Source organism: Phasianus colchicus, chromosome Z (assembly GCF_987193195.1).
Source record: "Phasianus colchicus chromosome Z, bPhaCol1.hap1.1, whole genome shotgun sequence".
NCBI classification, from domain to species: domain Eukaryota; kingdom Metazoa; phylum Chordata; class Aves; order Galliformes; family Phasianidae; genus Phasianus; species Phasianus colchicus.
In genome coordinates this window covers 24,656,358-24,718,986 of record NC_143476.1, presented here as the reverse complement: position 1 = coordinate 24,718,986, position 62,629 = coordinate 24,656,358, and the positions used below count along the sequence as shown (strand labels likewise).

General features: G+C 43.5%; 1 protein-coding gene across 2 annotated transcripts; it reads left to right on the top strand.

The window, feature by feature from the left end:
- Window positions 1-27,634: 27,634 nt before the first annotated feature.
- On the top strand, window positions 27,635-46,319 carry LPL (lipoprotein lipase). Of its 2 annotated transcripts, none has more exons than XM_031607739.2 (10): window positions 27,635-27,977; window positions 36,015-36,181; window positions 36,306-36,485; window positions 37,159-37,270; window positions 39,169-39,402; window positions 39,605-39,847; window positions 40,943-41,063; window positions 41,953-42,135; window positions 43,263-43,367; window positions 44,194-46,319. In XM_031607739.2, the coding sequence occupies exons 1-10, from the start codon at window positions 27,893-27,895 to the stop codon at window positions 44,237-44,239; spliced, it is 1,476 nt and encodes a 491-aa protein (XP_031463599.1). In that variant the 5' UTR covers window positions 27,635-27,892; the 3' UTR covers window positions 44,240-46,319. The 2 variants fall into 2 exon arrangements, with proteins under 2 accessions (XP_031463599.1, XP_031463600.1); XM_031607740.2 differs by having other exon boundaries at window positions 27,638-27,977; window positions 36,018-36,181.
- The last annotated feature ends 16,310 nt before the right edge of the window (window positions 46,320-62,629 follow it).

The following is a 62,629-nucleotide window of genomic DNA, read 5'->3' as shown; positions in this document are numbered from 1 at the left end:
ATCCTATAGATACCTTCTAACCTGGGATAGCCTGTGGTGCCTGAGCCCCCCAGTTGTTAGATTGCTCTGGTTGCATCACATTTTATCTTCTCCCTGTGCTGTTGTCCTCAAGCCAGAAATGAAGCAGAAAAAGTCCAAGTAATTGGCTCACCTGGGGATCTGTGAGCACATACACGAGGTGAATTCCCATCTCCTGTAGCTCCTCTCGTAGCTGCCTCGAATTGTTCAGCAGCTTTACCTCCTTTATGAACATCATCCCATCTTGGTCTTACTCTTCACTGGTACTCTCAGTTTGTTTAGTTCTGAATTGCCAGCAGAGAAAACTTCACAACTGACCAGATCACTGCAATTATAGCTAACACCTCTAGCATATCTGCACCTCTCTTGTCTGAAAAGCCCAGTTAAAGTTCAGACAGATTTATTAGTGGTCTCTTGTATTGTGGTCATCACCCCAGAACTGTTATGCTAAAGCAATTCGCAAGCCCAAGCCCCCCATGGCTTCACACTGTTATTTCAATCCATTTCTTCTCAAAAGCTGAAATTCAGAGGTAAGTGCTTTATTGGACTTTTTGCAGTAAAGTCAGGATGCATTGTCTGGCTGCACAGCAAAAACATTAGTGGACAAAATAGTTAGAACAGACAGATAAAGGAAGGCAAAGAAACAGGCACACTGATCATTTTGCCCACGGTCAGATCGTTGTTACTGTTTACTGTCCTATCAAACTGTTATTATGTGCACTAAACAAAAACAGCAGTAGCTTGGATTGAGGGCAGAGGTTGGTGCTGCCCTGTTCAGTAGTCTTCATCCTGCCAGGTGGGAGGAGGAAAGCACAACTACAAAACTAAGAATGGAAGTTCTGCTCTCTCAGTGAACTTGGAAGGATAGTGTTGCAAACTAAGATGCAGGATACCCCTTATTTAATAGAAACATTCGCTTACCCAATATTAAATAACATTATAGATTTTTTTAAAAATTACTGCAGTATACACTTGGAGTTTTGGGGCCACTGCAAGAGAGGGTCCAACAGAGGGCCATTACGTTGATGAAGGAATGGAGTGCCTCTTCCCTTCCCTTCCCTTCCCTTCCCTTCCCTTCCCTTCCCTTCCCTTCCCTTCCCTTCCCTTCCCTTCCCTTCCCTTCCCTTCCCTTCCCTTCCCTTCCCTTCCCTTCCCTTCCCTTCCCTTCCCTTCCCTTCCCTTCCTCACATGAGTGAGAAAAGGCTGAGATTGCTGGGTCTGTCCAGCATCAAGAAAAGAAGGTTCAGGGAGGATCTTAGTAGTGTGTATAAGTACTTGAAGGAAAGGTGCAAAGAGAATGGAGCCAGTGGTGCCCAGTGCCAGGACAAGGGGCAATGGGCACAAATTGGAACATGGAAGGTTCTCATAGGTTGCTCAGAGAGGTGATGATGTCTCCTTGGAGAACTTCAAAAGCAGCCTGGATATGGGCCTGGGCACCCTGCTTATCTGTTCCTGCTGGAGCAGGGTTGGGCCAGATGGACCCAGATGTCCCCACCAACCTCAGCCGTTCTGTGTGTTCAATTCTGTAATTTTCCTGCTTAAGCTCAGCATAAATTATACAGCATTGGCCAAGTGTCCTTACTAATTTCATTCTGCAAGCAATCATAAAACATTTAGGCCTGATATGAAATATTCAAGTTCTTCTCTGATTGTTTTTGAATCCTTTATGTATAATTCAAAGAATTCAGTACCACAGCAATTATTAACCATGGATATATTGGATTACAAGAAAGCTGTAGAAGAGAGAGAAGGATATTGAAAACTGAAGGAGTTACCAAAACTAGAACAAAAACTTGTGAATGAAGAATTTTCCTTGGATACTGAAAACAAGAATTAGTCCCTGGTTTTAAGGCCAGAAGGACCTTGTGGGTAAGTGCTACAGGCATTCTGCAAAGCACTGGGTGGGGTTATTGTTGGCTCTAAGCTGTCCTTGTGCCAGATGAGCTGCTTAACCTCTCTGTGCTTCGACACAGTGTGTCCCAGCTTTCCACAGTAGTGCTCCACAGAGCATCACTCTGCAGCTCCCACACGTCTGAGCTAGGAAAGTCCCACTGGAAGGATTTCATGGTATCTACTTTGTGTGTCACTTGGAAAAAAATATCCCATCATACCATTGTCAAAAACAGCCCCAAACCTTCTGATCCCTCCTGCTGCTTACCTCGAGCACTGTGGAAAGAGAATGGTGGGGTGGGAGTGCAGAGTGGAAGCCTTCAATCTCAAAGCCCCTCTTGGTCTTTCTTGCAGCTGCACTCTTATCTGAAACCCACCAGCTTCTAGAAGTCAAGTATTCTCTTTGTCTCTTCCCCGAACACCTCTACTCCTGGCTTTGTGCACCCATGAGCCCAAGTGCTGTATACTCCTGCTGCCCTAACATCTCACAGCATCCCAGTGCTGGGGTAACTGCCCTGGGACCCTGAAGTGCATCTTGTCTTTGCTGCTGTACTCCCCAGCATTTGCCTTCTGGCTTTCCTGGCTGCACAGCTCCTGCACCCTTTCAAGTTTCCCACCTGACTGATTGAGTTTTGCTGCAGGGTGGTGAGGGAGGTTGGTGAGATATGAGAGGGGACAAAACTGCTAGATGAAGTTTGGCTTTCCTCTCTGGCCAAAATAGTCACTGCTATGATTATTCACCCTTTCCCAGGCTATTAGTGGCTTGTAGGCGTACAGAGTTTCAAGAAAAGCATCATCTATTTTCAAGCTAGATAAAGAACTCAGCTGCTAGCTATGTTTCTGAATAGAAATTTTTGGAGAGCCAAACATACATTTGTTATTACTGGGGAGCCGAATACTTCTGCAAACCTGGCCCTGTGTTGCTGCTTGTAGTTCTGAGTGTGATGCAGTTGCGGGTGGGGACGGTTCAGTGCTGGGAGCTTTCACGTGGATTAGTAGCACAATAGGCACAGAAGCAGAAGGAACAGTTTGTACATTGCACCACAGCAACTAAGAAAGGCATATGTGAAATATCACCCTCCCATCAGCCACGCAGGAATACATCTCAATTCTTTCTTTCTCAGCCAGCTCCTGTTTCAGGGGCAGAGAAAAACGAAGCCCTGTGTTGGGACTGCGGTCAGTGATTGCAGAGGAAAGGGCCGTCCTTGGTGAAGTGGTTATGATGCAAACCTTGTGCCTGCACCAGGGGAGCTGGGACTTAGCGTTCTTTCTGAGAAAAAGGAAAGGAAGGATGGAGCAGGGCAAACCACTATGCATTTTAAACAGCTTTGATTCTGGGTTGGAGTTTTATGTTAAATACCATGATTCATCTCTATTTATTTTGTTAAGCAGTGAGCAAGCAGAAAGTCTAGCAGCTGAAATGATGTGCCTGAAAGACTCCTGGCAGGCAATCCATCAAACAAGTATTGATTAGTACTGCCACAGGAACCATTTTGCACACTAAGACCTTAATTCTTTACTCTGACAAATGCTCACTTAGATGTAAATTAGCTGAAGGTGTCCTTCTCTCACACTGTAGGACTGAATTGGGAATGAAGGTTTGGTCCCCAAAGGGCAGAAGGTGTGGAGAGCATTCTAAGAGCTGTGAGGAAAAAAAAAGTCTAAGATTCCACTGCTTCCAGGAACTGTTGTTTTTTGTTTATTAAAAAAAAAAAAAAAAAAAAAAAAAGAAGAAGAAGAAGAAGAAGAAGAAGAAGAATAGAGAGAGAAGATAAAAACAAGATTTTTCTCTGGGAGGTAGCATGGTACAAACAATAAGTCCTCTACCAGGCTCAAATGGCCCAGTACAGGCTTGCTGGTACTGACCAGCCTGGCCTGTCTTGCCTCCCATAGAGCAGTGTCAGCAGATGCAGTTATCTCACTTAGCTTTACATTACAGCTGGGGACTTCCCTGTGTTGCCCCAGTAGTGTGCATGTCAGTGCAGTGGGGGATAGGGCCAGGCTGTGCTCTACCAGAAGGGATCTAATGATACCTTGATACCTCCAACTGAATGGCTAGTTCCCCCTTAATTTTACAAATCTTTCTAATCTCATTGTAAATGTCAGACTTCAATTTATAGCCATTGGTTCTCATTGCACCTTTCTCTGCTTGATAAAACAGCCTTTCAGGGTCCAGTATTTTCTCTCTCACTGGGATGCTTTTATACTGCAGTCATGGACTCTGTGGTTATTCCTAAGCCCTCCATTTCTCTCAGTTTTGGGCATCTGCTCTGATCCTGATGGGCACTGAAAGCCCATTCTAGTCCTCTCCCTACTCACCTTCACAGGACTGAGCACTCAGATGCAATATTACTCCTTTGGTTTCCTTCATGTGGGCTGATGCGGGCTTCACACTTTTTGTCCTGTCTCTCTGCAGAGACTTGGTAGGGAAACTGCTTGTAGTATGTGGTAGTGACAGCCATAACACAGCCCTGCATTCCTTCTGGACTCCACAGTGGTCTCTGGGTGAGTTTCCTATGTTTGGAAGGCCTGATGGACTTTGAGCTTCTTTGTGCCATGGGTTATGAAAACAGGTGATGGTGGTATTTTCTGCTGATTCTGTGTTGAACCGCCTGTTCTCTGTTTCATGCCCAAGAATTATGGTTGGACAAGCTGGTTCTCGTATTGTAATCAAAACCTTCTCCCAAACCCAATGGAAATATATGATGAAACATGTATCAGTAGGAGCCCATGCTTGTCTGTTTCTAAAAGTGGTGTGAGTGGCTCTGTGTCATCAGGTATCACCTGCCCAACAGCAGAACCTAGTGACCCCAGCCAAAATCAGGACTCGCAACCCACATGTTATATTGTTGTTTTATGGGATACATTGTCATAGAAAACAAGACAAAACATCCAGGGAACAGGCCTGAGAGGTGTGAATTTGTCAGGTTGGTGGTGGGTCACCAATAAGCATCTGCCCAACATGGAGACGTAATGGATGGCTTCACGGTACACAGAGGTCAAATCTGGGGAAGGTCCTGGGTGTTCATCCACACAGTGCTCTAATGAAGTAGGTGGCATTTAAATGCCCTCAGCTGTGTCTACGTGCAGATGAGATTCATTCCCTGCCCTGGGACAAATGCAGCACATGTGAATTGACCAGGTCCTGCTGGTGACTGTGAGAGCCCTACAGTAGCTCAATGGAGAAACAGTAGGATGCAGCATGGGCAGAGAAGTGGGAATTGTTCTGCCCCTCTTCCTGTGTCCAGGGAGAGCTCTTGGTTCCTTCTCAGATGCAGTGCTGTCTTCTATTGGCCAGGGAGGTCTCAGTTAGAGGATTTTCCTCTATGGGACTAGCTTAGTCCTCATTGTGGCAATAGGCAAACACCTTGCTATCCCACAGGATCTGATACTTTTTATTTAGGGGACTTACAATATTATGGAAGTCAGTTGCTTGATCCATCTCATCAAAAGAACCTAATGCACCAAAATGAAACAGTGCATCTGTATTTCATCAGAGGATTCACAAGTCAGTACACACCACCAATGCACCTCAAGTTGCACTAAAACAACCAGGCTGTGAGGTGCACATTCTGTTATGTCCTGGAATGTTAGATCATGCAGGAAATACAGAGGTGGAAAATGAACCAGTTTCTTCCAAGCCACTGCCTAAATCCACTTTCTGTCTTAGAGAAAAAAGTTCATTGCAATGCTTTACCGGCATTGATTTTGAGGTTCATTGGCTGCAGTGCAATTTTAGCACTGGCCAAATCATAATTGTTAAAAATTCCATACCTCAATGTACTTTGAGGCCAGTACACGTAATAATCTTAGCAAAGCTGTAATTTGTACTCTTTCAGATGTTTTTGTTTTTTGTTTTTTTTCTTTTCTTTCAGCTAATTATTCCAAGAACAGGTGGCAGGGGAGAGGGCAAATGCATCTATGGAGACGTTCAATCTGAGCTGTTTAAGCAGCAATTAGTTATAGTCTCTCCTAATTTATTAACTTGGGCAGGATTTGGCATCACAACATATTAGTAAGACTTGGACAGGGAGTTCATCAGCAACAGTTTATCTGTATGCTTCTAATTGGACCTCTCACAAAGCTACTTCAGCCTATTAGATTGTAATGGTAGTACAATGTGAATACACTGCTGTGTAAACTGATGTGACTGAGCATATTTTATTCTGGCTTTGTAGTCACTGGAGACTTTCTGTTCTGTTCTTTTCTTTCACTCCTTGGGACTATTCTCACTTCACAGCTCAGGTGTGAAGTGTTGACTCCCCATGCCAGCGACAAGCATAAAAAAAAAAAAAAAAAAAAAAAGCCACGGGGACACACAGAGTAGGATTCAGCTAGGTCCCTGGTAGAGGAAAACGTGCAACTGTGAACAATCAGGGTCTGATTCTGTCCATGGTTTTGCAAGACAGGGCTCAGAAGTGACACCTGCAGTCAGATACACACACTGGCTTGGTTCTTATGCCCTGCTTCCTGTTCTGCTTTGCTGTCTGGTGGTACCACTTCACCACTGCTCAGCACCTTACTTTGCTGTGTGTGCTTCTGACTCCTTCCTTGTAATGTCTCTGCTACACTGGCTCTGGATGCCAGAAAGTGTTAGCAGGATGCTGCAGGGCTGATGCTTCTTTGTGGATGTCCTAAATGTAACACGAAGAACATAGCAGAGCCTTTACTGATTTCTCCAATCTATACTATTGGCCAGCCACAAAAATAGGGCAAAGAGAGTGTGCCAGAAAGACAACATGAAAGGTGGAGCAGACCTGAAAGACACACGATCAGTGTTTTGCTAGCACTGGCATTCAGGCTGTAGGCTCTCAGTGCCCACCATATGGAAAAACTTTAGAGACAGTCCACATTTGGTGGTGGTAGTACCTCAGCACTGGCTGCTGCTTTAGTCCAGCTATTCTAGACATCTCTGATGATGTTTACGGGGACAAAAGTTTCTTATCTCTGATGATATTTATTCCAACAAAGGTTCCTCACTGTCAAAAGGCAGGAGGGCATGGAGCAGCATCTCCTGGGAAATGGCAAATAGGATAATACATAGCCACTTTTGTGAGCCCAACACATTTTCTTGCATTTGAGACCATCTGGATACCTGTATGCTTTCACCCAGCTGTGTTGCCAGAAACCAGAGCTAGGGCTGCAGGAGGAGACTGAGATGTATGACACACTAAGCCCTATACTGCTACAGGGAGGAACAGATGCTGAGAAGGAAGGCTGGCTTGGAGGCTCTTGAAATCCCAGAGGCTGGTCCTAGGTTTTACTGTACCTTTGCTACCACAATGTTTCTTCTCTCTCACATTGCAGGGAAAATCTCTTCAGCCTTGTCTCATATGGCCTGTGTCACAAGTGTGATTGCCATCACCCCCAGGAAGACCCATTCTGGTCATAAGCACGCATGCATACTCAGTGTATGCCACCGGTGCAACTCAAAAATCCCTGCTCTGGGAAATGGGAGGACAAGAAAGGCAAGCCAAGGAGAAAGGACTTCTTGGGTGCAGTCTTGGACATAGGACTGGCTCTGGGAGAGCACTTAGAGCAATAATGATGCTCACAAGGGACCACAGCTGCCCTTTCTTAGGGCCAGGGCAGGGCAGCCAAGGGGGTTCTCATCCCCAGGGACTTACCAGCTCTTGTCCTCCTTCCCCCCACCAGGGCACACACCTAACCTTCTCTGTGTTGACTCCCAGCACCGAATTTTGCTTCCCCTCCTTCCCCAAGGAGGCAGCTCCTTGGTGGCTAGCGTACTCACTGAAGCTTCTGGGGGCTTTGCGGACACGCCCTGCAGCATCCTGTGTTTCTCCTTGTGGAAACTGCTGGTAAAAAACCTTACTAACTGAGGGAGCAGGGCAGGAAAATAGTCAATACTCTGGAAATGCTCTCTGCTGATGCTCTGTGTAAGCACGTACCTCAGTGTGCACTCCACCTCTAGAAAAAAGAGAGGGGAACCCAAACAAACAGTGGCAGTTTATGAATATCCTGTCCTGGGGACTTCCTTAGTTGAGTTACAGCCTTTGTTATTTCCCTTTATGTGTTTAAAGCCTATTATTTGCAAATGTTTCCACATTCATGTGTTATTATGAAGGCAGAATTACCCAGCTGCCCATCCACTAAGACATTCAGTATTTGAGGCATTGCCTTAAGTTCCATTGATAACTTCTCTTTCTGAAATTAATCCTTTGGACCTTGAGGAGGTATGAGATACTTACTTTCCTCAAAGGCCTCTTTACCTATTAATGCTGCTAGGCAAGGGTGTATTTTCACATCATCACTGCATGTTCAACTTCTGAGGATATTCTGGTACCACCCTGGCATGCAGGCTGATCATCAGTGCCAGGTCAAGCTGCTCCTTTCATCACTATTCATTCCAAAAGGAATAGTAAAATCCAGTGAGTTAGCTGCTAAGCGTTTCCTACAGAGCATAGCCAAGTAACACTTGTGAGGAGAAAAACTTCTGATTGCCTCCACCTCAAATTCAGCTGAAGATGAAGCTGCAAAAGACCTTCTGAAGAACAGTGACATTTCCTTTATGCCCTCTCCATCACACCACCCACTGGAGGAGTTAAATCTTCCATTTCCATGCCAGTAGGTGGCATTGCTTACTCTCTTAAATGTCTCAGGCCTAAGCTAGCATTCTGTTTGCCTTCAGAGGTACCCTGCTAGAAAGTGGCACGGCCTTTCCCAACACTGCTACAGCATGCAACCCCAGTGTCTGAAATTAGGCTGGAAATCAAGCTGTTATCTACCAGGAATGAAGTTCTGTGAGAACTTTCCTGTTGGAATTACAGGAGCAGAAACAAGGTAGTTTTGTGCTGTAAGAAAATTTATAAACAAGGTAATGTGGTGTAGTTACTTGTGTTACTGTAGAGCTGCAGTACATGCCCTTATCACTGCTACAGTGGCTTGAAGACAGTGGAGCTGTGCCACCAGCAATTACAGTGCTGTCTTGCGCTAGGTTACAGCTGTGGTTGCAATCATGTCCTGTGTTACTACAGTCACAGACTGCCAAGGATGTGACTATGCCATCTTTGTCCCCAGTGGATAACCATTTCCTGTCCTGGAAATAAAGCACATGGGACATCATTTCTCTATCATAAACTGGGAGAGTTTTTCAAGTGGATGTTGAAAGTTCCTGGTTTTGACATTGCAAATGCAACTTTGCTGAGAATCAGCACTCCAGGAAAGGGAGCTTGGCTAAGAAGGGTTGGCCATAGTGCTGCCAACAGGAGACGAGTGCCTACTGGCTACTGGGAGAGAAGCGGCATATGAGGAGGAAGTCAAGCAGCACAAAGGCAATTGGAAGTCTGAATAGTGAAACCTCCAGATGTTGTCCTGCAGGAAAAAAACACTTATACATACGAATTACTTCGGGGAAAAATTCAAGTCTTTGTTGTCAGGGAGCATCCAAGAGCACTGTCCCAGCAGCTGGTACCATTCAATTAGATTATGGGCAGAAGATCCATTCCCAGCCCACCACTGAGGGAACACCAAAGTGGACAGAGAGGATACTTTAAGTGACATGACTGAGATCACCCTGGGCAGCTATCTCTGAAACAAGAGGCTATCATGTTACTCATCTTGATGCAGGGAAGTAGCACAACTTCTTAATTATCTGTCTCTGTATCACTGCCCAGATCAATAGGATAAGGTGTACCATTGGAGCATCTAAACCTACCTAAAGGTGATGTGTCTCAAGGATAATGATGAGAGACTGTGTGATTCACTGGCCTCCTCTGAGGGGATTCTGTGCAAAGAACAGCCTGTAGAAAACTGATTGAAGGGAAAGCAGGCTCAGTTCAACCCTAGAGAACCACATAGCATAATCACGGGGAGGCATGGGGAAAGTTTGGCAAGCTGGTCAAAAACCAATGTTTTGCTATCTGTTAGAATTCTCTGCTTCTTGCTGTCAAGACGATATGCTGAATATGCCATTGATCTAGTTCCAGAGGTCAGTATGACTATGCCTTTCTTTGAACAGCAAGTAGGCCACTATTTTCTGTGCTATGCATGGAATCTGACTCAGGTATGAAATGCATTTGATGCCTCATACAAGCTGGCCATGGCAAAGACAAACAGGCTGCTCTAGATTCTGTAGTGATTTCCCTCTCCTATCGAGAACTGTACCTATATTTTGTTTAGAAAAGGCTCATTGGAGTGCATGTTCACCATTTCAGGAGTTAAATGAAATGGACCAAACTGTGCATGAAAAACTTCCAACTTACAGCTGGAAACCTTGATCTATTTCAAAGAGAGGCCAGCCTTGGCCTTGATGGCATAGGCTCAGAAATCTGTGCCACAAAGAAGGCACCTTGTTGCCAAGACCTCAGGGCACAGATGGTGACTCTAGGCCACTTTCCTCTATGCCCACATCTGAAAGGTTCTATTTTCTACCTTATCCCTCCTAGTTGCTGACCAGAGCTGAATAAGTTGGCTTCTGAACACGAGTTATGTGGCAAGTGCAAGGTCTGGGGAATACATTTCCTTATCAGGTGACCACTGTTAAATACTTTACAGTTTGTATCATAATATTCCTTTGTCCCAGGCTGAAGACTCTTGAATGAAGAATATAATTAGCATCAGACAATGCTCACTGTGAATTAAAAGACTTTCAATTCTATTGTATGTTAATTCTATGGAGTCTACTTCAATTATTCTTTCACAATTTATTTTTAAATTGCTGCAAAGCACTAGAGTCTATTCTTCTTGGAAAGTGACGTATGGCAAGCTGTGGGATGTACTCGTGGAAGGCGTCAGGTTGCCTTCTCACGCAGCAGCTTTACCATTTTTGGTTGCAGCATTGTAGGGAAAATTTGAGGGCAAGTCAGCTTCCCGAGCACATCTACCCAGTACCATTTTAGATCTTTGACATTTTCAAACCCTCTATCTAGAATAGACAGATTCAGTATGGAACCTATTGGTCCACAAGGTTCACAGATAGTTGACTGCAAGGCATAGTTCCAGTAGCTGCTCCTATGTAATGCAATACAGACTGTGTATTGCATTCATGTGCCAATGGAAGAATAGCATTGTTCACTAACACTGGAGTTGTTTAGGGGAAATTAGACCCTTGGGTTAATAGTCAATTCATCACTCGCTTACTCAATGTCATGCCTAGAACATCTTAGCCAGGAGAGACTTGCATAAGAAAAGGAGTGAAAAACAAAGAGGCTTGTATGTAGGAAACCAACTGGGTTAAATAAATTAGTGACTATGCATATTGTCTGCTTTGATAATAAGAAATAACTGAAGTCTCTGTTTCACTTATGCAATCAAGGAGCTGACAGCCAAGTAAAAGGCAGTCCATGCTTCAGCAGGTTATTTTATTTTATTTTTTTTCTCTAGCAGTTAGGAAATCCCACTCCTCTACCTGTGATGGTCTTGGCTGCAAATTTTACATGACAGGTTGACCTGGCCAGTGCCTCTGACTGGAAGAGTCCTCTAGGGAGTACAAATCAGTAGCAGAGGCACAAAACATATGGTGTCTCCTGCTTGAACTTGGCTACGGCCCTGTTCTGCTGTTGGCAGCCCTTTCCCAACTCAGCTTTTAGCACTGCATGGTATGTCATCACTGCTATGATATACACTCGTTAGAACAGAATTAGCCCTGAAATGGCCAAGAACTGGGAATGGTTCAGGTGCCTGAGTGTGGAGCTGCTGGTGAATGTGGAGATCCCAACCTGAAGGTCAGTCACTGACACACAGACACAGAGCTTCCAGGAGTGTTTCAGCCTCTGCTACTAAACCTAGTTGGTTGTGCTGGCTCTATTATAGCAAGGAGTCCAACAGAAAAGGGAAAAAAAGAGGACTCTTTTTTTGCTTACATTCTATGTGGCTGTGTTCAGAGAAGAACTCTTCCTGAATAATGTAAAAATAACTTTTTTGAAAGAAAATGACACTGTGTTGACTCTTATAGTGCTAAGGACAAGTGAAACCAAGGTTTTAGGAACAAAACTAATCATCTGTCCAGTAGCTTTTGGGAGATTTTGGATTCTGTCACAGACAGGGTTGCAGCATGTTACTTTCCAGAAATGAACATCACAGAAAAGGAAGGAAGTGATGCAAAGCGATGGAAAGATGGTAGTGCTGGAGAGGCTTAGAACTTTCTGTCATGAAGGAGATAAGGTGTGTAATCAAGTTTTGGGCGATTTATTTGTTTCTAATTATTTGTACTGCCTACAAAACCCCATCAGAAGCAGGAGGAGAAAAACAGGATATAGAGCTCCTTAGGGCTGTGCTTGGTACCCGAAAGCTAGAAAAAACAACTCAGGAGCACAAGAGGGCGTAAAGTAACATACTGTTTTAACACTTTCTGCATGTGTCCCTGAAACAGTGTGTGACAACTGGATTAGTAGTCAATGGATATCTCTTCATTAACAAGGAGTTGGAATAATAACCTGGTCAGAGCATGCTATGGACGGAGTGGCTGTGTGCTTCCTTGCAGATCCAGTCAATGAATACCAGACTCCTCTATTTATAGAGCAAGCACCGGCGTCAAACTGAGGTGTGCCGGATGCTCATTGTGCTAGGCTGGAACTTGCAGGCGCCATCTAAGACCAAAATCCAGCTTTCTAGGCACGTTCCAAGCACGTAGTGAAGGGGGTTTTCGGTCTGCATGAAGTCCACTTTCCTTGGGCAAAAAAACAGCCACCAGACACCCAGATTCCCATCAGATCACTCTTCAAGCATATTTAAATTGGATTTCTGGGCTTTCTTCTTCAGCTAGAGAGAGCACTTCCAAGATCACGTCATTTATTGGTTAAGAGTAGCCGTCACTGTGTTTGGCAAGGAGCCGTATGTTTTAGAGCAGTGTGAGAGCACATAGTATATGCCAGTGATTGCTCTTCTAGAAAAACAAATTGGCCAGGATCCTCAGATGCACTCCTGCAGGCTTCAGTGTGTCTTCTGCATCATTTGGAAAACACTCATGGGAGTAAACTGAGGCATAGTAAAGTGTTTAGGCTTTTCTATGGGTGTCTGCAGTAACAAAATGAGAGAAATCGTTACAAGATCTTCTGCCCATACTAGCCTTTAGTCCAGCTAACTGAGCTCAGTGTGCAAGGGTGTTAAGTGACTGATATATTTTGTTTGAAGTTTGAATTTGGGATTCACTCCATGCCTTCTTCTTCTTCTACGAATTTCAGTGTAAAATCTTTATAGCACCTATTTAGAACTGTATAATCATGTCTCATATCTGTGCATCACAATTTCTTAAACAGCTCACCACAGGTAGATACTCACCCACAGACCATGTCTGTTCCTGCCTGTAGACTTGAAATGCCCATTCCTGTGGCCTGCACAGGAAGCCTCTAAGAAAAGAAATAAGATAAAATTACTCTAGATATCTTTAGAAACTCATTATTGAGCGTGATGCCTGAGCTGAAGGTAAAAATATGGATTACTTACTTTAAGATAGTGATTTCTTGCTTCAGGTATGTGTTAAAACTTCAGCTATGCTTTACCTCCAGTGTAATGAGCTGTCTATGGTGAGAACTAATGGGGAGAGCTTGGTGGCTGAGAGAGTGCTACAGGTTAAAGGCACTGATCATCCCCACTGGAATAAGTTCTCCTGCAGCAAGTGACCTTTCCTGAGGCAAAACTGTATTAAGAAATATTTCTGAACTTCTTAGCTTGCATTTAATTTCAGTGAATAATGAAGAAAATTTAAAATAGCAATATGTTTCATAATTTGCGTAATATTGTCTTTTTCCTAACTGTACACTAGGGATGAATGGTAGAAGTTAATGTCCTATTGCATAATTAACCAATTCATGCAGATTTTTCCTGATTTTTCATGAGTTTGGATTCTTCTGCAGTAAAATGATGGGCTTGGAGATTTATGTTCCTTCTTCTGCATTTCACTCCTTATGATAGAGACTTAAGGGAATAACCCAAACTTCCTTGTCTTTAACTTTCTATTTCTTTTCAGTAGCTCTCAAGAGACTTGCTCCTTTATATTTCGTATCAAATGATGTTTGTAAGATCTTCCAGATTTGTGTATATTTTTAACTTTCAAGTTTTTAGACCCAACTTGGAACATGAAGGAACTCCAATAGTTTTCATGCAGACAGATCTCTCTTTAATGGCTTGTTGTCTGCCTTTGGTACTGCCTAATAATGCTGAATTCTTCCAGAATGGTTAATGTTTTTGGGTGGCCACTTTGGCACCAGTTTGGGTGTCAAGTGATCAGATAATGGAATCATAGAATCATTTGACTTGGAAGAGACTCTCAGAGGTCATTTGGTCCAACTTCCCAGCAAGGACATCTACAGGCAGATCAGGTTGCCAGGAGCCCCAACCAGCCTGACCTTGAATGTCTCCAAGCATGGGACATCCAACACCTGTCTGAGCAACCTGTGCCAATGTCTTACTATCCTTATCATAAAAATCTTTTTTTCTTATATCTAACCTAAATCTCTTCTCTTTTAGTTTGCAACCATTTCTCCTTATCCTATCACATCAGGCTCAGCTAGAGTCTGTTCTTTCCTATAGTCCCCCTTTAGATAGTGAAAGGTTGCAATTATGTCTGTTTGGAGCCTTTTCTTCTCCAGGTTCCAGATCTTCTAAAAAAGTCTGAAATCTCTGGCAGTAGCATGAGATGTGGGTCTTGACATCCTTACTCAGGCAGCATGAAGTGAGGCTACTCTTTGGGATCGGGAACTAAATCTGCTTTGTTCTCTTGTTCATCAAATCCTGGGTGTCATCCAAACAAAATGACTGGAACTTTCCTCTCACCGAATTAACTGAACAGATCTTATAGCCTTTGTTTGACTTTCTAGATGCTGAATTGGATTCCTGAGGGATAAGGAGCAAGGGAAAAAAATGTAATAAGTAAGAGCCAAAAGTTGGTGGTGTGGACTTGAATATGTGGAAGAATACCACACCATCATCTTTGTCCCAAGTGACTCTCTTGAGATTTACATGGCTGAACATGTGAGTAGGAAAAGCTGCAATGCAGGCTTTCTGCCATGACACACTTCTCTAGGGACTGAAGGGAATTAAAGTGGTAAGTGCTGCTCTGTTACCAAGGGGGACAGTGAGCATACAACCATTCAAGACATGATACACAAACACTTTTTTCCTTGTTTCTTTCAGGCTTCCCTGTGTGCTGGGTCTTCAATCAGCTGAAGTCTTACCTGTAAATGTGATGTGTTCCAGTTAGTACACAATCGAAAGCTAACTGTGTGCTGGAGCAGGGCATTTCTGCATAAAGGCTTAGTTCGCATTGGAGGCCTTACCTGAAATCCACAATAAGGTTTCACAGTGAAGGTATCAAATAATAAATTCACCTCCAGCATAAGACCCCTCTACATTTATATTTTCATGCGGGGAGCTAAATATATATACTTCATACACTCAAAATTCACAAGCCCAAATAATGAAATAAAAGTCTCCAAAGATAGTGAGGACATGATGCATCTGCATCCAAGGAGTAATTTTTGTAATGTGATATTTCCAGATCTTGGTGTCCACATCAACCTTGCATCAAATACCTTCCCCAAATCTGCATCAACCCCCAGATTTACTGTAAAGGGATGGTACTTGCAGGTTGTAGACAATTCTCTGCCGTGTATGTTGAGTTGTATTTAGCAATCATTTGTCTAGAGTGGTTGCAAAGCAAGCTCAGTTCATGCAATTTCAGCTGTGTGCTCCCTCCAGAGGATTGTGTCAGACAGGAAAGGCCTGTAACTTTTAAAAAGGTCATGGCTGGTCTCCCATAGGTCTTAGATTGCCCTTCTCCATCCTTGGGGAATATATTAATTTTCCAATGGGTTTGTGTGGTTGTAGAGAGAGAAAGGATGGTGTAAGATCTTGGAACAAAACATGAGGCTAGGATTTAAGCAAGTTTGAGGCTAGAGGGGAATAGGCCTGAATAGGCCTATTCATGGGTTGTTAAGCACTGATTTATTGAGATGATTTATCCAAGTGCGAGGACCCTTAAGCTCAAGTTTGATTTCAGTAGAGTGAGAGAGAAAGCTGTGTTTTGAAAACAAGTCAGACAACTGATCACCACAAGAAAAAAGATTTAGGAAAGAGATGTATTCATGCAGTAAAAAACTATACAAGGACTGCTGAAAGAAGGGACTTGTCAAATGAGACCTTATCAGTAGAAACGTACTACCAGTATCTATTTCAACTTTACAGTTTGCAAATGTCTTTGGAAGGTGTGTAGTGGTGGTGTGAGAATGAACAGCAGCAAAAAAATATGAACCGATCAGAAAAATAAATTAATACATGGATCATACGATTTATACAGTTGTGTTCTCAGCAGGATTTTGAACATAATCAAGAAATAAAGTATTTTCATGAAAACACTCAACCTTGTTGTTTTATTATTCATCCTAAATGTTTTGAAAGGCCAGAAGTAGTCATAACAGAAGAAGCTAGTCAACGGATTCTGCTTGAATTCATGTCTGTTAAGTGGGAGGCCTCCTTCATGCTATCCTTCCATGAACTGCATGAATTGAGAGGATTACCTGACATGGAAAGCAGCAAACTTCCATAGGATTCTGGGGCTTTTTTGCTGAGTTTTTGGAACATCAGAGTGTGTTTTCATGACACTTTTCCTAAGGGCTGGTGTTTAAGCTCTGGACCTTTGGATGAATTCTGAATAGCAGTGCACCAGTGGTTGGACTGAGACAGGCCTCTGTCCCTATGGCTCCAGATTTTGCCCAACAACAGGTGCTAAGGGACAGATACACCAATCTGACTGACATTGAGAAATAAACGCCTTCAGCCATTGTCTATAGCATTCATCAGCTGTTAGGCACTGTGCATGATTCCCTGATGCTATGGCTTTCTCCATGTCTGTCCAAGCAAACTTCATGTGCAGTTTTGGGTTACAAAACTCTTCCTCTAAGCTTCTACCTTCTTTCCTTTCCCCCCTTCCTGGGGTGACCCAGCTTACAGAGGTTTTGGAAATTTATCTTTCGCAATACACGCTGTAATCATCAGATGACAGGTGGCAAGGTAATACATCATGGCTGTAAGACTGTCTCTATGTACCGGCATCCAACAATGGTAAAAGTTTTGAGGATGGGGATTTCTCACTGAGCAACAGGGAGTGCAGCAGCAGGGGTAACTAAGCATAAATACACACACTGACATATTTCAGCTGGCTCCTGGAAGGAAATTAATACTGTCCCCTGCTTAAGTCAATCAATGCTCCCAGCCCTATGCCTTAACAAGACCAAGGTTTGCTGTGGTGGTCCGCTGGCAGGAATTAGCCAGTTCCTTCACAGGAAGTTGTGTTAGGATGCACAGTGGCTCTTCCCTTTGAGGACGTACCTGGTTTTGTTTCCACATGCATAAGCCCTTTATCAGAGAAATAAGATAATCTGTTCAGGAGAAAGGCTATCTAATAGAAGGTCTTGTTTCACTGTAAAGAAACCTTACCCTTCACTGCCAGCTATTGTGAAGTTACTAGCGGCTGGTTAGAGTTGATTTACAGCATCTAGTCTGCATTTCCAGAAGAAAATACTTTTCCAGCTGGAACAAATCCAACAATTATACAGATGTCAAATTACAAAAAGTCATCTGTGTTCTTCATGCACTTATGTTTTCAGATTTTTTTCCCCAGATTTTTGGATATATGCTGTTATTATAAAGCTTTGGGAATTACTTCTTGGGGATGGAAGTGTTTCAGTTTGGACGAAACCCAACATTTGAAAATGTTATGTTTTTTTTCCTGCAGAAAAAAAATAATGAAAATTGGTAATGGAAAGGAAACTAGCAGTGCAGAGGCAGGTATTTAAAATGTCTGGGTAAATTTAAGACTAAATAAATAATATACATACAGATCCATTCTTGCCTCTCTTAATAGGAAAACTGGACAATTAACCACTTTTTGTTCTACTGTCCTGCAAGGTAAATCAGGAAGGCTCATCCTGCAACACTCAGAGTATGAGCCACTCATCTCTATATACTGATCTGTATGCAGATATGCCAGCGGGGCAAGTCCAAAAGCAGCAGCCCTGACACGTCCTGCCTGCTGCAGGCCCCAGATATCTGGAAACACACCTTATTAACAGTATTTGCCATACAGGGCTTCTCTGCATAAGCACAACTTAACTTCTGCAGAGATTCCAAATGTGCAGAGAAAGATGTATGGATATGGGTTATTATTAACAGTGATACTTTTCTGCCAGGATCAGTCAGGCTAGCATGTTTGTAGTGTACTCTTCTGGCTAGTACTGTTCCAGCAAAAGCAAAGGAGATGTTACATGTCCCGCCCTGCCAGCTGGACCATGTTTATAGCTGCTTAGCACCTCAGAAACTGGCATTCATGTGAAGTACAGAACAGCTGAATCTGTCTTTGCAGTTTTACACGGGATATTTGAATGGAAAGTAGTTGTATGCAAAAAGAGAACTAGTGCAACCAAAAAGCTTGCAGCTTAACTACCTGTTGGAGGCAACACAACTGCTTATTAAAACCAGGATCAAAAATCAATATTCATTTGTATTCAAGAGCTGCATGGCTGTTTGCTTTTCCACATTGTAAGAACAAATTTGAAAGGAGATGCCAAAATGAAAAGTTTTAAAAGGCAGCATTTTGCTTTAAAAATATAAAACCAAAGAGTTTTGATAGAATTATTGCTTAATCTTCAGCAATTCAGCTAATTCAGCATAAAACAGCAAAATATTGTGATTGAGTTATAATGTAAGTTTTCAAAGCCAAGAATTACTTAGGTTGAAAATACTTTGCTGAGTTCTACTTCTGCCTCGAAAGAGAAGCCTGCAGCTGTTTCGCCGTGAATTATCCATGGAGCACTGACTCCTTCCTTTAGCATGGCTAATCAGCCCCAAATTTGCCTTATCCCATTAGCTTTGTTTGCTCTGTTGTCTGTCTCTGCTTTATCTTGGGACGAATCAAGGTGACAGCCAAGCAGAGAACAGGGCAGTGACTGCCCTCTTCAATTGCCTGCAAAACAATTCACAGAATGGTTCTCCCTTCTGATCCCAGTCCTCTAATGTCCTGAAAACACAAAGAAAGAATTTATTTAGCTCTCCCCTGTGTAAGGAAAATGCTTAAGTAGGAACCGTTTTTTCCATGACCACAGGTGGAACTTCCTTTGAGGCTGGTTCTCTCCTTTACAAAGCTTTCCTCTCTTCATGCTGTTAAGGAAAAGAAATCCATGGGCCAAAACAACAACAAAGAAAACAAACCTGCTCCACCAAGACAACAAACTACAACACTGAGATGTTGAAGGAGTGGGAGAGTGACTTTTCACCAGCTTGAAGACAAATATAAATGAACAATAAAATAATAATTACTCAGTAAATTTGATTGTATGCTGACAATCGAGAGAAAACCTGGGGCACCTTGTGAACTGGTCATCAACCCCAAAAGAGGCAGAAGCTCTTTGGAATCACAGCGAGTCTTGTGGAAGCAGGTAGTTTATTTAAGATCTCTCTCCAGTCCTGCAATTACTCAGGACTCACAGCTTGCATTACAGAAGAGTGAATGTTTAGCCTTCATGGCCACAGAGAAGAATCTGACAAGGAGAAGGTTAAACCTCAAAAACCAGAAGGTAAATAAGAAATGCATCACCATTTGTCTTTTGAAACAAAGCAAAGAAAGCCCAGCAGTTTTTAAACTAGGCTGAATAGAGTTCATTTTTCGGCTGCATGTATTTTCTCATCTTCTGCTGTCTGTTCAGCCCTCTACCTCAACCACAGTATTTATAGAAAACCACAAGTTTAAAAAATGTGTACGCAATTGGATGACCTCACTTCTGCAGGTGGTGGAACAGGTACCCGTGTAGGCTTATACACAGCTGCTTCAAAGGGCACAGTCATCCCATTCCTGCTTTGCAGCAGCATTATCTACTCACATTTTCTATGGTGGCACTTAGAAGAGGTTTAGGTGGCTTTTCTAAGACCTGAATTCAAGATTACACAGTTCACTCAGGGCTACTCCCACAGAATCCCACATTTTGTCCTGCATGGTGCCTAGCCACAATGCAGTCAAGCACATCCACAAGTAGCCCATGACTGGCAAATGAAGGTGTTCTCAGAAAATGCCACTGCTGCTCAGAATAGTCTGAGCACACAGAAGAGACAGGAACTATCTTTTGCATGACAGTCTGTGCTTACAGCCTGTGTGGAGGAATGCTGCTTGGCCTGGGCTGGAGGCAAGCAGGGCAGCAAGGAATGAGACCAGGACAGTTTATGTGCTAGGAACTTCTCTGGATGATTTCATTTTCCTATGATTTTTAGGTCAAAAACCTTTCTAGTTATGTTCTTACAGAGGAAAACCTGGAACCCCTAGTTCTTGCTGTAACACAAAATAATCCTTAAGGATATATATCATTTTGAGCATCATGACCCCAGGACATTCGAGGAAGAAGTTTACTTAACAACAAAGGAACCGATATGCCTTAAATAAACCACCTTCCCAAAGTTCTCATGGCATCAGAAGTATTGGAAACGAAATTCACATGTCCCTAACTATTTAACTGGGATTCTTAGGATTCCCGCAGGATAAGTAATTTGAAACAACCCACAGAGCTATTTTGCCTGTTTCCTCTGGCAAATTTATGTCATAGTTTGGTTAGTTACAATGCTATCAGCTGTCTGGAGAAACAGGCTATGCTAATACCACTATTACCTAATTCATGCCTGGAGTCTGATCCTTAGAGATTTCTAAGCCTTTTATTGGCTCTTTGAATGGCCTCTTTATAACTTTAAACACAGGAACATTTACTGAGGTAGCTGTTATACTAAGTAAACAGGAAGGTTTATAAGAATAGCCTTTTTTTTTTATTGGCATCATTCCAGCCACACAACTGCAAACTTGTACACAAACACAGAAGATGGTTCTCTTCACCGTTAGACATAAAACCGAAAATTCCCCCAAGGACCTCATGGAAACATTGGGTGGTATGAATGGGGAGGAGATAAAGGCTCCAGTGGAGCCTGAAACCAGTGGCACCCAAAGGAGATAAAGAGCAAACAATTTTCCTGCTTTCCATTACCTCTTCAGCGTCCCTCCAGCTTTACCCACTTAGGACTGTGCCATGCCTTCCCTGCCAAAGGAGGTCTGGGCTCTATGTCTCCTTCTGCTCTACACAGAGCATTGGAGCAGGCCACTTTGAACATTGTCCTTGGCTTCCTGCTCTCTGTAGAGCCTTGATACAAGGTCTCAGCAGCTACAGAGGACAACTGGTGACTCCAGATGTGGTGTCACCAACAGCAGTTTCCCAGCAGCAACAATGGGAGTCTCACTGCTGTCTCCTACAGCTTCAAGGATGCACTGGGCAGAGTAGGAATGACTCAGGAGGAAGATGGTGTTGGACACTTTAAAAAAACTGAACTTTCATCTGCAGTGTGTGAGTGCCTAGTGAAAAGATCTGTACTACCTTGATGAGATCTGACTGTCTTTTCTGTTTCAGGGGCTGCCCTCATGCAGAGCAGGTGCCCCTTGACTCCAGTGGGAGCTAGAACATACTTCCTCTCTGTCTTCAGTGACATGCGTGTGACTTTTGCATTAAAAATGCCAGACTGAGCACTTTAGGGCTTTAAAATAAGGCAAAAGGTCCCCTGCATTAGTGGCTGCCTTGAGCACATGACAGTGCTGGCCTCATACAATGCCCTGATGGAAAGATGAGGTACTTCCCTCAGTGGCTCTCGGTGAAAGGAAAATATCTCTTTCCAACTTGGAGAGATAGTTTACAGTCTCTGAAGGCCTCTACAACAGAAGCAGGTCTGCCATTTCTCCAGTCCCTCTCATAGTTCACATGGTGATCAGTGTTGTTGAAAGGGTGGTGGGATATTGTCGCCACAGCCCTTGCTCTTTCTCTCTCCTCCTCCTCTGGCTTGTTTATATCCTCTTCTGTTTGCCATGTCTTACTTTTGTCAGGAAAGTTTTGCCTCTGGGATTGGGACCATAGCAGTACATGTTCCTACATAGTGTCAGAATGCTTGTGAGGACAGCAAAGTTACATGAATAAAGTAGACGTAAATAACAATTCTATGAATCTATTGTTTTTTAACATGTGACAAATAGGATAGACCAGACAAAGAAATTTTACAGTGCATATGCAGACTTGTTGAAACTTCACTGAGCTAAATCTTGTGGAATAGATGAGTGGACAGAGAAGTGGATTGAGAACTGGCTGACTGGTCGAGCTCAGAGTGTTGTGTTTGGCAGCGCAGAGTCTGGTTGGAGACCTGTATTTAGTACTGTTCCCCAGGGCTTGGTGCTGGGTCCGGTTGTGTTCAACATCTTCATCAATGATCTTGATGAGGGGACCTTTGCTGATGATATGAAGCTGGGAAGGAATGGCTGACACATCAGAAGGCTGTGCTGCCATTCAGTGAGACCTGGACAGCCTGGAGAGCTGAGAAAAGAAGAACCAAATGAGGTTTAACAAGAGCAAGTGTAGAGTCTTGCACCTAGGGAGGAATAACTGCATGTATCAGTAGAGGCTGGGAGCTCTGCAGAGAGGGACCTGGGTATCCTGGAGGACAACAGGTTGCTCATGAGCCAGCAGTGTGCCCTGGTGGCCAAGATGCAAATGGGACCTTGGGGTGCATTAAAAAGAGTGTGGACAGCAGGTCAATTCCACACAAATGTGCGTAAGAACTTCTTCACAGCGAGGGAGATGGAGCACTGGAACAGGCCGGCCAAGGAGGTTCTGGAGTCTCCTTCTCTGGAGACATTCAGGACCTGCCTGGACACCTACCTGTGCAACCTGGTCTATGGAGTATGCTTTGACAGAGGAGCTGGACTCAGTCATCTCTCAGAGGCCCCTTCCAGCCTCTACATTTCTGTGCTTCTGTGATTCTGTGACTCTGAATCACTGAACAGGATCTGGAGAGAGAGATACTCAGCTTCTTGCCTCAGTTGCCCTGCACTTCAATCTTTGGGATGTTCTCAAATTAACTTCCCCCCTTTCTTTGGCATATTCTAGTTGCCTATCTTATACTGAACACAGGAACTGGGAACCAATATCAGAGTCCTAAATCTACATCAAGCTAGCTATGTACAAACCCGGCAGGAAGAGAAAAATGGGGAGGGCACACATGCACGTGGATGTGCCCACATGTGCATGTGAAGAGGAATAAACTGTAATTTTGGGCATGGAACTGAGGCATATGAAATTCAGGAGCACAAAATCGTTACAAGATCCCTCAACAGTCCCTTGTGGTGCACCATGAGCCTGCCTTGACTGCAGGCGTGCCGACCTGTCCTGGGGGAGCACAGCCCTCTTTCCATGAGCGCTTGGGTTAGATGTCCACATCAGCAGCACTAGGCCAGGAGGGAGTTTTTACACAGCAGTTGCGAAAGCCCAGAGCAGCAATGCTAGCTCAGCCTAAACTTTAAACGAAAATTAAAAACAAATCCCCTTTGGGATGAGATGGAAATGTCAACCCAAGGAGGAATCTGTTCTGAGTAAGTCGCAAGCGACCGGAGGAGATACAAGCTGGAATCCAGTCTTGGCTGCACCACACACCATCTGTCAGCGCTGCAGAGCAAAGTAAAGGGGAAGCAGAAAGTGAGCGATTATCCTATTCCTCGCTGGGGAGCCCAGAGGCCAGAGAAGTGGCTTCTCTTCCCTGGTACATTTCTTGAGATGGAAACAACACGCACGCTTTCCCACGCTGGCTTCAACACGCATTCTGCCTCAGCCTCCTCGCTGTCCCCGAGGCAAGCAGGATGCAGACTGCCAGGCTGGGGCCCAAGCAGAGGGTTCTGTTCCCATGATTAGAGAACGGGCTTAGCAATTGGTGTAAAAGGAACAGGGGAGGCTGGAGGCTGCCCACCAGGCACCTCACTGGTAGGATGTGGGCCTTGCCCCTGCCCTGCCATGCCCAAGTGTTGCAGGGACAGAGCACTGCCACTCAGACACGAGCTCTCCCTTCTCCTTCTCCCCCCTGCCCTCACACATTTGCGTAATCTTGCAGAAGTTTCAGACAACGTCATCTTTACCCTACTACAGGCAGGGCTGGGAGCTGTGTGAGGGGCAGTGAGGGGCCCAGCCTGCGGCCAATGGATGTGAAGCAGGCCTGTCCTCCCCTGCCTGCCACGCCAAACAGGCTGCGGGAATGTCTCTCCCTTGGCACTGCATTTTGAAAGATGTGTCTGGCCAGACAGCATGCTGGCTTTGGCAGGCACTGCCTGCAGTGTGATAATTAAATAAAGTGTAGTTGAGAAAATAGTGGCACAGGCCCACCACACAAGCTGTGTCGGAGCCCAGGGCTCTCTGTGAGAGCATGTGGACAGCCTGCGTTCTGAACTGAAAAGTTCTGAACTGAACAGAAAATCAGAGAGTGAGGCAAAGAAGAATGAAACCTTCCACTAATCAGTGAGCCAGGACCTTGTCCACAAGATAAGGCTACATGGGAAGGGAGGAGCAAGCCATAACACAGCCCTAGAAAGGGCAAGGGAGTGAAGAACACAAAAAGTTCTTAGCATTTTCCTTCTCGGCACTGAAGACTGAGGGAGCAGTTGCTCACAGGCTGGAGAAAACCATTTCTTACCCCCAAGCCATGTTTTTATTATAAGATGGCTGGTTTTCACAAGGACCTCCCTTCAGAAATACCTCTTTTGCTATCTTTGAACAAACTTTAAGCAGGAGGGAAGGATTCCTTGTTGATGAACTTACTAGAGGATAAATCACATGGAAAATCACTCTTTTTGAATTTAATTTCCTTTTTCCTCTTCCACAGAAGGAAAACTTAAATATTCATAGGGTGAAAACAGAGATCTCTTGCCTACTCACATCTCCTCACAAAGAGGAAAGCAGAACAAGGCTTTTGCTTGCTTCTAGGAAAATAATACTTGTTGGAAGACCTCCTGTCCTGAGCTATCTAATCACCTGTATGAAGAGACCTACAACAGCACAGCAACGATCACAGTCATGGTGTTAGCTCTCTCTCTCACACGTGGGTTTTTGCCTTGTGTTTCAGGCCCTCTCAGGTATGGTGGAGTGGAAATAAGTGCTGGGGTTGATTCTCCCCTTGCTTGCTGCTGTGTGACACAGTGAATTTGCTTGAGGTCTAACCCAGATGCACCACACAGCCCAGCCTTCTCACACTGCATAGCAGACACATGTGGGCTTGGTCTAACTCTAACCTTGCACATGGTCTGTGGGTGCAAGCACCAGCCCAGTTATGCAACTCCCATCTCCCTGCCTCCACACTTCCCACCCACCCCTATTGGAAATAATGTTTCAGCTCTGTTACCTTCCACTTACTTCAGCATCCCCAAGTACGATACACCAGGCTCTGATTCACAGATTGAGTTTTGCTTCCTCTATAGGATTATGTATTTTACAGAGGAAGCAAAACTCAAATCCAGCTGATGGCTGCACTGAAGCACGCTTCGTTGATGCCATGAAGTTCCTTCACAGTCTGACCATGATCATCTGCAAGGAATGAGTGCCTTATAAATGCTGGGAGAAGTGTTATGTCAGAGCAGTGCAACTGCATGGCGGGCAGGCATGTCCTGCCCTTACGAAGGCCCATTATTTCAGAATATTTTGCAGCTGTTTTACAACAGACTTAGGCAACTCGTTCAAGATCTGAGAAAACTGATTTGCTCCCCTCCCACTCTGCCTATTCTCTTTCATCACATCAAAATTTGCTTTTAATGTTTTGTTTGCAATTTTTTTTCTTTTCTTTTTTTTTTTTTTTAGATGGAGACTTTGCATAACTCTTTCAGATTATGTCTTAAAATGAAGCATGGCCATGAGATGGAACAAAAAAATTATGCGAACAGGCATTTCCAGTGTAACAAATTAGATATTACTCCAAGAAGCCTGCAGATCTGCTGCCAGCCCTTGGCTATTGATAGAATCCACTGTCTGAACTGGGAATTAACTGAAATTCTGACTACAGCCTGCAGATTAGCAGAGGCTGTGGGGGCCAGCATTACCCCTGGGCTGGCCTGCCAGGCATTGCCAGGGCCCTGTTCTACCTCATCACACTTGCCACTAATACTGTACCAGTTGTCTTCTCACCACTGTGTTCTAAAACACTATTTTTCTGTGGTAGCCATTGGCATAGCTGTGAAGGATATGGGGGACCGCCTTCATGCCCTGTTTTGCTCCACTGGCTTGGAAGTATCACCTGTGACTATGGTGGCCTGACAGTCTGTGTTATGGAGCCTTATTTTACATTGTTCTCTTCATTTGCTAAATGTTGGCTGCAGGGAGTGGAATTTTCTAGGAAGGATGTCTGAATCTGGATGGAGCCAGGTTGACTTGTAGGGGGGAAATTACACTATAGAGCTTCAACTAAACTAAATCAATAGCAAATGCATTGTTTAGACCACAGTTGGAAAGAAAAAAAAAAAAAAAAACCAGAAAAGAAGACATGAGAAAATTCTTGCCATTGTTTTGATGAGAGAGTTGCAACCACCAGCCAGAGGATATGTTCAACACTTACTCAAAGCAGTGAGTACACACTGTGCTTCTCCTGCCCACATGCCCGTCCTCTGGTCCCTCTCCTCACCCCTAGCCCCTCACTGCTTGTCACCTGCCTCTGGTTCCCAGCCCCTGCCTCTTGTGCTGCTCTATATCCTGCACCCACCTCATCTTGGCTGGAAAAAAGTCTCAGTCTCAGTTGCACCTTCATTAAATTCTGCCTTTTGGATATAAAAAGCTGACATCACAGAATCATATAATCATTAAGGCTGGAAATGACCTCTAAGACCACTAAATCCCCACCATGCCCACTAACCTCATCCCTCAGTGCCACATCCACCTGGTTCTTGAACACCTTCACGGACAGCGACTTTATCACCTCCATGGGCAGCCTGTACCGTTGCTTCAGCACTCTTTCAGAATTGTCTTTCCTCATACCCAACCTGAGATGCATACTTGTACTAGGATCTTATTGGTCTTTTATCAGATTGGCACTTTGCAGAGGTGACCCAGTGCTGCTCTGCCTGAGCCACCTCCTATTGAACAGCTGTGCCCATGGGGACCAGATGTGTTTTAATTTCCACTCTGAGAAGCCACTGCCTTTGAAATGCATGGTGTTTGCTCCATGCTGCCAAAACCAAGGAGTCCTCCTTCCCTACACCAAGAACACTTCATGAAGCCAAGCATTCGACAACATGATGCAAAATAAAAGCAAGGCTAGTTATTAATTTAATATTTCTCTGTTACATTTCCTTACATAACTGATCCTTCACCCTGTGGCAGCAGCAAAAGGTGACAGATGGCAAACTGCTGGCAGAGGGGCACAGAGAGCTGAAAAACTAGGAAAGGCAAGTCTGCATTTCTCCAGAGTACACATGGCAACCTCTAGCAACTTGCACTCCCAGCTTGGACCCCCTTGGTTGCTGGCAAGACAAAGTATTGGCAAAGGCTTTTCATGCGAGCAGCAAAAGGTGCTTCGCAAGCAGCGAGCTGAACACCAGTTGCTTCTTGGTACAACAGCACAGGAAAGAGAGGATCTAGCATTCGAGGCTCGGGGAGCCAGGACGGCGAACACAGGGGAAAGCCTTGCAGGCGGGCCAGGAGGCAAAGAGCTGGGGAAGCGCGCCCAGTCCGCAGGCTCAGAGCCGGGGAGAGAGCCGCACACGCTGGCGGAGCTCACGGCTCCCAGCAGTGCCCGAGGGCGTGAGGGTCGCGGGGCCCCGCGGGAGCGGCCCGACCCTCCCCCTCCCCGCCGCCTGTGCCCGGGCCAGCGGTGGCCACGCCTCGCGGCGCGCGCCAATGGGCGTGGGGGCTCATTTGCATATTTGCATATTGGCGGGGACTTAAGGGGCCAGGAGGGAGCAGCGGCGGCGGCAGCAGTGCTAACAGTAGTAGTCGGGGTGGTTTGCTTACAGGTTTTAGAGGGCGCCGTTGCTGCGGGTTTGTCCCGGAGCGACTCGGTTCTTCTTTTTTTTTTTTTTTTTGTTTTTATTTTTTTATTTTTCCTTACATTACAGTCGTGTAAAGTTTTAGAACTTGTATATATATTTTTTTGTTGTTGCTGTTGTTTGTTTGCTAACCCCTCACACTGAAACTTTTCCGCCGCGGCACAGCGCATGGAGCGAAGACGCGGGATGGGGAAAACGGCGCTGCTGGCCGTGCTCTGCTTCTGCGTGCGCGCGGCCGCCGGCTCAGATCCCGGTGAGTGGCGGTGCGGCGCGGGGCGGGGCGGTCCCCGGCGGAGCCGGAGCGTGCGCGGGGCGGGGCACGGTGGAGAGCAGCAGGGGCGTGTGGGGCTCCCTCGGCTCCTCGGATGCTCTGGGGCGTGGGTGGTGAGGAGAGTCCTGCGGGGCTGCAGCTCTCAGTCCTGCTGGTTAGTGGGGTGGGGTTGGAGAAGGAACGGGGGGACTCGCATCCCGTTAGGGAAGTACTGGAGAGGCTTCGCGGTTCGGGCGTTTGGGATCTGCTTGTGTTTTTTTGTTCTTTTTTTGTTTTTTTTTTTTGTTTGTTTTCTTTTTTTTTTTAACCCAGAGCGAGGTGTCCTAAGAGTCCTTTGCTAGAGGCAGGCGGGCCCAGCCGTAGCATCACGGTTGGCATCTCGAGCCCTGTCTTCAGTCCCGGCTTGCCCGGGCTCCCAGTCTGTGGTGTGTAAGACAAGGCTGAATGTCATCAATGTCATAATGATGCATTTGGGCAGCAGTTAGTGCCATTAACGTAACAAAATCCATTAGGAAAAAATGTTATCAGAGGAGCGGATGTCTCCAAGCTGTATTGACACACACCTATAATATCTACATTTTTGTGTAGGCTCTGTGCAGAACAGAGAAAGTAGCACACGTGTGCCTGTTGGCTATTGGGTGTTTCCTAATACTCTCTGGTTAATGCACAACATGATTGCAAGTATAGCAAGCAATGAGTCTGATTTCGTTATACTACAACTCTTCAATTTTATGTTAGTGGTGCTGTGTCATGGTATTACTACCTTAGACGTTGTGTGACAGACAAGTGCATCCTTTAATAATCCACATACTTAAAAATTTCCCAAAACTGCTGGGTGAAGCTTAAGTGTAGTATGTAAGCTGTTGCTTTTTCACTGCAGATGCCTTTATCTCCACAGTGTATGAGGAAACTGAAGGGAACTGCTCACAAGAAAGAGGATGGGGTGCTATGGCACAGCCAAAGGAATCTATTCTCACTTTGAATCCAGTCTTGTGCCATCAAAGGCATCAAAAGTGGTTTTCATCACGGTACCAAAGTGTCATATGTTAAAATAACTCTTCCCAGAGCAGGCTTTCACCCCTCTAGGAACTGATTTGTCATACACTTAACAATTGCATTATTTCTCCTTAGGAACAAACTATATACCCCATACCTCTATGTGGGGACCAAGGAGGTAAATCCCTCCCCACTGTAAGGGTTGAGCAAGTCCGAGAGTGCCTCCTTAGACTGAATGAGTATAAGTCTATGGGGCCAGATGGCGTGCATCCCAGGGTCCTGAAGGAGCTGGCTGAGGTGGTTGCTGAGCCGCTCTCCATCATATTTGAGAAGTCGTGGCTGTCAGGTGAGGTCCCGGACGATTGGAGGAAGGGTCACGTCACTCCCATTTACAAGAAGGGGAGCAGGGAGGACCCGGGTAACTACAGGCCGGTGAGTCTCACCTCCGTGCCTGGGAAGATTATGGAACAGATCCTCCTGGACAATATGCTTGATCACATAAAGAACGAGCACGTGATCCTAGATAGCCAGCATGGCTTCAACAGGGGAAGGTCATGCTTAACTAATCTTGTGGCCTTCTATGATGGAGTGACGGCATTGGTGGACGAAGGGAAGGCAACTGATGTCATTTACCTGGACCTGAGCAAGGCCTTTGACATGGTCCCCCATCACATCCTCATCTCCAAACTGGAGGGAAGTGGATTTGACGGGTGGACAACTAGATGGATAAGCAATTGGTTGAAAGGCCGCAGACAGAGGGTGGTGGTCAATGGCTCTATGTCCAGGTGGAGGCCGGTAACGAGCGGTGTCCCTCAAGGGTCTGTCTTGGGACCGGTGCTCTTTAACATCTTTATTAATGACATCGATGAGGGAATGGAGTGCACCCTCAGCAAGTTTGCTGATGACACCAAGCTGAGTGGTGCAGTCGATACGGTGGAGGGAATGGAGGCCATTCAGAGGGACCTTGACAGGCTTGAAAGCTGGGCTCGGGTGAACCTAATGAGGTTCAATAAGGCAAAGTGCAAGGTTTTGCACTTGGGCCGGAAGAGCCCCAGGCACCTGTACAGGCTGGGGGGAGTTGTCCTTGAGAGCAGCTCGGCAGAGAAAGACCTAGGGGTCCTGATAGATGAGAAACTTAACATGAGCCAGCAGTGCGCTCTGGCAGCCCGGAAAGCAAATGGGATCCTGGGCTCCATCAGGAGAGGGGTGGTCAGCAGGGATAGGGAGGTGATTGTCCCTCTCTACTCTGCTCTTGTGAGGCCCCATCTGGAGTACTGTGTTCAGGTGTGGAGCCCTCAGTACAAAAAAGACATGGAGATTTTGGAAAGGGTCCAGAGGAGGGCCACGAAGATGATCAGGGGGCTGGAGCACCTCCCCTATGAGGACAGGCTGAGGGAGTTGGGTTTGTTCAGCCTGGAGAAGAGAAGGTTGCGGGGCGACCTCATTGCAGCCTTTCAATATCTGAAGGGAACTTACTCCCAGGAGGGGAGTAAACTCTTCATAAGGGCTGATAATAGCAGGACACGGGGAAATGGTTTTAAGTTAAAAGAGGGAAGATTTAGGTTGGATGTTAGGGGGAAGTTTTTTTACTAGGAGGGTGGTTAGGTCCTGGAACAGGCTGCCCAGGGATGTTGTGGATGCCCCGTCCTTGGAGGTGTTCAAGACCAGGTTGGACGAGGCTCTGGGCAACCTGATCTAGTAAAGGTGTATGTTTGGTGGCCCTGCTAGGCAGGGGGGTTGGAACTACATGATCCTTGAGGTCCCCTCCAACCCAGGTCATTCTGTGATTCTGTGATTCTGTGATATATGAAAACAGGTTGTGTGGTTGTCCTAAAATTGTGTAAGCCTCGAGCCTGACGCTGTCTTCAACACCATGGTAAAAAGATGCTTAGGAACCATGGAAAATACATGATGCAGCCTGTCAGGAATCTAGAGTATTTAGTAAACAACATGGAAAAAGATACTGTAGGTGAAGATAACATTGGTGTTCCAGGAAAAGATAATACATTGCTCAGGGCACGTGCTGATCTCTATTTTTACCAGTGTAAATCAGGAGTCAGGGATTACACCATTTTTTAATGCTGTTGTGTGATATGAGCTGTTGGCTTTTGCTGTAGCCATGTTTGGGGAAGAGCTGCCAGGGCAGCTGTGGCGTGTCCTCTGCGGAAGAAATGCCCTTCTGAGATGGCTTAGGGCTGAGGATGCTGTGGGTGTACCATGAGCAATCGAACTGCTGAGGAAGTTCACTGGAACCTCTTTGTGCTGTGGCTTTCTCATGCATTCTTTCCTCTATATTACTGTATAGTCTGGCAGTGATTGTGTTTTATTGTCTTGGGCTAATTCCAGATATCCCAGAGGAGCTGATGGATGGCAGGATCTTTGCTGCTGGATTGAGTTACAAGCCTCCCAGCTGCAGCTGAGTAAGCATCCATTCGGTAGGGAGCTCTTCAGTGAGCTGTAGCACCCATGTGCACAGTACAGCAGCCGCAGCATGCCCTCACCCTGCCAAGCTGCAGGGCTGGGCCACGTGTGGCACCTGCTCTGTGTTGTCCAGAGGTGTTCTTCCTCTGGGAAGTGAGCGGGGAACTTAACCTCAGGGCTCTGCTATCTGGAAAGCTGGAACTTCTTTCACAGTAAGGTTAAACTGTAACCTTACTGAAGGGAAAGGTTTTGTCATATAACAGTGCGGTAGTCTGCTTGCAGTTTATAGTGTAGATTTGGTGAAGCAATCGTGCTTCCTGTTGTATAGCCTCTTAATTACAGCTGACCATCGGTTTGCCTCAGAGCTCACTTAGGAGTTCAGTGTAACTGGTGGATGTTTTGTCCTAATGCTGGTTATCAGTGGGAGGATGAGTTAATCTGTTTAACTCCAACAGGTTATGTAAATGTTTAATGTTATGTGCAGATGTTTGCCTCTGTGTGTGTGGACTTGTGTTTGCACAGGCTAGCAGTATAACTTCTGATGATCTTTGCACCTAGCTAATAGTATTCCAGTTTCTGTGTATGTAATGCCAGGATATTGTTTACCAAAGATTCCTGTTTAAGCTGTATTGGAGTTGCACTGATTCTTCCACATGTAGTATTACTGTATTTGGCATCCTGCACCTGATGCTGGCTGTTTGAGTTTTTGATTCATCTTCCAGATGCCATCATTTCTTCAAAATTCACTGTTTTCACCCATCAGACCGTTGATGGTTTCCTTTGTTTAAAACAATTGCCAGGCTGTCGTTGGCTTCTCGTGAAGGAAATTTGAATTTGGATCTGTTATTAGTGAGTAAACCTGTGTTTATATTGAGTCAGAATATTTAAGACTGTGGGATGTTTTCAGAGTTGACAGGATTCATGGGCTGAACGGAATTTGACAAATTGCAAAGCCAAGTCAGTGAAATGAGGTTTAAGCAGAAAAATGAGATTACTGACTTCTAGTTACTAGCTGTTTTTCTGCACTTCTGAGTTCTAAAATATCCTTTATACCTTTATGTAGACAGCAGCTTTTTTACAAGATGAAAACAGATTTTTGTAAGGAGAATTTTAAGATGGATGGCATCTTAAGTATTGGAGTATGTTAAAATGGAGTTTGGCAGCACTGCTGTAAGTGAAGCCAGCTTCACTCTTAAACTGGTGGCTTAATTCTTAATTTTGCTTCCTTTCCAGTTCCCTTAAGAGGTAAATAACCCTTTCTGGGCTCTGCTGTGAGCTTACGGTCAGTAAGGTGACCTGAAAGCTTCATTTCGTAATGGGGGCTTGTTTTTGTCACTGTGCACCTGGAAGCTCTTGCGACACAGCACTTGCCTTTATACCCCTGCTGAACTAAGCCTGAGAAAGTGTGATTTCTAGCAAAAGCATAGATTTGTTTCATCTACTAATTTTAACCTCCAGCTCTGTTCCTCATCGATGCCTCTTCTAGAAATAGAGTTGCAGTCTCATCCCAAAATGACTTCAGTATCTCAGTAAGAATACACATAGATTTCTTCATCTAACTTCTACCATCTACATTATGTAAAACTTAGATGCAAATTCAATTAAATTCCTGTCCACCTGTCAGAAAAATGCTGAAGGCTCTCCATTTTGGATTTTCCTTGATTTAACTAACTCAAGTTGAAACACATCATTAACAAATCTGTGGTATGTGTGCGTTGTCTGTCTTTGCATTTGTTTGGCTTTGTGTAAGACTGCAGAAATGAGACCCACTGTCACAATATTTGACCAACTCAAATAGGATGTGATTAAAGAGACTTCTTTTTCTTGTTGATTTAAAGCAAGGTCGGTGACAAAAGTCCATGTATGACAGTTCAGTTCTTAGTCTTTTAATATGAGTGAGTTGTACGTTGAAGTACAAAAATTGAAATAGCAAATGCTTGCTTCCCAGAATAATCTGCTTTGTAGCCATGATTTTAAATTATTTCAGTATTTATTGAGGTCAGTATGCACTGTAAGTGTGTATCTGTTATTATGTACATGCCTCTGTACTGTATTTCCAAAATTTAATACACCACAGGTGGGAAATGAGGCAGTGCTGCAATGTGTGCAGCACAGAATGAGGAACAGAGTGATCTTGTTCTGACACCCAAACAGAATTTGCAGTGCCAAACTTGGGCAGCTTTTGAGGATGGCTTCTGATTAGTGTGTCACTGAGAAGTCAGTAACAATCTCAACAACATGCACTTGCCTCATCCAGATGGTATCTTGCTGCCTGGATTTGAACATGTGTGAATGCTGCACACCATTATATTTCTTCTGAGCAGAATGGATGCTGCAGTAATTTCTGACTTTCTAAATCCTCCCACAACATAGCGAGGTGAGGTACATGTTGTGTTGCAAATTTGTTTTCACAGAAGCTTATTTCTAGAAAAGATGCATTCTGAACCTAAGTGCAGATTCTGGCATATGTTTGTAATTGAGAACGCACTACACAATGGGATTTGGATTTAATTTGGGTTTTGTTTGATTATCAGATATGTTTAATTCAGAAAGGAAATGATTTCCAAATATGAAGGGAAGCACTATTAACTAGAGAGCAGGTGGACTATTGTTGTTTGCCTTCCTGTGTGCAACAGGAAGACACATAATTGAAAGTCCTTGCCTCGTTGCCTTAGATTTGGAAGCTGTTCCTGGTCTTTCAAGGATTTACTGGTTTGCTGCTAAGTGAAAAATTATAGCTGATATTTAACCAATCAGTCTTCACATCTTTTTTTTTTATTATTTACGATCTCTTTGTTGTGAGAAAATGAAGTTTTGAGTCTGCAGAAACAACTAGAAGTGATCAGCTGCTGAGAAAACCAGCATTTAACTTGGTAGATAGCTTGTTTCCTATGGCTTAGGTAAGTCTTATCTTCACCACTATATGAATCATTCTGCATACTAGGAGAAAAATGTTTCTCCTGAGCCGCATCCTTTCTTGAGGAGGAAGGGGGCCCACAGTGTAATTATGTGGGATTAGCTGGCCAGCCTAGCACAGCCAAGGTCAAACGTAAAGCTGAGCTCTGCCTCTGTTCAGTGAGCAGCTCCTGCTAGCTTCTTTGTGCACGCTTTGCTTTCATCAAGTGTGCAGGAACGCAGGCAGCTTAATAGCAGTTGGTTGCAGGTGACTGCAGTCCCTCCAAGGCTTGTACGTTAGCATTTGCTACTAGCCAGTGTGCTGTCTGTGCACCTTGTGCTGCAGAGCTTGGTTAGACCTTGACTTCTGTGGCCTTCCAAGGACAGCAGGATCCGCACAGTCTTTGTACAGCTGCCCAAGGGCTGAGTGAGGTCAGGCAGGAGTCTGCATGCCCTGCTTGAATGAGAAGACCAGAAAACAAGTTTTAGAAACAGTGATCAGTTTTTCTACATGTTGAGGCACAATTTTATGGAGACAAAGAGATGCACCAGATTTAGGAAAAGCCTTTTCTTCAGTGGGCAAAAGAAGAGTTTTGGCATGCCTAACCTTTCGTGGTGACTTGGAACCATTTGTGTGTGTGTGCGTGGGTGCGTAGGAGTTTGTGAGAGCTTTGTGGTCACGATGCCAGGGAACAGCGCTGAGAAGGATGGAGCTGGCCTGAGTTCAGCTGCACTTGGAAAACAGGCCATCAATATTTGCTAAAAGCAAGTTGCCAGAGTTTGGCCTGGTTTCAGGAAAGCACTGGGTTTTAAGCCCACAGTTAATGACAGGGTCAGCTGGCTATAGAGGTGTGTAGATGTTGAATCAGACCTAAAAGGAGGATTCGTTTACCTTTCCTCCCAGACGGAGGAAGAAGCGAGCAGGTAACTTAAGGTCACTTTTCTTCCTTGACAGGAACAAAACTATAACTTTTTTTAATTTTCTTTAATTATTTTTATTTTTTATATATTGGTGTAGAAGCTGGAGGAAATTCTGAGATGTGATCCTTTGAGACCACCATATGTTTTCTTACTGCCAGTACATGATTTTTTTTTTTCTCCCTCCAAATGGACTCAAAATAGTTTCAGGCAAAGGAAGACTTTTTTTCTTTTTTCTTTTTCCCCTCAAGTGTTGTTCATCAGATAATCTTTAAAAACAAAACAAAAAAACTGCTTCCAAAATGCAGGCTTCTGCCTTCTTGGTTTAGTTTCCTTAGCACATCTGATGCCTACTATTGATCCTTTGCTGGTAAAATAGCTGCGTTTTATAAGATTTGGACTTTGCAGCTCATATTTTTAGTGAGCTGTGACTACTGTGTCCTAAAAGAAGCCATGGTAAAGCCATTGTGATGAAGTTAGAAGATATGCTATCAAAACATATGATAATATGGTGAGAAACTTGCTGCTCTCCTTCATGTACTGTGACTCCTAAAAGGAACTTATGTTTGTTGGACAGCTGGGCAGATTCTCACTGCTTTAGCAGTGGTTTTGGAGGATGAGCAGTTTTTCACCCTTTGTTTTCCCTTCTACGTGGCTGCTGAGGGAAATTAAAACAGCATGTTCCATTTCTTGTCTGTTCCTAATCTCTCTCCAGCTTTGGAGACTGTGACTTCTGTTTGTCCTAAGACTTCTAAACCACTGCTCTGTATTTACTATGATCTTGTCCAGCAGAAGCTGAGATGAATTTTGAAGGGATTGAGAGCAAGTTTTCTTTAAGAACACCTGCAGAGCCTGATGAGGATGTCTGCTACCTGGTTCCTGGGCAGATGGATAGCTTGGCACAGTGCAATTTCAACCAGACCAGTAAAACCTTTGTGGTGATCCATGGGTGGACGGTAAGAAGAAAAGGGGGGCATTTGGTTGCGCCCCTGATACTCTATTAGATGCTTTGGTGTCTCTGTGCCATACGTAATATCAAGGTCTCCCTTTTTTGTCTCTTAAATCATCATAACTTAACAGGTGACAGGAATGTATGAAAGCTGGGTCCCAAAGCTGGTGGATGCTCTGTACAAGAGGGAACCTGATTCAAATGTTATAGTTGTGGACTGGCTGGTTCGAGCTCAGCAGCACTACCCAGTGTCTGCTGCTTACACGAAGCTGGTGGGAAAGGATGTTGCTATGTTTATTGACTGGATGGAGGTAAGGCATGTAGTCATGTGTGTCTCACATGTAATCTTCCAGGGGACACAACAACAATGCAACAGTTTAATCTTCATGCCACTGATGCAGCAGACATAAAGAGTTAATTGTCTCCTTTTGCATAGACTGAGTTAAGCTGTGGCAGACTGTGTTCGGCTGGGCTGGTAAAATCCCAGCTTTAATCTAAGGCTGTCCCTTTGACAAGGAGGCCTTTTGTATTACAGCCCAGAGATTTATTCACCTTGTGGTCTGTGGAGTCCTGTGGGTCCACAGAAAATTTCTGAAGGCTCTATGAGAGGTAGCTATGAAAGACAGGTTCCTACATATTATATAGCAGCCACCACTTGGCAAACTGTTAAAAATGTGACTTGCTTTTGGGAAATACTTAGGTGATCCAAAAGCTGGGGAGAAAGGATGGCTAAAAACATTTTCTATAATACAGAGCCTTAGATTCTGTCCGTAATTCTGCATTTTTCTCTATGTAGATATTTTTTTTGCCTTAAGGCAGTAGATTCAAGCAAGCTTATATAAAGCAAGGTTATGTCAACTATATTTAGTGTTTTTTTGTTATTTGTGACCCAAAGAGAAATCACGGTTTGTATAAAATACTTTTCTTTGTCATCTGATGCTATCCTGTTTGATATCAGATTTTAAATGAAGCTCTCTTCTGCAGGAGAAATTCAATTACCCTCTCAATAATGTCCACTTGCTGGGGTACAGTCTGGGTGCTCATGCTGCTGGGATTGCTGGGAGTCTAACCAAGAAGAAGGTGAACAGAATTACTGGTAAGAAAACCTGTGGTCGTAGAGTGGAAAGTCTTCCCTTTATACTGAAATATTGCCACAGTAATTGTTGCTTGGTGGGTGTACTTAGGCTATGTGTTCATTCTACATTGAATCAGAATCTGATATTTTTGTAGCAGAGATGGAAAAGATTAGTAAAAGATCAACACAGGGTAGCAGTGAGTGAGAAGCCTTGCTCTGCTTATGTGCAAGCAATGAGTAAGTAGGTGGATTTATCAGCCATGAAGAAACTAGCCTGGGGGAATGGGATTGTAGCTTGCCAAATGCGCGTACTGAGGAAGATTTCTCTTGCAGCTGCAGAACTTCAGGTAGTTGTCTTCATCCAGATGGTCATCCTTTGCAGATGCTAGGATCCTGTTCAGGAAGAGCAGGAGGTCAATCCACCTGCAGTGGTTGTAGTACCTGCAGAGCTTATTGTTGAGGGAAGTTGTACATGCAAGAGGTCTGTGTAAGTTCAAGGGGAGACTGGATAAATGTTCTGAAGAAATCTGCTGTGGGTTAGTGAAAAATAATTTGCACCATGTGTTACAACTTATCTTGAAAATAACATTGGGAAGAGTTTTTGGAAGGGAAAGGAAGTACACCTATGCTTGATCTGCTCACATGCATTACTTAGATATCTGGTTTGAGTCATTTTCATAATTTTGGAGGCTGAATAGTATATTAGATAAGGTAGTGTGCTGTGGTATGACTGTTTGGTTTACAGCCCAGTGCCTGGAGAGTTGAGCTCTTCATTGCCTCAGCACTAATCTCAGTGAGAAAGGAAGTGCCAATGTCAGCAAATGAGGCTAAGAAAATCACTCATCTGATTTCTTCATTGCCAAGATAGCTTCAGGGCCACATTCAGGGCAGAGCCTAGCTCCCTTCTTCCTAGCATCAAAGGCCTTTTCAACAAGACCCACTGTCATCTCAGATCCATGGGGGTGCTGCAGGATGGCCTAGGTAGCAGTAGCTTTTGGAAGGACTGATTCCCAAGAGGCAGTGGAGTACATCAGGTGGCCAGAGCATTATTTCCTCTACCCTTCCTTCCTCTCAGCCTCCTGCTTTTTTTGTTTCACTGAGGTTGCCAAATCACTCAAACACCAGTGACCCTCACAATTGTCCTTTGGTGTCCAGGATGGACTTTTTCCTGGGAAACAACATTGCCTTTAAGCAGAGGAAATGATGGAATGTAGTCCCTGAAGCGTTCACAGCAGTGGGAGGCAACTCACAGTATGTTCATCTGATCTGGGTGGGCAGAGCTGGGTGCAGGAAATATGTATTGTGGGGACAGGTCTATCAGCCATCTCTTAAGTAGTTTGTCTGGATGCCAGAGATGGCACCGTAACAAAAGCTGTTAGTGCATGCGTTATGAATGGGAGCTCTTGCTCACTGGCAGAATGGATCTGGTTGTGTTTTTTTTCTTATGTCAAGCTGCAGATTACTGACACTTTTATGTTAGAATGTCACTCTCCTTAGGCGTGTGGACAGTGAAGCTCTCATTTACGTTTCCCAGTTTCTCTAGGAGAGAGCAGCAAGACGCTTTCCATACTTCAAATAGAAATTAACAGTTTCTTTGTTTCTCGACAAGAGGAGAAAACACCAAGGAAAATATTTACTAGCGTTTCTCTGTCCACTGGAAACACTACTGTGGAGAAGATATCTGTGCTTCTTTATATGTTTTTACATATACCTTATGTTTGAAATAGTGACAGCACATAGAGGTAGTGTATTTAGTTCTCCTGCCTACACAGTGTTACTTAAATGACTCGACTGTAATGTCTTCAGTGATGCCATATGAGTAGTCCAGTGCAACATAGTACCTAAGTTTAGCATTTTCTGTCATTGCCAGTGTATTGACAGATGATCATCTCAGTTATTCTTTGTGGTTTGCAATAAAGGTCTGGATCCTGCTGGTCCCACCTTCGAGTATGCTGATGCCCCTATCCGCCTTTCCCCGGATGATGCTGACTTTGTGGATGTTCTGCACACCTACACTCGAGGCTCTCCAGACCGCAGCATTGGGATTCAGAAACCCGTTGGACACATCGATATCTACCCTAATGGTGGAGGTTTCCAGCCAGGCTGCAACTTGGGAGAAGCTCTCCGCCTGATTGCTGAAAAAGGCTTTTCAGGTGAGGCTGCTCTGAAACAAATAGTATAACATCTGAAGGGAGATCTGTATCCACGTCTCTGCTTTGGATGACTGAGGTTTGCTCCTTTAAGTGCTTTCAAAACTTTTGGTATAAAGCCCAGTTAGTGTTTCTTGCTTGTTTATGTCACTGCTTACAGGTTTCTGTGTATGCGTACATATTCTATATATTTTTTTCTTTGAAGATGTGGATCAGCTGGTGAAGTGCTCTCATGAGCGATCCATTCATCTCTTTATTGACTCACTCCTCTATGAAGAGAAGCCCAGCATGGCCTACCGCTGCAACACAAAAGAAGCCTTTGAGAAGGGCCTCTGCCTAAGCTGCCGGAAGAACCGTTGCAACAACTTGGGTTATAAAGTCAATAGAGTGAGAACAAAGAGAAACACCAAAATGTACTTGAAGACCCGCGCTCAGATGCCCTACAAAGGTAGGTTCTGTGGCTTACTGGTAAGCACTGCTGCTGCTTTTGTTCAGCTGTGAACCAGGGTGGGTGCATAAACTCTTTAAGATTGGTAAAGATCACTAAGATAATGAAGTCCAACTATTACCTTATAACCACTGTGCACATTGAATCATGCTGCAACTGGGTAGTATTGCTGCATTGATGCCTACAGTGAGCAGAGATCAAGCTTGTCTGCATTTAGCTTATCTGCAAGCTAAAGTTCAGGATTAGAAAATAATGTCATTTTATTCAAGATGTGGTGGTACATGAATACAACATGAAGAATGTTCTGGAAGAAACTTCTAAGTGACAGAATGAAAGGAAAATTTATTCTGCACCCCAGACAGTGACTCAGTTTGGAACAACTGAATCTTCTGAATTTTTCACTATTTTCATCCAGTTGAGTTTTTCCTGCTGCTGGGAAAATAATCAGAAGAGATCAGCCTGATGAGTAATTTCTTTAAAGATGTGCAGCCATCAGACTTGTCAGATTCTCATACTGTTTTTGCCAGACGAGCGCCACTCCCATGTTAAAATCTCACAGCAGTTCCTGTCTTCCATTGCCACCGTGGTAGGCCTGCAATGGACATTGCAGAAAGAACTGGATGGCTTTCAGCTAGGAAAATAACTGCAAATTGGAGTTGTTGTTTTTTTTTTTTTTTTTACTTTCTCTTTATTTTCTCTGTAGCTTTGACTGTGCCATGTGCTATGTTTATTGCTGTGTGCATTTTGTGATGAAGCAGCAATCACAAGGACGTTCCTGTTTTAGAATATGTTTTAGAACGCTGTTTTAGAATAGCTGCAACAGCAATGTTTTGTTGGCCTTTCAGTCTTAATCTGTGGTGTCAGAAAGCTGAATTCTCTTCACCAAAGCTCCTGTATTAGGAGGACATAGCTCTTTTGCTTCATGTAAAGGGTTGCAAATATTGTGCACTGTCCTGAATGCCCACAGGGCTTGGTTTAATGATACTTATGTATGCCATCATAGGTTATGTGCAGGGCTTTTTGTGTATTTGTCACTTTTGGAGCTTGAGAGTTTTTTTTTCCATAATGGCCTCTTCTTTTGTGTTCTTCTTCCAGTCTTCCATTATCAGGTCAAGATACATTTCTTTGGAAAGACCAGTGTGACCAAGGTAGACCAGCCATTCCTGATCTCTCTGTATGGCACTCTAGATGAGAGTGAGAACATTGCTTTCACACTGTGAGTAGCTACAAAAAAACAACTATGCACTGCTTAGTCCAGCTTAAATCAGTTAAAAGCCTCTGCTGAAGTACTCAGGGTTCTAGCTCCAGATCCAGAAGCTCATCTTACAGGGTCCCAGAATCTGTTGTTGTTTTTAATCAAGTAGATGCATTATTTATCTATTGGAAAAAAAAGTAAGGATCTAAGCTCTGTAGACACCATTCCTTATAAGAGATCTGAAACACGGATGTGAGAAAGTCAGCAATAGGTCAGACCAGTAAGAATTTTTGTAGTGTGGATTTTTTTTCCCCATCTCCCTTTCTGAATCTTTGTAATGTTCACCTGCGTTAAAGCTCCTTCCAAACTAGACTATGACCTAGAATTAATTGTTAGATGTTGTCAAGGTGGAAGCTGAGGGAGACATGTTTCCAAAGCTCTGCTAAGAAGCATAAATCAGACACTCTGTATGTGGGCTGGAAGGGGATGGGGTTGGGAAGCACCAAAGTGTGTTTTCTCAACAAGGAAATGCTTTACCAAAACTGTTCCTGGCTGGTGCTTGTCTAACAAATGCCTGAGAAACACCAGCAATGGAGAATATATCTCTTGCATGATTATCTGCCCCAGGATTTTTTCTAGCTTCCAGCAGAAACTTTTCCAAGTTTGTTTCTGCAAAACCATCAGGTGTCTTTATCTTGTTCCATCCAGTAGAATTATGGCCGACAGTTTTCTTTCTCCCCCTCTGAAGTACAAGAGGCCTTGGTTTTGTTTTCTCTTCAAGTTTTCTGTCCTTTAGATAAGAAAACTACTATCCTTCTAATTTTTAGGGTAGATTACTTAAGACTTTTGGCCTTTCTGGCTCTTAAGACTTCTGCAATAATTTTTTTTTCTTTTCTCTGATTCCTTACAGGCCTGAAATCTCTTCCAACAAGACCTTCTCCTTCCTGATCTACACAGAAGTGGACATTGGTGACCTGCTTATGCTAAAGCTGCAGTGGGAGAAAGATACCTTCTTCAGCTGGTCAGACTGGTGGACTCCATTTGCATTCACCATCCAGAGAGTCAGAGTGAAGTCAGGCGAAACTCAGAAAAAGTAACTTGCTTTGCTTGCCTTGAATTGTACTTGCCAGTGTTTCCTTAATCCTGGTATCTCACAAGGTGGGACAAAACATGGAAAACAGTTACAAATGAGTGCAGAACTGATAGTCAAGACTCATGCAGCTGCAAATCTGCATTTATTTCAGTCAGATTCAGCTGTTTTCTTCCACTAGGATCTGCAGTCTGTAATTTCACTCCCACAGGATTCATTTGCATCCCTCTGCTCACTTGCCTCAGATTGCTTACAATATGCAAGAGAGGATCTCCATGAGCGAGCAGCTCTGATCGTGTTTGCAGTTCCTTTCCTCCTTTCATTTGCTGGATGTTTGTACAGCAAAGATGGAGATTTCGGAAAGGTTTCTAAAAAGTGCATTTGCTTGGGAGATAATAAGTTGGGTTTTCTTGGGAGTTGGGGTTAGCTGAGTGGCTGGGTGGGAGCTTAAATGCATAAATATTACAGGATGTTGCTAATACACGAATGCTAAAACAGCACTTAGTTTTTTCAATACTGCTTTCACCTGAATCTTTTGAAGTATTTAGATTCATTAGATGTGAGATCTGTTCACAAAAAATATATCTGGAACAGAGAATTTGCATATCCTGTGTAGCGTCATGAATAGTATGTTACTCCTTTAAATAAACAAGGCTGTCCCTTTATCAAAAAGCAGTTATCAGAACTGAACAAATATAAGGGTTGGGAAAGTACTGATAAATGGAAAAGCAACTGCTTAGGTTTGCTGGAATTGGCAACCGACTCTGTGCAAATATTGAAGGGAGCAAGGCTTTCTTCCAAGATCATTAACCTGGAAAAAAAGTCATATGATTGTAGTAAATAAAGAAGATACAGAAGGTTGTAGTAGAGCCTCTGGTCTCTTAGCCTAAAGATTTTTATGAGAAGACTAATGAAACTTAGACTGTGGTTTGAAGTCTGTGTCTGATGTGTTTTTCCAGTTTTTCTTGCATAGGGATTCTTTGAGAATTCTTTTCTAACAGTTTTCTGCCAGTGATTCTCACAGGCTGGTAAAGTAGTAGTACCCACACAGTAGTGTGAATGCTGCTGTTTGGTGTAGTGTTTCTACAATTAAAATAGGATGATCTGAATGTCCAGTGTTTCTTTCACAGGGTGGTATTCTGTTCTCGAGATGGCAGCTCACGTCTTGGTAAAGGAGAAGAGGCAGCAATATTTGTGAAGTGCCTTGAGCAGCCTGTCAGCAGGAAGAGGGGAGGGTAAGAGTGAGCATTATTATCTTAAGGCTGTGGGAGGATTTCATACAACTTTCAAGATATGGCCGATTTCTGCACTCATCTAAAAAATTCAGAAGCATCCCAGCTCAATCTAACCTGAGGCAACCTTGGGCAGCTTAAAATCCCCAACTGTCATTCTCTACTGACCATTTCCTTGTGCGGCTGTTAGCACATCTGCAAAGCAAGTGCAAGTCACTATCTCTCACGCTCTCACAGCAGCCAAAGGGGATTTATGGACCAAGTACTAAAATAGAGGAAAGCTTTCCTATATCTGAAGATGTCTGAGATTCACCACTAATACAGGGATGTCCAGGCATCTGCACTCAGTCAGTATTGAGCCCTTTCATCTCACAAGCCAGTTACAGATCTGAAGGCTGGTACAGAGCAAAGCAGATACATGCAAGTGCATTTTTCTTTTTTTATTAGTAACTTTTCTGACCTAGATTAAACTTTCAACTTTGAGGCCAATTTTATTTGGACTTTATCCACTGAAGTTTGAACTGAAGAAGTGGTTATATTTATTTTAGTGCAGTTGCTTTGAGTGAAAGGTCTCACGGGGACGTTTGTAGACTGAGATCTGAAGCACGTGTCTGGATCTTCACTCCAGGGCAATGACCTGGTGAGCCCTTGAGAGAGGTGTGTCTTTGTCATACACTTGTAAAATCCAGCAGTGGCCAAGAAAAACCCAAACACACAACTCTCCTTCTAAGTAGTAGTTTTAAAACCTAAGCCTCAATAAGACAAATGAAATAAGCACCTCATGTCTTTCTCTTTAACAAATCTGTATTTTATTTTTTTCTTTCCACAGTGCCAAGAAAGCCTCTAAAGAAAATTCTGCACATGAGTCTGCTTAAAAAGTGGCAAGAATGAGATTTTCCACACTGGGGAGGAGGAGGGAATCTGTTCATCATTGAAGTGGATGTTCAGATCTGAATATATAGAAATATTTATCTGCTGCCGGCTTTTTTTGCCTGCTTTATCTAGCTATATTAGGAAGCTTCTTGTAAGGAAGTCTCAGCATACAAAGTTACTAACCATAAAGTTATGTTATCTGAATAGTTAAAAACAAAGAAACCTCTGCAACAACTTGCCAAAGGCTTGAGTGTTAGGAAGAAATAAGTAATTTTGCTTAATCCTGGTGCCTTGTGACAGTTTCTTGATGTCAACTCCTCTTTATCAGTTTTGTAGTATTTATTGAAAAGACACAAAGCTTCTGTACTTGGTCTCTTCTTAGTGTTTTTTTGTTTCTAATTTTTACTTTTTAAGAAATCTTCTGGAACTGCAGATCTTTCTTTTTTGTTGTTGTTGTTCTCCTGGCCTTGCTAACTGAATTTTCAGACAGTTCAGAGGCTAGAATTCATTGTCTTCAAGTGTGTTTGGCAAGTGAGTAGTTTTTCATAGAAAAAATACCCTTGTGTGTAAAGCTATAACAGATGTCAGGGACTGGTTCAATATGGGGATGAATCTTCTGGGTTGTGGTTATGAATGTGGTTTACTGGGTGTAGATGCCAATGCTTCTTAGCAATAGTTATGATCTATTAAGATATGTAATCCCATGCAGCTTATCCTGGAATAAATAGCAATAGGAGAAGACAGCAATACCAGTGTCCTCTGCAGGCATTCAACTTTTCATTCATGCTTTCATCCCTCAAGAATGGAGTCATCTAACTTCCATCACTAAGAAACTGCAATGGAATTAAGCTACAAAGAAATGCATTTTAAAACTGAATGTCAGTCACTCAGCTGAGTGGCAGCTGTATCCAGTTTTTGGTGCAACTGAAACCAGTTGCCAGGTGACAAATATACTCCTGCTTCCCTGTGCTGGAATTGTGACTTCCAGTGACCAGCTTCTGCTGCTTGGCTGTGATAGAATGGTACATCCTAGGAGTTGCTTGGTTTTCTGATCTGAGGTGGAATTCAGCAGGGAGCAGGAGCTGTGACATTTAAAGGAGCCTGATTTTGTGATGCACAAAAATGAATGCTCTGAAAAACACTTGAATTGGACGTGCTGTGAGTTGCCAAAAATAGATGTATTGAAGGCTTTTTGCTTTTTCTTTCTTCAAGTAATGCAAGATTTATCTTACGCTTGGAAAAAAAAAAAAATAGCCTTTAGTTTTCTAGTCAATAAACAAAAAACTGGGGAGGCAGAAGGGTTTGAAGATAGGCATTTCGAGAAATGTAACGTGAGCTATTGGTGCTGGTTTTCAGTCTTTTCCCACATGTGCAAGACAAAATGTGGAGGTGGTGATCCTCTAAGATCCTATATTTGATACAAAACCAACAGAAATACATGTATGTGCACAGTTGTTTTCTTCCTAGCCATGGCTGCTAGTATATATGGGGATAAAAGTTATAAACAGTGCAATACGTTGGAATATTAATAACTCCAAAACTGCTTACATTTGATTTCCTCACTATGGCAGAGATAGGATGAGTCACTGAGGGTGGGGCTGATTATTGAGCCACTGCTATTGAGGCCTCTAAAAATAAATACAATGATATATTCCCTCTAGACTTCACATTCTGTTGCAGTTTTCTCATTAAGAGTGAAAGTTTTCTGGAAATAAAATGTGTGTAAACAGGTATGCCTTTAATACAGGATCTAATACAAATACATACGGAACTTGGATTCAAAATAATGAAGATTCTTTTACATGGGGACACATGATTTAGCCTTGAATGTTATTTATTAGCTGTAAATACCATATTTATGTGTTTAAAGGTAGTTTGTATATATTGCTGAAGTTGCCAAGAGTCTTTACATTTATACAGTTGTGTGGTATTCATCCTGTATATAGCTTACAGAAAGATTTTTATTAACAAACCATTTACACTGCATTATTTCTGGTGTGGTTAATAAGCTTTTGAAAAAAGAAAGCTCCTCAGTTTTGTACAAAATGGAGACCTGTGGTTTTAATAAAACTCTCAAACTGGTGCCGAACTCAGTAGTTTCATTTTGATGAAATAGTCTACTGTATGTCTGTATGTGAAGTCCATAGCCTTTTACCTGGATTCTGAAATAAGAAGATGGGGATAATTTTTTTTAATACAAGTTTACTTTTTTTTTTTTTATACTTACATTTCCCAAGAGGTAGCATCACAAGTCAAGATACTGAAGAATCTCTGCATGCCTGTGGGTGTTGCTCACAAGTAAATCAGCGAGGCAGCTGGAGTTTGAGGTTTCCAAGTTTCATGCTATTCTAAAACAGCCTTTACTTTTAAAAAAAAATATATATAATTTTCGTGTTGAAACATATAGCTGAACTATGCTTCTGCACTTCCCCGTGGAAAGTGAATTCACCTGAATGGAAGTGTGCTGTGCTTTTCATGCTTCTGACCCTGTGTGTACAGGAGGCAGTACTGATCCCTAACACCACCATTTTCCAAAGAGAATAATAGTGAAAAATCATTTTGGCACGCACTCATGTGACCAGCTAAAATCAGGACTGGTTGTGACCAGAGCAATTTTACTTGTGTGGGCTCCAGCAACCACGATTACCCTATGATGAAAGTGGGGCTGCAGCAAAGCTCTTTGAAGGTTAGCAGTAGGACTGTGGGGGGTCATAGCAACCTGCATATGTGGGACATTGTTAAGAGTAATTAAAGAACCCCCAACTTGGTTCCATACAGCTCTTCACCAGGAATAGAATTTGTTCCTACTGCAAGCAGAGGGTAAGTATGTCATGGAAAAGGGATGGGTACAAAGGTGAAGGATGAATGGGAAAAAGGAAGTGGGAATACAGAAGTACTCTGGTTAAATGAATGAGCAAGGGAACACAGGCAAGGGAGGAACCCAAATGCAGCAGAGGAATGAATGGGAGTGCTTTAAGAGCACTAGCTCCCATGTGTCAGATGCTAGGTTAAGGGACCAAAAGGACTCCTTATAAGTCAGGTCTGTATATAATATATATATGAATATATATGTACTGCTTCATTTGCAGTAATAACATTATGGTACTATTCTTTTAAGGCCTGCAACAACGTCACTAAGCATGTTAATAGATAAAGCAGAGAATTTGTTTTCTGTGGAGGAACAAGAATACAGGAATCCTCTGGATGCTTGCAGCTGTACTTGGTGGTATAACTTTAGTAGTCTGCTCTGCAATGCCCAGCTGCATCAGGGAAGGTGATGGTCTTTGGGATTATTGCTGCTCATGGCAGTGAGTACAGCCTTTGGAGGGAGTTATGTGGGACAGTTGAGCACCATCTCTAACTAATTCATCTCACCAGTTAGTGCCATGAACAAGCAGAAAAGCCATGCTAGCTTGGAAATAAACTGACAAAAAAAATTTCAGTTAATGCACCTACAAGGCAAAGAGATCCTGACTAAAGCCTAGAATTTACTCCTACATATTTAATTTTGAGGAATTTTTGAAATCCAACAATGAAAGTGCTGTCTGTTGGTGCCTCCATGCTTAGTTAGCAGTGTGGCAGATGCTTTTTCTCCTGCACCAAAGCGCCACGCTCTTCAACAGTGTCTGAAATGTGCACATGCTTTCATGTCAATGAGTACAGAGTTTAAAAAGTAGATTGCAGGGTGTAAGGCTTCCTGAATTGCAGCTTACCATCTCAAGTCAGAGAATCACAACAGAATGGCTTAGATTGACTGGGCCCTTAAAGGTCTCCCAGTCCTAATCCCCTGCTCTGGGCAGGACTGTCCCCCACCAGCTGAGGCTGCCCAGGGCCCCAACCAACTAGCTTTGAGCATCTCCAGGGATGGAGTACCACAACTTCTATGGGCAGCTGTGCCAGGGCCTCACTGCCCTCTGAGTAATGGCTTTCCCAAATCTAACTTAAATCTACACTCTTTTAGTTTAAAGCTGTTCCCCTTTTCCTGTCTATCAGCCTGCGTAAGAAGTTGGTCTCCCTCCTGCTTATATGCTCTGTTTTGATACTGAAGGGCTGTAGTGAGGTCTTCCTGGAGCCTTCTCTTTTCCAGGCTGAACAAGTCCAGCTCCCTCAGCCTTTCTTGATAGGAGAGGTGCTCCAGCCTTCTGAGTATCTTCATGGCCTCCTCTGGACCTGCTGCAGCAGCTTCGATTCCTTCTTGTGCTGACGACACAGATCTGGATGTAGTACTCAATGCATGAGGAGCAGAGAAGGACAATCCCTTCCTTCTCCCTGCGTCTACCCCTCGGTTGATGCAGTGCGTCAGGATACTGTTGGCTTTTTGGGCTGCAAGCACACACTGCTGGCTCATGCACAGCTTTTCATGCACCACAACTCCTAAGTCCTAGAAGAATTCCTCTAAGAGTTCCTCTTGTTCCTCTATAGTGCTCTTGAGAGAGCACTCAACTAATCCATCAGTGAGAAAGCTACTCCTTTTTCCACATTTATGAAATGCATGGTTGATCCTGGATTTCTATGAGCTTTGACATCGTGGAAACATTTGTAAATGATCAACACATTTTTTATCTATTACAGACTGTAATACAACTACGGAATGCACTTTTCTCCTTCCAGGCAGTCGTGTGGATGCTTTTTTTTTAAAGTGTTGTGAATGAAACATCAGAAGCTTGCTGCTTTGGATGAGCAAGACATCGCAAATATGTTGTTTCTAGAGTTGAAGTAGGACAGAAATAGGTATTGAAATCAATTTTTCAATAAAAGAGAAGAATTAAAGTAGCTGTAGTATTTTCCTTTTTGCTAGCAATAAGGCAGCTATTAGTGCAGTGCTGTCCATATTCTGAACAAACACAGCAAAATCAAAATCTACATGTCCATGGGGACAAATTGAGCTGCCATCAACTCATCAATGCAGGAAGTCAATTACCAGTTTCTCTTGCTGTCCCTTTCCAGAAAAGTCTAATGGTCAGATGTCATTTATAGCAGGTCTGGAAAGTCACCAGTTTGTGCATAAACAAATAAAGGGATTAGCATTCTTCGGTGAAGGAGAACAAGGAAATGAGAAAAGGAAGGGAAGGGAACCATTTGGCAGAACATCCCATGTAGAGCTTGACTCAACAATGCCTCTACATCCGTATTGGTGCTATCTCTGCTCAGCAATGCTCAGGGTGCTTTCCTAAATTGTTTCAAGCTAGCTCAGCCAGAACAATGCATCAACATAAGAAAAGCAGATGCTAAACAGGGCCCACTTTGGGTGTAGCAGGTGTTAGCATGTGGGTGCTGTGTATGTCCAATGATGTAATCTCCCAGCCATTCATGTCAGATAAACACAGTTTATCTTCATTGCAGGGCCTTCCCGTGGGAAGTAACCCAATATCGTTTGACCTGGTTCTTGCCAATGACTGTGGAGAGTTTCTGTTGTTGTTCATCACCCCACCGTGTCAAAGCACCTGGTGAACAGTGAGATAGGATGGCTGGCCGTGTGTCTGCCCTCAAAAGCACTGAGAAGTGAGGACAAGTCTTCTGTTGCTCCACCTATCAGAGGCTTTTTTAAACGCATAATTAGATTTAAACCTAGAATACTCCAAGTAATGAAACAAGGACACTCCCAAATAGAAGTACTGCCAGTGTCAGCCTTGCTTCTTCATATGTAGAAGCACTGTGTGGAAACCAGGAGCAGCAGGAACAGATTCCAATGCAAGAACAGGTTGAAAGAAGGCTAAAAATGGCCACACTTTTTTTTTCAAAAGAAGTATTAGAAGAAAAAAAAAAGATTCAAAAGGAAGGTTTCCTTGTTGCTGCTCTCAGATACTTGGGCTTTGTTGAAGCCCTTGTTTCCGTTCCATTGCATAGCATGTTTTGGGGCTTCTTCCTGTGGTCTGTAGGGCTGCTGCCATACAAGGCTCCCTTAATCCTTGGGATTAAAAACCTCTTCCATGATTGATGCTGGATGTGAGGAGAGGGCTACCAGCTCTATGCTTCCGATGAAGATGCTGACTGTCCTTACAATGTGAAGCATGATCCAACTCCCACAGTCTAAGAAAAGTCTTTTTTCTGACTCAGAATCATACAGAATGGCTTGGATTGGAAGGGACCTCAAGGATCATGAACCTCCAACCTCCCTCCATCACAGGCAGGGCCCAGCAACCTGCCCATTTAATGCTAGACCAGGCTGCCCAGGTCTTCATCCAACCTGGCTTTGAACACCTTCAGGAACGGGGCATCTGCAACCTCTCTGGGCAGCCTGTTCCAGCACCTCACCACTCTCATAGTAAAGAACTCGATTCCATGGGCTCTTGAGTGCATTTCTAACACCTGGAGTGATACCCTAGTTTTAAGATGAAATAGCAGCTCAAATTTTCCTGCCTCTGGTCCTTTCAAGGTGGCTACCAAAATGAGTGTACGTAATGTTGGGCTATGCTGTGCTCCAGTAATAGGTTAAATACCAGCTCTGTTTGAATTCCTACAGATATTCTCAGCATCTCTTGGCCTGTACAGTCTTGAAAATTAACAGGATACTTAAACAAAGCGGCATAATTGCAGTGCTGCAAGTAGCACTCAATTGAAAAATAAATAAATAAATAAATGAGAGAGAAAGAAAAACTGGTAGATAATACCCCACTTAACATCTAGGAGCTCTTGTAGAAGGGCGTAAGAGACTTAGAAGATGCCAAGCAAACCCCACAGTTTGCTTTGAACTCCTTGCTGGCAAGCCAGACATTCCCCTAAGGAACAGAAGCCTTCTCAGGGATGCTGTCATTTCACTCCAGCTCTCTGCTGTGTGTTCCCAGGCATGATCACAGTGATTTTTAAATTCCTTACTGCTGTCAAGCTGCAGAATAAGATGTAGTATAGCTGGAGCATGTGATTTCCTGATCTGAACCTGCCAGGTGGCTTGTCTAAGTGTAAATTTTGGAGCACTGTCTTACATGACAGTATCCATTTTGAGAATAATAACAGAATGAAAAAGAAAAGGAAAAAAAAATAAACAAAAAACACAGAAAAAAGAAAGACTAAAAGTACCCAAGAAGAGGCAAGAGGGAAGGAATCTTCGGTGTTGCAGCAGGCTGTACCTTACTGCACTGTACTGTTATGTGGTGAAATCAGCCATGCTAAAACTAATATAGCAAAGCTGTTTAGCATACCATAGATTTTAAATACACATTCTCCTGACATCAAGAAAATAGAAGCGTCCTCCTCAGGTTAAGTACACAATTAGGTGCTTTACTGCGTTTTATTGTGTTATCTCTACTAAAAACAAACCCTAAAGAAGGGTGATAATGATATACCAAGACCCATAACAGAAAAATAACCAAGAACAAAGAGCAAGATATAAATAAAGGTTGAAAAGTAGAAGTACATATTCAGCTCGTTAGTTACTAAGGAAGAGGAATAAATTAAGAGGAAGAGTAAAAGTAAAGAAGAGTTCTGCCTTAGCAAATTATTCCACCCAGAACACCCACCCACATATTCTTGAATGTAATTGAGCTATTATTTATATATGACTAATTTTTCCCCCTTTTTAAAATGTATTTATAACCAGACACAAAATTAAGCCAAAATTTCTTGTTTATCTTGGCAAAATTTTGCCCTTTGCTTAGAAAGGTTTTCAGTACAAGGGTAAAAAGTAGATTTTAATCTCTCTGATTTTATTTCTGAGGCCTTAAACAGGAGACACAGAACAGACTTAGTGCAACAGAAACACTGCTTCCAGTATCAGTCCTCTCTTCATTTGGGGATCACAGGACAATGATGGAGGAAGTAATCTCTAAGTAATACAAACACAATGGCTGATTCAAGACCTGCAAGTTACTTTCTGGTTTTTCACCCCCTTTTTCTTTACAGAGCTCTGTTCGTATGTCTTGCTGTAGTTCTCTGCTTTTTCTTTAATGTCAGTGAATTTAGAAACCCTGGGAAGAAATCAGAGAAATGCTGAGAAACATTCTTGTGACGGTAACTTCAATCCCTTACTCAATGCATGTTGATTTAAATCTAGAGTGAAAAAACAATGGTATTTTTCTGTCTGGATGGTTCTTTAATTGAAATTTAGGATCTAATTGCACTTAAAGTTGTGTCATTTCTCTTCTTCTGCATTTGGAAGCATCATTTTGAATATGCATGGGGAGGCATCAAAAGAGAGTAAGTCCCTCCTGCTTCTGACTTGTTTGGAGCACCTTTTCCAGTGTTCCTTCATAAGCAGCCCTCGCTGAGACATTTACATTAGTCGTCTGCAGGATTTGCCATGTTTCTTTTGTTTTCAGCCATTCTCTGATAGAATTCCCATGGTGACATCTTGTTAGCTGGACAACTGAGTTTAAGACTTTTTCTTGGGCATCTTAAGGGTAGCAATAACTACAGTTATGTTTTCTTCCAGACAAAGTACAGCCAAGTTGCCAAAGAGTTCTGGAAAGCAACAATGACTAAGTCTTCTCTGACCTTCTCCCTAAACTTGCAGTAGGGAGAATCTTGTTCTTCATTTCTCCTTTCACTTCTCTTTTGACCAAGTTTGTTGAATTCAGCATCCTGACTTGATACCAGCTCCTCTGTCTCCCTGTATCGACCTCTTAGGAGCCCAGTGAACTTGTCTATTATTCTCTGCAAGACTACCAACCTCCAGTCAGCTGGGAGATAAGCTTACATCAGCTGATTCTTTAACAAGGTCTCTGCAACACTCTTTTGCCTTTTCCTCCTTACCTGCCTTGCTTACATGTCTTTTACATCCAGCTTCTGGCTTAAGCCAATACAGATAGGCAGAGGAAAACAGCATACTGAGATAATAAGATAGGTGTTTCCAAGTTCTCTGTGAGTTAGCTACCTAACATAACAGAATAGAAGTACCTGTCTGTGAAACCATCTCTGTCAACTGCACTATAAGTTCATTTAAATAAGTAGCAGTAGTCTCTCATTTGGACTTCGTGCATTTTGAGGACTGTGGACTCTATATCCCATACACATCCCTCTCTATTCCATATCTTGTTTCTAAAGCATTAACATTGATGTACATGCAATGTTGTTAAGAAGGAATACATTCATTTTTATGCAGTGTTGTACGCATGTTGCAAGGGGAATTGACTCTTACACGCTTGGCTAGATAGGTGAAAATCCCAGCACATACATATTTTACATACTTGAGTTTGAGTCCTGTGTTGAATATTTCTAGAAATAGAATAATAAAAGATATTAAATCCTTGAAGACAAACATTTTAATCATTGATGTAAGAAGCACTATCTGTGTGTGACTGAAAGAAAGTCTGTTTGCAGAGTAGAAACTGCACTGAGTTCAGGACTTCCCTAACATTGTGCCAGATCAGTATTTGTAATATTATATAAAACAACAGTGAATGGAATTCAGTTGTTTGTGGAAGACATGCTTCAAGAGTTAGAAAAAGGATCTGAGAAAGATCCATAAGAATGTAAGAAACAGCCTGACTGCCAGAGAAGAGGATTAACAGCCTGCTCCTTACAGGCCAAACTTGGTCTATGGTGCGTGTGGTCCTAACAAAAAGTGAGTATATCAAGGCAGTGAAGGACCATCACACCAAAGCAGGAAAGAGCCCTAATTCTCATTGCCCAGCAAATGTATTCACTGAACAAGTGACCTGTTCGACCTGTGGGAAACCTATATTACTGTTATTGGCACTCAAGATGTTGCAACTTTGGAAGAGGTGATACATAGCTCTCTGCCTTAAGGAAAATCATCTGTGATGTGACAGTAGCTGAGCCAGAAAGGAGACAGTAGAAGTGAAACATGGAGAATAGGAACATTCCAATAGGATCCAGGACCAAGAGTAAAATAGATCTTTTGGTTGAGGACTGTTACAAGAGATCATATCACGTAGCACTTTCTGTCAGAAAATATTTCTGTTGTCTTTATGAAAGTATGTTGGTACAGATGTCATGTGGAAAATAGATGGTAAGGGGAAAAAGTGAGCATTTGGGAGAAACTCTGAGAATAACTTTTCCCAAAGGGCAGAATGGTCCAGTATAGCACCCCAAGCAACTGGAAGCAGCAGAGACTGATGCAGAGGAGAAGAGGCTGGTCAGTGTTCATGCCTCAGCCATTGCTGTGCGAAGGACAGGGTAATTTAAAAATGATCCAAGGATCCTTACTATACAATACTGAGACACATAATTTCACAAATGGGGAGCACGAGTGAGTAAATACTGTATCACTCACTTGCAGTATTTATCAGTACCTTTCACATTTGTTAAAAACCAGTGAGGGAGAGAGAGAGAGGAAAAAGCAGCTTTCCTAGTAACTCAATACTTTGAAGACTGAGCGCTGAAGATAAGCTAGTCACAGCCATGCAGTACAAGGATACCAGCTGTGCTCAACCTCCCACCCTGTGAAACAGTGGTGGTTAGCTGGCTTGGTCCTTCTTACTCAGCCACGTCTTGGTCTGATATACTCAATTTCCCATGGCATCCTTTACCAGACACATTGTCGTGGATTGTCAGTGGCCACACTCTTCTCTCTCCGGGAGGCACGAGAGCAACCCTTTCTCCTTAGTGGTCTGGTTGATACAACAGTAAGCTCAGGAATCTCATTCTTCCCTCTGTTTTTTGCAGTGTTTATAGGCTCAGATGTTTTTCAGCTTTGACTGGAAAATGCCTGAGAATAAAGACGGAGGTGAGAATGGCCTTTTACAACACTACCAAGAATGCTCTGAGGGATGTGTGCATGAAGGCTCTCTTGCAGGCGGGATAGCTGTCTGGCATCGTACCCTCACCATGGACATTTGAGTTCTGCTGATAGGAGAATTGATTGCAAGGCTCCTTTTCTAGACTCATCTATTATTTTTATGCTCAATGTGCTATAAAACAGAGCACACAGACACACATTTTCTAACTTTTCTTCAGCTCTGGCTGAAGAAAACTTCCAGCAGCAGTGTGTGAGCTCTTCACGTTGTGTATGGAACAGCAAGTGGATTGGCTCAAATGCCCTGTTGTGCTCTCCTGGTACAAGGCTGAGTCAGGTGGAGATGTTTAGGAACCTCTGCATCTTCTGGAGAGACATATCCTTGAGTGCTCACTGAAAGCCAGGTCCTGCTTACATGTTTCATAAAGAAAACAGGGCCCTGAGTCTGGGATATTCTCGCAGAGCTGTGAGTAGGCTTTGTGTGTCCCTCTTACTGCGCACTGAAAATGGCTCTTACACATTATCAGTTCCTGGGATACTTGTTTGTCTCCTTCAGAGGCCCCTTGGTAGGGAGATAAGTCAGCAAGAGGAGCAGAAGGCTCAGTTAGAAGCAAGGGAATCTCGACTGAGGGACGGGGAGATGTCAGAGAGCGGTAGGCGGAGCTAATGAGCCATTTCCTCTCTTCAACAGGGGTCGTTATGAGCTGTACCCCAACACATTCTAGGAAAGCCACAGTGTCAGTGAATGTGCCCTTCCTCTTCTGGTGTGGGTGGGCACGGAGCAGGTAATGCCAGCAGACAGAGAGGGGAACCAGTTGCTGTAAGAGGAAACAGTGTGAAAGCAATACAGACTAGGAAGAAATGGCATGCAAATGGCATGAGTGGGCAGCAAGAAGTTACTCACTGCATCCCTGTCACGTTACTCACCTTCTCCCAAATATAATTTGTCCCCTGCCCCCAGCCTCCAGATTAATGTTCAAGGGCACAGCTCTTTCTAGACCCTTTCCTGACCTCTCTCTCTCTTGTGTGGCTCATGGGTCACAGTGTGACTCCTTACATCTGCAGGCTGTTCAGTTTCTGCAGACGCCTTCTCAGAATGAGGTGCATGGGAGAAATCAGAGAGGAGAAGAGTATGTAAAAATATATGACAGATTTCCATTCCGGGTAGTACCACCATAGAAATTAAGCTTTCTCCTGCCTCCAGAGAAAAGCAAAACTTGAACTCTCTGAGATCAGCAGCCTCCAGCACCATTTCTCTCTAAAATCTCAACATATACCTAAATATGAATATATTTATACAGGAGTTATATATTTATTTGCATACTGACTCCTCCAGGCTCCCTTTCCTTCTTCACTTTTCACTTGGATAGCTGCTGCCTGACAGCCACAGTGAAGCAGCCTACCATGAGACTAACATGAGAAGGGAATTAAACAATGCCACTGCTTTGAGGGGGGGAGAAAGGTTACTTTCGGGCAAATTCCTGCCAAAGCAGTGAGAAGACTATTTGCATGTGACTGCTTCTTGTGCAGGGTTGCACACCAGGTTTGATACTGAGGGAAGATGCAGGGCTGTTTGGGGCTTTTGGCTTTAGGAATCACTTGTCTATGACGATTGTTTTCACTATGAACACGTAGTGTAGGCACTCTGAAGAACAAGCTTAGAGCTCCAGGACTGTCTTTTTCTTTCCCACCCCCTCCTTCCCCCCCCCCCCCCACCTTCCCACAACCTGCCTCCCTCCGAAGGCACTGCTGGGGAACATGGGTTTGAAACAGCATATTATTTCTTTTCTTTTTTTTCCTCTACCCTGTTATCTATCCATTTGTGGGCCCACACCTTCCTGCTGCCTCCCTGTCCAACAATCATTAATGAGTTCTATTCTCATTAAAGGCTATTAAAAATATAGGGAACAGAGATAGTGCAATAGATTAAGTGACTCACCTACAGAGACTATGGATGGCTCAGCAGTTGAAAGCAAGTCTCCCAGTACTCATAAAATTTTTTCATCAGTCTCTTTCTTGCCTGGCACTTTGGACCTCATTAGGAGTAGAAAAGATTTTTTCAGGCTTCTTAGATTCAAGCATGTTTTAAATCAGAAAATATGAGAACTATCGGGAAAAAAAAAAAAAAAAAACAAACCACAAAACAAAACACAGAAAAACATTTTAAGATTAGTTTTATGAGCAAGTTGAGTTCTAGGAAAGAAGATGAAACAAAGCAACTGGTCCAGCCAGGCATCTTTACCACTTCTGATCCCATGGTACTCCATCACTGCAAAGGAGCATCAATGCGGTTCCCTTAGGTCTGAAAGGCCAAATCCTACTGCTAGTGTAGCAGTAGTCTTGCCTTAAGACCTGGTCTGTCTCACAGTATAGACACTGATGAGCGTCTCATTGGCTAAGTGAATATTAAAAGGATCCCAGTTCTTGGGACAGTGAGGTGACAGAGGTGAATTAACAGTTTAGGAATGTCTTCACAGTTAGTGGATTTGTTCTTAATGGTTTTCAACTCATGAGAAGGCATATCTCATGTATTTCATGCTGAGAGAAGATCACTCCTCGGGCAAAAAGTCATTTGAGGGAGTCTGAAATAATCATGTTCCAAAAGCCATACTTCTAAATTCTTCTCAGTGCCAAATAACAGACACTGACAAGGAAAAGACTCCTTCTTCCCCCCTAGCACCAGCAGGCAGAGTTACTGGGCACTGTGAAAGTGTGGAAAATGTAAGAATAGTATGAACTACTGAAGACAAGTAGTGGGTTGCACAATAACTTTAGATTCAGAATCTGTGTTTGCCTACTTTCCTTTGCTTTCACAGATTATTCTGTGTTTTACTAGTCTCACGTTACTTCATTGCCTGTGCTACAAGAAGAAGGATCTATCATGATAGATGTGATATGGCACCTGGGAAAAAGATGATCTGAGATCATGAATTCCCCTTATGCTGTGAGTTATGTGAAGGGATTGCCTACACTGCAGAGTGCTTGGACTTTCCACCCTCTGCAAGAAGCACAACCACCCATTGTTTAGCAGCCCACGATGAAAGGCTGTGAACAGACGTGGACGGTGAGCTTGAAGAGAGCACATCAGTTCAAGCATGTGTAGAACTGAAAAGATTGCACCAAACTAGAAGTGGTCTGTTTGACTGCTGAGTGCACTGCTGCAAAACATACCTTAAAATGCTATCAGCTTCAGCAAGACTTTCCAGAGAAATTGCAGTTGGAATTGAAAAAAGTATACTCAAATATACTTTTCTCTCTGACATACCAAAGCAAATGCATGCTACAGTGCACTTATATCTGCCCAGATGGTTTGTTTCACATTTTACTTCTAGGTTTGAGCCCTCTGGTTGTCTAGGTTGCTCAAGCTATGTGTCACTCAGGCTTCCCTCTGGAAAGGTAGCTGTGAGCACACTTAGCTCCAGGCTGGCCAACTGTCTGGACTTCTGTTGTATTGTGGTGCACATACACAAAGTCCCTCAGCTTTGTCTCTGCAGCACTCGCATACTCCATTCCCTTCTGGTGCCCTCAACACACGTCATTCAGTGTACATACCAGGCTGATAATCTACAGAAGTAACATTCTTCACAGAGAAGGAATGCCTCCCTGAAAACAAGTACAGATAAAAATAAAAATCATTTGCTTGTTATGCCTTGGCCACAAAGTATGGATTCCGCATGAAAATTAACCCAGGTTGCAAATTTAGGAAGGAGTTCTGTCTCCATGCACTACCCTTGTTTGCAAGGCAGTATGAACAGACCCAGTTTAAGGCAGAAAAACAAATGAGGCAGCCAAAGCAGCTTCTCCCCTGGACAAGAGATTTTCTTACTCCTTGAGAGGAGTGTTCTCTTTCAGCACATACCTGCACAGAAGAGAGCAGAGAACTGTTGGGTTAAGTAAAAAACAAAATTAAGTACTCTGTACCACATGTATACAGGTTCTTCAGGGATGCCATATGGCAGAAACAGAAGACAGAAGCTGGGAATCAGGAGGGGAAAGATTTGGGTTTGTAGGTACTGGGCGAACACATAGCCCGTACCTGCTGCTTGATGACTTCACTTACCCTGTACAAGGTTTGTGGAGTCAGACTAGTTGCTGTGATCACTTTTGACCAGTTCAATCTGTGACAAACTCAGGTCTCCTGGCAACATGCAAATGAGGCAGTCCTCCTATACAGCTGCCTACAAACAAAGAATGCATGAAATATCTGTTTGATAAGCCATATATTGTCTTGTCTGGTGATTAGTTTCAATACTGTTCACTCATGGGGGATAGCTGGTAATTCCTGCATATAGCATATCTGTGATCAGCTTCAAAAACTTTTGGAGGAAAAAACAGTGGCTTTGTTGTTGCTTGTGTTTCTGATTCTTGCACACACAGAACTTCTGTGCCACCCGACCTGTCCAGCTGGGTGGGATGGGCTCAGACTGCTCTCAGCTTCATTTATAGGCAGGAATGCACATTGTTTCATGGAGTATTTTTGGAAGCAGTTCACTCCAATGGGCCAAGCTGATGGACTGGAGATTTCTGTGGAATACAGACAAGGTGGGCAATATCAGCAAGCTTAGCTATCCACTATTTCTCCATTTTTATTATCATTTCTGGCCTTCTCCTTGTTAGAATTCTGACTCAGAACAGAGTTCTCTATTAATGGCTGTCCCTTTGCCCAGCAGTAAGTTAGTCAAAGGTTGCACCAGTGGTTTTGCATCTGCACCTTGCCATGGCTTGTTCCCTATAAAGACTTCTGTGGAGTGTAGGAAGGCTGGCACTGAACCAAGGCAGAATGAGCAGAAGTGGTGATTTATTGCTTTTCCATATAAGGGCAATCAGAGGAGCTGGCGGATTGGCATTGCTTTTCAGAACGGAGCTGGAGATGGGAGTGGGAAGGAGCTTGCCCTGTCCCCCACTCGCTTCCCTGAGGCCCTGTGACAGAGCTACAATCACCCTTGTGACCAGCACAGCCTGGAACACAGATCTCGTGATAACCACAGAGGATATCCACATTCCTCTGAATGCAGAAGTTGCTCCTCCCACAGAGAAGTCCACACCTCTCTACTTGACACCCACAAACCTTGAAACCTACTCAGGACTGACTGTGACCCTTTTGGGTTGATGCTTCCCATCACCCATAGGCTTGTGGGAGTAGACGGAAGATCTGCATGGAAAAGGGCTCCTGCAATTGTGGCTATCGAGTTAGCTCAGTGGATGGACAAGGCAGGTTAGAAGTGCTGCAGCACGGTTGCCATTCTTCACACTTCTCCCAGCCCATACCTCCTGCTCTGCAGGATTAAATCCTCAGGACAAAGTTGTCCGTTGCCCTTTGCCAATATACAAAGGGAAGAATTCAAGTCTCGATGGAGCTTTAATGTAGCACAGACAGCAACAGTACTAGTGAAGGTCTAAATCCAGGCCTCTGTGGGCTACTTAAGATAGTGATCTGCATTATTCTTAGCAGTGGAAATGCCAAGCTGGGCTAAGAGAGATGTGGCAGAACTGGAGGTCGTTGCTACCTGAAGACAACTGCTACAAGTGGAATTCTGCCAGGTTTCATTCTGGGAAAGTAGATTGTAGCTCTTTTCTCATCTCAGCTGTCCTGTGGTGCTTATAGAGAAATACGTGGAGAAATTTAAAACACAGTAAGAGTTCCCTCTAGAGGAATAAAGCAATAATCTACACATCCCCATATTATGCTGGAGTGAGGGCTCTGTTTTCTTTGCAGGTGTAGATTGACAGTGGGATATATTCACAAATGAAACCCACCGCAAACATATGAGCAAAAGAAATAGATTCAGTAACAGTGAATAAACATCAGGACTTCCCAAAAAATGCCAATGGCCAAAGAGATAAAACCAGAGTTTGCAACTTAATCCACACACAATTCATCCTCTTAGAAAGGAAGAAGGAATTATTATTGAGGCAACTCAGAATCTCTCAGAGTTCATGATGACCTCTAAAAAGGAAAGAAAAAAAGACAAGGCACAGCAGTTGGATTGAGATATTGTCAAGGTCACAGGGTATTAGCAGAATTCATTCACATGAATTCATTTTGTCTCCATGTTTTGTTAGTCACTATTTTTAATTAATATTTTGCTAGAACTCAGTTTTAGAAGTGTTTTTGTTCCATTTTCTCTGATTATTGTGTAGTCTTTTCTTTTTAAAGAGGTATGCATCATTATGGAAAGGCTGCAAGAAAGTAAATAACTAGGTCACTCCAAAAGTAATGCCTCCTATTTATTTCCATGGAAACAATAACAGATGCAAAGAGCACAGTAACACTATTTGGTACAGCAAGCTCTCTGCTTCAAAAGACTTGTCCACTTGTCCACGACTTATCCACTACCATCAGCAATGTATTTTTATCAGAGATGAATCTGCATATTATGCTCATGACAATCTTCACCAGCGGAGGTGACCCACTGTCACTGTTACCATTGCTGAAAGTCACCACCCAGCACCTCACAGTGCTCAAATCCACCATTTGGTCAATTTCACCCCTCTGCTCCATCTGGAATTCTGTGTCAGATGCCATTCTGTCAGACTGCCCCACTGTTGCCATCAGTCACATGGCAACAAAATGTAATGGGATATCGGTGGGAAGAACTGGGACTGTACAGCCTGGTGAAAAGGAGTCTCCAAATGGCCTGATAGCAAAAGGTGTCCTTTTGTAATTAAAGGAGAGCTTCAAGAAAGAAGGGGACAGACTCTTAAGGAAGGTCTGTAGTTATCAAACAAGGGGAAATGGCTTCAAGCTTAAAGAAGGGAGATTTAGGTTGGATATAAGGAAAAAGTCTTTTACACTGAGGGCAGTGAGGCATTGGAATGGGTTGCCCAGAGAGGTGGTGGATAACCCGTTCCCCAAGACATCCAAGTGAGGCTGGATCAGGCCCTGGGCAACCTGATCTCGCTGTGCACGTTCCTCTTCATTGCAGAGGAGTTGGACTACATAACCTTTAATTGTCCCTTCCAGCTGTAAGGATTCTATGATTCTATGACTATGATTCTGTGAAGTTCAACCTCTACTGCCGTAGCACCATCATCTACCTCTGGTGTTGTGGGCCAACATAATAAAAAAGGAGGGATTACTTTTGAAGCAGCTCTGCTATTGGAGTCAGCTTTATTTGCTCCTTTTACTCGAAACTCTGTGCACAACAGGAATACTGTGAAAGCGCATAGCCTGATGCACAAGCTGTAGGGAATTAACATTTCTTGTCTTCAGAAATCTCAGTGGTAAAAGCCGTGGGAAAAGCTATGGTGTTAAGCTGTCTCACATCCGTACTAAACATGTCTGAAGGCAGAAAGGACCAGCTCACTTGCATTAGGAAAGGGGGCAGTAAAGGCTTAACTGGGGAGAGAAGAGAGATTCTCAGAAGGATTTTGTGTTACAAGGAACTGATTTACACATAGCTCTATAGCCTGGGCCCATCAAAAACCTCTGGAGGGGAAAGTTATATACAGCTCGTGCATAATTGTCATGTGAAGCTTCCAGCTGCATAAAAACCTGTCATGCTTTGGCCTTCTCCAGAGCTGGGTTCAAGCGTAATGTCCCCTTGCATTCAGGTGGTGGTTTTCATCCCATGGGAATGAGATTCTTTCAAAAAATAGGAATTGCTGCTGTCATTTTACACAGAAAGAGAAAGCAGACAAAGCAAATGCCTACACTCATAAGGCAAACAGCTCCCTGTATCCAGGCAAAACCCCCATGGAAGAACAACACAGAGGTTGTGGGCAAATTGACTCAGATGCGACCTGAGCACATGAACCT

What these genes read in the sequence shown, in the direction of transcription:
- LPL (XM_031607739.2), top strand. Translation starts at nt 27,893, where the DNA reads ATGGAGCGAAGACGCGGGATGGGGAAAACGGCGCTGCTGGCCGTGCTC. An exon ending in TGTTTATTGACTGGATGGAG is followed by an intron (nt 36,486 to 37,158) that starts GTAAGGCATGTA and finishes TCTCTTCTGCAG; the next exon opens with GAGAAATTCAATTACCCTCT. An exon ending in GAGAACATTGCTTTCACACT is followed by an intron (nt 41,064 to 41,952) that starts GTGAGTAGCTAC and finishes GATTCCTTACAG; the next exon opens with GCCTGAAATCTCTTCCAACA.